At 33.9% G+C, this 72,089-nt stretch overlaps 2 protein-coding genes and 1 long non-coding RNA gene across 4 annotated transcripts; 1 reads left to right on the top strand and 2 right to left on the bottom strand.

Annotated features, from left to right (window-relative positions):
• Positions 1-15,265: 15,265 nt before the first annotated feature.
• LOC148760824 (uncharacterized) lies at positions 15,266-17,160 on the bottom strand. Its single transcript, XR_016028602.1, has 3 exons — positions 17,030-17,160; positions 16,303-16,383; positions 15,266-15,441 (listed from the first exon to the last, which is right to left on the bottom strand). It is a non-coding gene; the product is annotated as an uncharacterized LOC148760824 (long non-coding RNA).
• A 10,981-nt stretch (positions 17,161-28,141) lies between these two features.
• On the top strand, positions 28,142-30,896 carry LOC18589497 (FCS-Like Zinc finger 14-like). The gene is made up of 2 exons (XM_007014494.3): positions 28,142-28,896; positions 30,463-30,896. Exons 1-2 carry the CDS (start codon positions 28,388-28,390, stop codon positions 30,620-30,622), a joined length of 669 nt encoding a protein of 222 aa, XP_007014556.1. The 5' UTR covers positions 28,142-28,387; the 3' UTR covers positions 30,623-30,896.
• A 611-nt stretch (positions 30,897-31,507) lies between these two features.
• On the bottom strand, positions 31,508-41,793 carry CAC2 (acetyl Co-enzyme a carboxylase biotin carboxylase subunit). 2 transcript variants are annotated; one of them, XM_018127571.2, is made up of 17 exons: positions 41,656-41,793; positions 41,479-41,541; positions 40,856-41,181; positions 39,754-39,895; positions 38,718-38,816; positions 38,564-38,620; positions 37,809-37,880; positions 36,751-36,840; positions 35,677-35,736; positions 34,349-34,534; positions 34,161-34,253; positions 33,998-34,079; positions 33,517-33,623; positions 33,047-33,122; positions 32,616-32,662; positions 32,451-32,513; positions 31,508-31,765 (listed from the first exon to the last, which is right to left on the bottom strand). In XM_018127571.2, the coding sequence occupies exons 2-17, from the start codon at positions 41,527-41,529 to the stop codon at positions 31,709-31,711; spliced, it is 1,608 nt and encodes a 535-aa protein (XP_017983060.2). In that variant the 5' UTR covers positions 41,530-41,541; positions 41,656-41,793; the 3' UTR covers positions 31,508-31,708. The 2 variants fall into 2 exon arrangements, with proteins under 2 accessions (XP_017983060.2, XP_088665667.1); XM_088809541.1 differs by lacking the exon at positions 41,656-41,793 and having other exon boundaries at positions 41,479-41,637.
• Between the last annotated feature and the right edge of the window lie 30,296 nt (positions 41,794-72,089).

Genomic DNA, 72,089 nt, shown 5'->3' with positions numbered 1-72,089 from the left:
GGCACTAGTTGATGTCGTGGTGAACATAGAATCCGAGGAAATAGCAGCAAGGGCAACTTCAGATGCATTCAATGGATTAGGTGGTGAACATGAAGATGATGATGTGAACTTTGTCAACATTCCAAAGACTTTGTCAACTACTTAACTTGTCAATGTCAACACTAAGGCATCCATTGGTACAACAAAATAGAATTTAGTGTTGCCTGAGGTAAATTCGATTCAAAAAAAGAGCTTAGACAAAATTTGGTGGTAGTAGTCATGAAGAGCTAGCATTTTTTAACAATATAAGTGATTTGAAGGATGTTTGTCAAGCTCCAACTACTGAAATTGGTAACTTGGCCCAATATTTTAAACACATGGCTGCTAAAGATGACAAGAATATGGAGGCTTCTGAGATCTATAAGGGATTCGAAGGACTTCAAGGGTTGACTCGTGATGATGTTATTACAGCTAGAGAAATATTTGTAGTGACTAGAAGAAGGTTAATTACTTCTACAACATGTTAGAGGAATACAAGATCTTTTATATGAAAAGAGTGCTTAGGCTTAATGGCTCATAAATACAGAGTAATTACAATGGACAAGTAGTTATTAGTTATTTGCATGTTAAACTTTTTGGATAGTCATTCAATAAGAACTTTATGTTTAATGTTTGGAGTTTGAAGGTTGTTTGCAGTATGAAGAATATTTGGTGTTTGAATGGTGTTAATATATTAAAAACTTTTGTTTAAATCTTCTTATTTAAAGTTTTAATCCTTTAAAGTTTAAGGTATTTTCTTGGGTAAGATTCTTATATTTGAAAATTTAAACAGTACAATATTGTAACGAGAGAAGAATTAATAGAAAATAAACTTTGAAGAAGTTGAATATATTGAAGAGATTCGCCATCTATCGATAGATTTTAATTTTTATCGATAGATTTCTTAAAAAGACTCAAAATTCACCTTAATCTATTGATAAATATATGTATTTATCAATAGATGTTCATTAGGGTCTTCTTGGAATACACTCGGGTGGGAATCTATAGATAGATAGGACGAATCTATTGATAGATTTTGGGGGACATTGGTGTTGGGTGACAATCATATATTGATGGATACAACTTAGGGTAACTTTCAATTGTTCTTGTTGGCTCCATTAGTTTTTGATGATAATAAAACATTCCCATTTATTTGTGTCTAATACCTTTACTTGAGTATGTAGAAAATTAATATATGAAATTAATTTATTAACACTTCAAAGAGTATTTTTGAAAGAAAAAAAGGGATAAAATCAACAAGATGTAACTGAATAACAAGGAGGAAGCTTATTGGTGAAACAAGGAAGAACATTAGTTGACTAAATTTCAAATTGAAGAAATGATGGGTTGAAGAGTTTGAGAAACAGAATCAATTTAGTCGACCAAGTCAGTTGACTAAGTGCTCTCTGCCAAAATCTGCAAACTAGAAACATAACCAACTTAGTTAACCAAGTTAGTCAACTAAGAGCTCTTTGTCTGCATTTTGAGCCAGAGCACTACAAGATAGATTAACGGCTAGAACTCATCCTCAACTGTTTCCAATGGATATAAATTGCCAAATTGCCATCAGAGTTACATCTCCAAGTATAAAAGAGTCTTCTAACAATTAGAAACAAGTTTTTTAAAAGCCTTGAATGAGATTTGGGCTATAAAAAGTAGAAAAACCGAAAAAGCTTCACTGCACTTAAATGCTTATTCTTTACATTTGTATTTAGCACTCAATCTTATACCACTCAAATCAACCAGTGATCATAGGTACCTTCTTTTACTACATCTTTTGTATTCTTAGAGTGAGGAAGTCACTCTAAGGGGTTATTCAAGCTTGGGATAGCTTGATTGTTGTAAGTTGTGGTTGAGCCTTGGAAAACCACTTCGGGGTTTTAGTTGAGCCCGTGAAAAACTAGTGTAAAAGGTTATGGCTGAGCCTGGTAAAAGCCATTGTAAAAGCTTGGTGGAAGCTTGTGAATTTCACTAGTTGTTAGTGAGTTTGTTAGAAAATCCTTGGTTGGATAATCAAGGTAGTGGATGTAGGTCTTGGACCGAACCATTCTAAATTGTTGTGCATTTTATACTCTGTTTTTGTTTTCTGAAGTTCTAAAAATTAGTTTCCAATCTTGTTAAGAGCCAAATTGTGTTATTCACCCACTCTAGTATATATTATAGGGACCAACAATTGGTATTAGAGTTAGTTCCCTGCTATTAAGGTTTAACATCCTTTGGGAGGATCCGAATGGCTCAACAAAAATCAATAGTGGCTTAGGGATTATTAACAAACAGACCACCTCTGTTTGATGGCTCTAATTACCCTTATTGGAGCACTAGAATGTTAATTTACATTAGAGCTATAGACTATGAAATGTGAGACGTCATAATTGATGGACCCTTTATGCCCTCAACCGTAAATGTAGTGACAAATGAGTTAATGCCCAAGCCAAGGTCTGAATGGATTGAGGCTGAAACTAAGAAAGTTCAAATAAACTTTAAGGTCATCAACACATTACATTGTGCCTTGACCCCCACTGAATTTAACAAAGTATCAAGCTGTACAACAGCTAAGCAAGTGTGGAAAAAACTTAGACTAATCCATGAAGGGACTTCTCAAGTAAAAGAGTCCAAAATTGCTCTCTTAACACATAGTTATGAATGTTCAAAATGGAGCCTGGTGAAAACATCACCATCATGTTTGATAGGTTTACAAATATTACAAATAAATTGAGTCATCTAGGCAAGCTTATCCCTGAACATGAATTAGTTAACAGACTGTTTTGATGCCTACCAAAATTTTGGAAGCCAAAAGTGACTACCATTAGAGAGGCTAAAGATCTGAACACCATTACACTTGATGAGATTTGTGGTTTTCTTCTTACTCATGAGTTGGAGCTTAAGGAAGAAGAAGAAGAAGAAGAAGACCGAAGGGAAGCAAAGGAAAAGAAAAAGAACATTGCACTTAAAGCCAGCATCCTTGAAGAAGAGCTGGAAGAGCTTTCCTGTGATGATGATGAAGAATTAACTCTAGTTACAAGAAAATTCAGAAAGCTAATGAGCAGAAGAAATCGAAGGCTAACTAGAAAAGGCTTCAGGAAAGACCAAGGTACTTCATGGAAAATAAAGAACAAAAATGACTCCAACAAAAAGGAGGAGATGATTTGCTACGAATGCAAGAAACCTGGTCACTTCAAGTCTAAGTGTCCGTTACTGAAAGATGAAACTCCCAAGAAAAATAAGAAATCCAAGAAAGCAATGGTGGCTGCTACATGGTCCGACAATGACACATCAAGCTCTGAAACTGATGATAAAAAATCTGAAGAAAGAGCAAACATCTGTTTAACGGCACAAGAGGATGAAACAGATGTACCCTCATCCCCCTGCATTAATTCTTATGATGATTTACAGGATGAGTATGAGTGCCCTTATGATGAATTTGAAAAGCCTTTTTCAAAATACAAATAGTTAAAGAAAAAGGTTGCATTTCTTGAAAATGATTTGGAACAAATCAAACAAGAATTTACTTCTGTTTTTGAGCAAAGAAATATTTTGCAGATTGAGTTAGAACACTCAAAAACAGACTTTGAGGTTTTAAAGCAAGAGTTGGAAAACAAGTCTGAAGCTTTGCAAATAACTCTTGATGAAAATACAGCTCTTAAATGTTTGAAAAATGAATCTTCAAAAACAGATGCATACCACAACAAAAATTTAGCTAAAGCATTACCTAAATGTTATAATTGTGGTAAACATGGTCATTTATCATATGACTGTTTTAAAAGAAGAGTGCAAAAAGTTAAGAAAATTTGGGTTCCTAAGGGGTCCTTTGTTGCAACTAACACTCAAAGACCCATCAAAGTATGGGTACTTATAAAGAAAAATTGAAATTCTATTTTGTAGGTTGAGCTGGACTTAAAGGAGATATGTTCAAGAGCTCAACTCAAGAAGAAACAGCCTTGGTACTTGGACAGTGGCTGTTTACGGCACATGACAGGACATGAAATGCTGTTTGCTTAGCTGGATAAGAGAAAGGGAGGAACCGTATCCTTTGGAGATGATTCAAATGGAAGAATTCATGGTATAGGTACGGTTGGTAAGAATTTCCAAACTCAAATTAGTCATGTGTTGTTGTTAAAGGCTTAAAGCATAATTTACTAGGTATTAGTCAATGATGTGATAAAAGATTTAGAGTGTGCTTTGGTTCAACTAAGTGTGAAGTGATATATATGAGTACAAATAAAATCTCATTTATAGGAAATAGATTGAAGATTATGTATGTAATTTTCCTTGAAGATCTTGAAATAAATATTGAAGTATGTCTTGTTGCAAATGCTGAAAATGATAGTTGGCTATAGCATAGGAGATTAGGACATGTGAGCATGCATACTATGTCAAAATTAATTAAGAAAAATCTTGTTGCTAGACTGCCTGAGTTAAAATTTGAAAATGATAGGATATGTGATGCTTGCCAACTAGGAAAACAAGTTAGGACATCCTTCAAGTCTAAGAAAATTGTGTCAACATCTAGACTTCTTGAATTGCTTCATATTGATCTATTTGGTCCAATAAGCACAATTAGCTTAGAAGGAAAATCTTATGGCTTTGTAATAGTTGATGACTATTCTAGATATACTTGGGTGTATTTTCTTGCTCATAAGAATGATGCTCTACAAGCATTCTTAAGTCATTGTAAGAAAGTAGAAAATGAAAAAGGACTAGCCATAGTTAGCATAAGGAGTGATCATGGAGGAGAATTTGAAAATGATGAGTTTGAAAAATTTTGCAATGAAAATGGGTTGGATCACAATTTTTCTACATCTAGAACACCCTAGCAAAATGGAGTTGTAGAGAGGAAAAATCGAACCTTGAAAGAAATGGCTAGGATCATGCTATGTGAGAACAACCTACCTAAATATCTTTGAGCTGAGGCAGTAAATACATCAGCTTATATTATTAATAGAGTCTCAATAAGGCCCTTGATTTCAAAGACTCCATATGAACTTTACAAAGGTTGGAAACCAAATATTTCTCACCTTAGGAGTTTTGGTTGTAAATGCTTTGTATTGAACAATGGAAAAAAACCCTTAGGGAAGTTTGATGCAAACAGTGATGAAGCAATATTTTAAAGATATGCATTAAACTCAAAGGCCTATAGAGTTTTTAACAAAAGGACCTTGACCGTTGAAGAATCAATTCATGTAGTTTTTGATGAGTTAAATGCATTACAAAAAAAAGTTCATGATGATGATGATGATGATGTAGAAGTCCTAGAAAAACAAATGGAGGAAATGAGCTTAGAAAAGAACAAAAATAATGAAGAAAGCTCACATAGAAGAGAAAATGAAACTCCACCTCTAGAAAATCTGCAAAAAGTAGAAAATCAGCATGATGATCTACCAAGGAGTTGGAGATTTGTAAGAGATCACCCACAAGACCAAATAATAGGTGACATTTCACAAAGAGTTAAAACTAGGAAAGCAAGTAGAGAAACTTATGAGTTTTTAGCTTTTATATCTCAAATTGAACCTAAAAACTTTGAAGAAGTTGAAAAAGAGAAAAGTTGGATAATGGCCATGCAAGAAGAACTTGAACAATTCACAAGGAGTCATGTATGGTCATTGGTACTTAGACCCTCAAATCACCCTATTGTTGGTACAAAATGTGTATTTAGAAATAAGGTAGATGAGTAAGGAAATGTAGTTAGAAATAAAGTTAGGTTGGTAGCAAAAGGATACAACCAAGAAGAAGGAATAGATTATGATCAAACTTTTGCTCCGGTTGCTAGGATTTAAGTCATAAGGTTGTTGCTAGCTTTTGCATGTTTCATGAATTTTAAATTGTTTCAAATGGATGTAAAAAGTGCATTATTAAATGGATTAATTCAAGAGGAAGTATATGTAGAACAACCACCTGGTTTTTAAGACTTTGAAAAATCTGATCATGTTTTCAAACTTCATAAAGCCTTGTATGGATTGAAACAAGCTCCTAGAGCTTGGTATGAAAGGCTTTCAAAATTTCTAGTTGAAAATGGTATGATAGAGGCAGCATCGATACTACATTGTTCATAAAACGATATCTAAATGATTTAATTGTTGTGCAAATATATGTGGATGAAATTGTATTTGGTGCAACTAATGAGGCTTTATGCAAGAACTTTCCTAAGGAAATGTAAGGTGAATTTGAAATGAGCATGATGGGAGAACTGAAGTACTTCCTTAGTCTTCAAATCAAACAAAGTGAGGAAGGAATCTTCATCAACCAAGAAAGATATACTCATGATATGCTCAAGAAATTTGATATGCTAAAGTTGAAATCAATTTCCACACCAATGAGTCCATCCACCAAACTCGACTTAGATGAAAAAGGTAAAGATGTAGATCAAAAGCTCTATAAAGGTATGATCGGCTCTTTTCTCTACTTAATAGCAAGTAGACTAGATATTCAATTTAGTGTGTGCTTGTGTGCTAGATTCAGTCACAGTCTAAAGAATCACACCTAACAGCTGTTAAGAGAATCTTTAGATACCTCATAGACACACAAGAACTAGGAATATGGTACTCTGGAGATTTAACTCTTAGGTTAGTTGGATATTCAGATGCTGACTTTGCTGGCAGCAGAACTGATAGGAAAAGCACTAGTGGAACATGCCAATTTTTAGGAAGGATGCTTGTGTCTTGGTCCAGGAAAAAACAAAACTCAGTGGCACTATCTACAGCAAAGGCTGAATATGTATCATTAGGTAGCTGCTGTGCACAAATCCTTTGGATCAAGCAACAATTAAAAGACTATGGAATAACTATGCATAATGTACCGATATACTGTGATAACACGAGTGCAATAAATATATCAAAAAATCTTGTGCAGCACTCTAGGACAAAGCACATTGAAATTAGACACCATTTTATTAGAGACCATGTGGTGAAAAATGATATTAAGATAGAATTTGTGAATACTTTACATCAATTAGCAGACATTTTTACCAAACCTCTGAGTGAAGATAGATTCTGTGAGATCAGAAGAAATTTAGGGATGATTAGTTTAAAGGAATTATAAGAAAACCTTTGGCTCTCACATAGAAAATAGAATGCTTTTAGTCAACTAAGGATTTCTTAGTCAACTAAGAGTGGTCTGACAGCTTTAAATAATAAGACTCAGTGAGTTTAGAGAAAGAATAGTAAAATGTGGTAAAAATATGGGTTTGCCAGGTGCAAAAAGAATGAAGAAAAACTATCAAAGGTAAATAACCAAATTCTAGAGGGAAGTTTGAAATTATAAAGAAATAAAATAGGGCAGTACTTAAAGGAAGGTGAGCAGTTTTTTTTTTAGCAATTACTGCTGACTACCTCTCCTTCTCTCTCCCCCGAAACCAATTGCTTTAAAAACAAAAACCTAAATCTTCCTATTTGCCTCTGAAACTGACTCAAACCCTCAAAAATTTTTGCAACCAATATGGCTAGAACATCTCAAAGCAATGAGATATTAGAGAAAAAGAAAGGGAAAAGGCAAATGGAGAAAGAAACAGGAATTGAAAGTCTGAAGAAGAAACTGAAAATCATGCCTAGTTTAGTAAAAGATATATCCAAGAAATTAAAAGAAAAGAAGCAGAAAATTGGCAAGAAGAAAAATACAGAGCCTTCACTCCACAAAGGTACCAGTTTTTCTTCTTTAAAATTTAGGAATAAGTTGCATGAGTATAGATTCAAAAATATCGAGAATGCACCAATCTCTTGTGGAAAGTTTATTGATTGGAAGAGTTTTGAGGAAAATGTAGAAATCCAAACTAGTTTATCTGAGTACTTTGATGAACTAGAACTAAAAGGTTACAGCACCTTTAAGAATAGGTCTTATAGTCCAAGTCTGGTCAAAGAATTTTACTCTGGAATTGCTTTGAAAAGAAAAGAATTAATAAATTCTGATGATTATGAAGAAGATGGGTTGAATGTTTATCTGAATGGAAAAGAGTTTTGTGAGACCCCAACCTCAATAGGCTTGTAACTAAGCATAGATATAATAATACGAGCCAAGGGTAGTTTCGTCATTTCATCTAATAAGCTTCCAAAAGAAATTTTTATGATATTTTAAGGTCTAAATAGGCATAAGACTGCATAAATGACGTGTAATGATGAAAACACGAAGAAAACTAGAAATGACAATAATTTTCACGATAGGGGCAAAATGATCATTTTTCACTTCGGGTTAAAATTTTAGGTTTTCATGAACTCGAGTATGTCTAGACCATTATGGACCTTGTCTTAGTGTCAAAAGAGCAAAAAGATTGCATAAAAGATTGGAGGAGAGTAAGGAAATTGGTGGAGGGGTAATTTGGTAATTTCAAGGGAATGGATAAGTTTGGCTATAAAATATCTTGAATTTCCAGCAGCTTGTCTTCTTCTTCTTCTTCTCTTTCACATTTCTTCAAAACCTCCATGGAAGCTTGATATGTAGCTTGCAAAATTTTCTCTCTCTAGCTCTAGTTTTCATACTTTTGAGCCCTTTTGACTAGAACCCTAGTATTCTTTCACTCTCTCACTTCAACACCCTTGGTAAAGTTTGTTTCCATACTTTCTCTCACTAGCTGGGCATTCTATAGAGAGAAAAAGAGAGAATTACCCTACTTATTTAGAAGCTATTGGAAGAAAATTCAACTACAAAGAAACCCAAGGGTGAGTGATACACTAAGCTCAGTTTTAAGTTGTAAAAAATAGCTAGTAATTGGGATTATGAGCTGTTTTATTATTGAGTATGTTCATTACTTTTTTAGTGATTAAGATAGTGAACATAGATAGCCATTTAATGTGGCAATTGAAAACTAGCTAAAAGATAGCTTTAAGGGTTCATAGTGTGTAAATTGACCTATTGCTTATGCTAATGTGATCCTAGGTTCTAAAGAAGCCCCATCATCTCATTTGGACAATTAGGGGAATTAGAGTCATCTAAAGGCTTTACAATCAATTGTTGAGTGGACTTGCATTTCAAAATTTTTTTGGGGAATGGGAATGATTTTATCTAACTTGACTTTGAAAATGTGCCTTGGGAACAAGCCTTTGGTGAAGTGTTTTATATTGTGGAAATGTGCTATACAATATGCTATGTGTTATCAAAATATGATAGTAAGCATGATATACATTGGATACTTCTTTGTATGTTGATGTGGACTCGGCTATGTGCTAGTAGGAGTGCACATAAGCCGTTGTTGACCCGTCTATGTGTGAGTGGGAGTGCTCATAAGTTATTGCTGACCCGACTATGTGCGAGTGGGAGTGCACATAAGCCGTTACATATGAGATGATGATGATGGGAGGGTGTATATGATGATTGATATCTATATATATATATATACATATATGGTATATGGTTGTAAATGCAAAAATGTGAGCATTTGATTTGTTGAAATTTGGGAGTTTGCATGTGTTACATGTTGTTTTTTGCTATTTAGCAGGATGGCTTTGTTTTAAGGCAAAAGGGAACCTTTTTTTTTTTGGATGTTCTGATTCTCGCTGCAACGAAATTCATTCTCGCTGCAGCGAGAAACCCTCGAGTTTTGGAAGGGTAGGTTGGCCGAAAACTCGCTGCAGCGAGGATGCATTTTCGTTGCAGCAAGAATGACACAGTAACTTCTCGCTGCAGCGAAATTCATTCTCGCTGCAGCGAGAAACATTCTGTTTCTAGGTCATAATTTCGCTCCAGGGAGATTGAAAAACTTTCTGTTTTGGTCTCCTATCTCGTCTAATTGCTACCCTATCTTTCATTTCTTTGCTACCATATCGGAGTATGGACTTCCAACATTAAGGATTAAATGAGTTAAGTTTAAAATAAGGAGGTTTGGTGAGAAACCTTCGGCCAGTCAAGAAACCCTTGGTTAGATGATAATTTAAATCAAGTGTCGCTGCAGCGAGAATGCCTTTCCATTACAGCGAGGACCCGTCGTTTATTGACTTGATTCACATGAATGCTATTAAAGTTTTTACTCTCCAAATCCTTTATTGAGCATGGACTTCTTCCAATAAGTGATTTTTCTCATGTGGGGTTTACATGAGGGGTTTAATAAGGTCAAAAATAAATTGTGTTGTTTTGAAAAAGAATGCATCATGATTTCGTTAAACATTCCTTATGGTATGCTTGTTCCCTTTCTTGTTCACTCACTGGGTTTGTACTCACCGTTTCAACTTCATGTTTCACGAGGCAGCCGGTAACTAGGACGAGGTGTTCTTGTAGCTTGTATCCATCTTTCGATCGGTGTCTTGGCATTCAGTAGCTGTACATTCATCAGAGTCCTTCCGCTGGAAGTTGAGTATTATTTTATTGTGTATAGACGAACCTAATGTAAATTGATAAGATACATGTTGTAGACAAATGTATATACACTTGTTTAGTATGCCAATATGAGATGGCAATGTTTAATAATATTTTGATTCTAAGTTTTGAAAAATGACTTAACAGTTTATGATGGAACGATGAACACGTCAGATTAATAGGCTTGCTTGGGCTTAGTGGACTACGTTCATTGAGCCCATGCGCCGGTCATGGCCCGAAATTTGGGTCGTGACAAGTTTATTGTGACTGCTGAGGATTTTGGGAACCTGCTGAAAATAGAATGTAAAGAAGGTGAATTTGAACTGCTTAAAAAATATGATCCGTCCTCATTGTGGGAGATCATCACTGGAAAGAAAAAAAAAATTCTTCAAAAAGTAATTCTGGTTTGATAACTAGTCCTCAAATTAGGATTTTACTTTATTTTATAGCAGCCAATATACAGGGTAGAAGTGGAAGCTTTAGCTACATCAGCCTCCAAGACCTCTGGTTAATGGAGCATGCTTGTAATGGAGTATCTCTGAATTTGGGAAGATTTATGATTGAGAAAATGAGAAGTGCCTGTAGACTTGATAAGGTAAATCTACCGTATGAAAATGTGATTACATCCTTTTGTGCAGAATAAGGGAATATGGGCAAAGAGGTATGATATGGACTTGGTAAAAACCAGAGATCAAGCTATTCAGTATGGCAGCTTGGTTAAAATGGGGTATGTGCTCGATGGAGAAAAGTTCATTAAAACCTCTAAAACTGACCCAAGAAAAGAACACAGTCTGCTTGCTCAACTTGAAGAAGCTCCCTCCAGATTTTCAAATGAAGTGATTTTTAATCTGCTCATAAAGATTGATGGTAAGCTGATTGACCAAGGAGTGAAGCTACAGAAAATGGAAGATAAAATCACTAAGTTGGAAAACAAACTGATGGAGAAGGAAAACATGCCATCTGAACATGTGGCTGCAGACAATTCTGCCATATCCAGCACTGCACTTGTACAACAAGGTGCTGACAGTTCAGCTAAGTCAGCAAAAAAATTTGCTCCTCATGTTGGAAGTTCTGGCATTCAGACTGAAGGATCCACCCACAAATCTGCCAGTCCTACTCTGCAGACTAAGGACTCTCCCCAAGGGGTTGATTAACCAACCAAGACACCCTTCTCTGAACCTCAAAGAAAAAATGATTCAGAGACAGAGAAACACCAGGCCTCTCCTCCAAATTTAGAGGAATTTTCCATCATGGATATCTTCCACCAAATGGTTAAGAATGGACAATGTCATGACCCAGTACTCTCATCGAGCCCGTGACAACAACCGCGATGTCCCGATAGACATTCATTGCTCGGAATGACAACCGAAACCTCGTAAGGCTTGAATATCAGTTTTCTCACCTCCCCTGCGAGCAATAGTTGCTAATATCATATTTTAAAAGATTATAAGCTATTTCCAAACCAAAATAATAAAAAAATAATTTTTGTTTCACAGGGGTATTTTGATCATTTTTTTCTAAATATTTCGAAACCATCTAAAAATGTAGTATATGAGTGAAAGATACATATTTCATAACCAAAAATAAGTTTAGATGTCTAAAACATTCTTTTAAAGTGAAATGATAGCTATTAGAATAAAATAAAAATATTAAATGAAATATTCTATTTTCTTATAAAACAATATTTATAGAGATATCCGTAAATAATTTTTGTAGCGTAAAAGTAAAATAAATTTGTACATACAGTAACACAGTGAGCCAAAGTGTGTAATTTAATTTATAATGACATGTGGGCCCCCGAATGACCAAAAGTAACGAAGGCTGCGAACCTACGGTTTTTAAGAATGCAAATCCAACTGTAGCCCTCGACGAAATCAGCTATCTACAGATTATCCTGAGCCTGAAATAGGTGGAAAGGAAGGTGGTGAGTTTATATAAACTCAGTGAGTAAACAAACATCATCTAAAAAATCTAAAGTCGAGTACATGGAGACGATTAAAATAGATCATCATAAGATGGTTCATAACCTCAAAAGACATTTCAAATCATCTAAACCAGTTACATTTGATCCAAAATATACAACGAGGCTTATGAATCTCTTAAAAACTTGGCTTGTGCCAAAACTCATTCTTGGGAATACCTTGATTAGAGGCATCCAATCGAGACCGCCAAGGCTGTTTAAAAAATCATATACGCACAAAACATATTTTTACGTTTAAAAGCACAATCGTTCTTTGGCGTTGGCTGAATTCACTCTCACGTGGTGGTTCGGTGTGAAGTGAACTCTAAACTTTACCTCAAGAGTTACCCTCCGTGCCTCTCGTACCAAGGTAAAATAAAATGTAACGGGGTTTACCGTGCCCCTCTAATAGGCTAGTCCACAAAAACCCGCCCACTGCAGTAAGCTAATCAATATCCCACCAAATCAATAAAATTCCAACAGCATGACGTGGCAATTATTTTACAACACAGCATGTCAAGGCAAAACAACAGTTCATATATGTTTAGCACAATTACCAATCCAGCCACTCATGCCCACATTATCATAAGCCATTCAATTCAAACCATGATTTATAACACAGCATATAGTCTCCAATTACTCCATTTTCCAAGCCATCATTCAATTTCAAGACAATTTTATAAAATCATTTCGTTTAATCACATTTTGCTTATAAAACATAAGATTTACCATTTAAACTTATTTTTCTATAAAATCACAAAAACGAATAAAAACTACTTTAAATAATTAAGACGATAATAAGGTTACTCACAATATCGGGAGTTCGAAATACCCTACTCTTGGTCCTCTAGCACAATGTCTTTACCTTTGTTAGAGGACTCACCACCTATACACAATACACGACAAATAATTCAATATATTGTGTCATATCATTATAAATCTATTTCAGGCTCTATATGAATGCATGAGGTTGTTTGGATAGTCACTTAAAAATAGAATTCACGTTGGTTCAAGGGTGATCGGAATGGATCAGTTTTCGACCTAATTCGAACTCTTCACCTTTGATTTAACCAAAACATCCAAATTGACTCCAAATAAATTCATTTCACTTCCAATACTCCAAATCATCAAATATAAGCTAGATAACATGAATTATAGCAAAATCATCCTCAACATTTTCTCTTGAAAAATTCGGCCATGGTGGGTGCATAAACACTATGGTTTTTCACAATTGATTTTTACACCATAAATCATTAATTCCTAACCAAATCACTTGAAATAAAATTAAATCCACCATCCACATACCATAAGGAAGATTCGGCCAATGAGGGTGATGTAAGAACATGAATTTTTCTTGTTTGCTTTTTATGCTACACATTACCAACCAAATAAAAACACTAGAATAACATGAAATCTAGCTAAATCCAATATCAAAACTCCACCCCCCATGTCCAGCCAGCAAAGGTATCCTCATGCAAACTTGATTCTCAACCATGAAAAATAAAAAAGAATGCATAGGAAAGGTAGATCACAAGCTAAAATCAAGAAATTTTACCTTTACTTGCTTAATTCCTTGAAATTCACGAATTTTCTCTTGAATTTTCTAACTAGGGTTTTGTTCTTTCTTTCTTTCCTCTTTTTCTTGGTGAAGCCGAACATGAAGAATGAATAAGAAAGGTGTGTGTTGGTTTTTAATGTAAATTATAAAGAAATGAAAACTTGTCACTTGTCACCATCCCATTGGTCCATTTTGAAACTTAATAATTAAGCATTCTTTCTCCACCACATAAAATATCTCAATTATCCATAATATAAAATGTTAATGGATGAAATCCTTAGACATGACAAGTGTTGGGTGGTTTAAAATTCCAATTTTGGCCTTGGATGGCAAAATGACCATTTTACCCTTACGTCATGAAAATTCTAATTTGACTCTAAATCAATCCTCGAACTCTGCATCACCATATTAAGTCATTATGGGGTTTTAAAATTCTCAATTTCATCTTAAAATCTCTATATGGACTAGTTCGAGGCTTAATTCAGCTTAGTTGTACCACCAAGTTCACTACCGTCTTTTAATGATTTTTTAGGGCTTTCCAAGTATGCAAGCATATTATCAAGCATATGAATGACATGGCAAATATTTTATAGAGTTGGGCTTGACAGACAAGCTGAAAAAGACACTGCCAAAATAGAAACTCAAAAGGATGGTGAAGGTGTAGCAAAAGGAAAGAAATCTGCATCAGCTACTAGAGTAAAGACAAAAGCAGGGAAAGCCAAAGCCACTGCAGCACCACCAATTGAGGCAAAATTACCAACCAAAGGCAGGAAGACAATGGCAACTAAGACAACTTTTCTCAAGAGAAGAAAGTCTTCCAGTTTGGTAGAGAAATCCAAATCAGTTTCAGCCTCCTCTCCAATTCTTGTCTCAAATAAGTCCTCACCAGAACCTTCCCCAAGACAATCATCACCTCTCCGGAAGCCCTCTCCTTTTCCTCTCAACCCTTTCTACAACGCTGAATCCTCACCCTCTGACTCATCAAATGAGTAGAAGCCCCTCCTTGTGATGCTGACAAAAAGAGGGAGTAGAATGGGTGCAGGAACTAGAGAATAAACTTTAAAAAAAAATGTGTTAGGGTAGAGGAACCAAGAACCTAGGAAAGAAAAGAAAGCAGAATCAGGGGCAGGAACTTAGAAAAATAGGAGACATGAAGCAAAATTACCATGACCCGAAACCTCCCTCGGGCCCATAACAACCGCCGTGACGTCCCGATTTACACTCATTACCCGGAATGCCAATCGAAAACCCGCAAGGCTTACGTATTAATTTCTTGCCTTTCTTGTGAGCAATCGTTGTTAAACATTCCGTTTTAAACAATTACCAGTCGTTTCCGGCTCAAGTAAATTAAAAGACAAAATTATTTTCAAAAGATTTATAGACAAATATTACTATTCAAAATATTGATTAAAATATAGCATTTTTATATAAAATAATATTTATAGAAACACGTGTAAGTAAAATAAATTCATACATATAATAATTTACAAAGTTATAATGTACAATAATAATTATAATGACAAGTGGCCCATAAATACACCAAGTGTTGGTGATGTAACCTACTGTCTGTGAGATAGATGGGTCAACTGGGATCCTCGACAAAATCGAGTATCTACAAGCTACCACAAGCCTGAAATATTTTGAAAGGAGGTGGGTGAGATTTTGTAATCCCAATGAGTAAACATACATTATTATAAATATCTAAAGGCGAGAAAAATGGAGGCTAGTTTAAACAACAAATCACAAACCATTTCATAAGGTTTTCAATTTATTTCTTAAACCATAAAATATTTGTAATTTACCAAAACAATGGTTAAGGATCATGACTTTTATTATAAACAAGGCTCAAATCAAAAACTAGTCCTCGGGGATACCTTGGTCGAGGCATCTAACCGAGTCCGCCAATGTTGTTAAGATATTTACATGTTAAACACATGTTAGTTTTGAAAACAAGTCGTTCCTTGGCATTGGCCGAGTTGCACATTCACGTGGGGGTTCGACGTGAAGTGAGCTCAACACTACCCCGGGAGTTACCCTCATCGCCTCTACAATCGGAGCAACTATATAACTAGGTTTATCGTGCCCCTCTAATAAGCAGTCCACGAAAATTCGTCACTGCAGTGACTAAACCCACCAACTTTAATAAAATTTTGATAGTATAACGTGGCTTTTATTTGTTTACCCAGCCTACATAGTAAAAGACAGCTTACATAAATTTCCAATGCAATTATAAAATATAGCCACACATACTCATATATCATAAGCCATTCATAGGAAAATATATTTTTCAAGACAATTGGCAGCCTCCAATTACTCAATTTCATGATCAAAAGTTTCTTATTTCAGATAATCAACACAATATATTTATTTGTCACATTTATTTCTAAAACATCAAAAGTCCCATTTTAATCTCATTTTAATTTCACAAAATACCTAAAAAAAATTTAAAAATAAACTCTAGATAATTTACAATAATAATAGGTTTACTCACAGTTTTCGAAAACTAAATTCGGGTACTCCAACTATTACTCCTCGGGTGCGATTTCTTTGTCCTTGCCAAAGGATTCGTCACCTTGACAAATTAAACAATTAAGAGGTTTACTACTTTGGTACTAAACCAAAATAAACTAATTTATACTACTAATGCATGATATGAAGTGCAAAACGTCTAAATTTTGCCTAAACGCGGTGTTAGCTTATTTCGATCTTTTACTCGATAAATCGATATACACGTCCGTTTAAACTCCAAATTAATTTTTTTTTCAGTTTCTATACCTCAGTTGCACCCAAATTGACTTAATGTCCCCCAGTGTGGTGCAAATTATTAGTCTCGACAACAAATTACGAAAATACCCCTAGTGGGTAAAAATTCGTATTTTTGCTCTAAAAATTCTCATTATTTTTCTAGGCTCATAATTCATCATTGTTCATCATAATTCCTCAAATAAACATCAATATCAGTAGCCAATATTCCCCTAGAAAATTTGGCATAATGGGTTTTAATGGGAGAAAATTATTTCTCTAGCTTATTTTTGCTATATTATAATATAACCTAACTAAAATCACTTAATTCAATTAAAATCAACCAAAACTCAAGCTCAAAAATCATCCATGGAGGTTTGGCCAGCATGGGTGTCCATACCCACTTTCTAATTTTGCATGGAAATGAGAAAAATGCATGGGTAGTGAAAATCACAAGAAAAATCAATGAAATTTACCTTTTTAATGCTTGATTTCTTGATTTCTCTTGATTTTTCCTAAATTTTTCAGCTAGTGTCACGACCCGAAACCTCCCTTAGGCCCATGACAATCGCCGCGACGTCCCGATTGACACTCATTATCCGGAATGCCAACCGAAACCCCGCAAGGCTTATATATCAGTTTCTTTCCTTTCCTGTGAGCAATCATTGTTAGATATCGAGTTTTTAAAGAATATATACTATTTTAGATCAAAAACAATCAAAATAAAATTTTCGCCACACAGGGGTATTTTGGTCATTTTTTTTTCAAAAGTTTCGAAACTGGCTAAAACGTAATATACAAGTACAAAACACATAATTCATATTCAAAATGAGTTTAAAAGTCTAAAATCTTCATTTAAAACGAAATTACGGTTATTTAAATATAATAAAAAAATAAAAGAAATATTAAGGAAAATATTATATTTTCTTATAAAACAATATTTATAGAGTTATACGTGAATAATTTTTATAGCGTAAAAGCTAAATAAATTTATACATACTGAAATACAGTAAGCCAAAATATTTAATTTAATTTACAATAACAAGAGGGCCCCCGACTAAACAAAATTAAAGAAGACTGTGAACCTACGATTTGGAAAATGCAGATCCAATGGTAGTCCTCGATGAGATCAGCTATCTACAGTCTATACTGAACCTGAAATGGGTGGAAATGAGTTGGGTGAGATTTTGCAATCCCAATGAGTAAACAGACATTATCATAAATATCTAAAGGCGAGTAAAATGGAGGCAAGTTTAAACAATAAATTTCAACCCATTTCATAATGTTTTCAATTTATTTCTTAAACCATAAAATATTTGTAATTTACCAAAACAATTGTTAAGGCTTATGTCTTTTATTAAAACAAGGCTCAAGCCAAAACTAATCCTCGGGGATACCTTGGCCGAGGCATCTAACCGAGTCCGCCAAGGGTGTTAAAATATTCACACGTGAAACACATTTTTTATTTTTAAAAACCAGCCGTTCCTTGGCGTTGGCCGAGTTACACATTCACGTGGGGGTTCGACGTGAAGTGAGCTCTAATACTACCCCGGGAGTTACCCTCCTCGCCTCTACAACCGGAGTAACTATATAACTGGGTTTACCGTGCCCCTCTAATAGGCAGTCCACGGAAACCCGTCACTGCAGTGACTAACCCACCAATTTTAATAAAATTTCGACAGTATAACGTGGCTTTTATTTATTTATCCAGCCTGCATAGTAAAACAACTTACATAAATTTCCCAATGCATTCACAAAATATAGCCACATATACTCATTTCTCATAAGCCATTCCTAGGAAAATATATATTTTTCAAGTCAATTTGCAGCCTCCAATTACTCAATTTCATAATCAATACAATATATTTTTATTTGTCACATTTATTCCTAAAACATCAAAAATCCCGTTTTAATCTCGTTCTCATTTCATAAAATACATAAAGGGCATTTAAAATAAACTCTAGATAATTTACAATAATAATAAGTTTACTCACAGTTTGTACAAACTAAAAGCTTTCTAAGCGCCCCGATCACTACTCGTCGGGTACGACTTCTTTGCCTTTTCCGGAAGGCTCTCCTCCTAGACACATTACAAAAATTTGCACAATTCATCACATTGATGCTAAATCACTATATAATTAACTTAAATCCTATACTAATGCATGGTATGAAATGCAATAGCCTAAAACGGCTTAAACGCGGTATTAACCTATTTTTGGCACTTTGCCCGATAAATTGCTAACGCGCTCCATTTTAGCTCTAAATCATCCTATTCTCTCTCCAACATTTCTAACCATTTAATATCAGCCAATAACCTTCTAAAAACAACAAAATCAGCTCACTTCCTTCCTTGGAAAATTCAGCCAAAAATTGGACATTAACTCGGTTAATTTTCTACTTTGTTTTTCTATCATGTTTAATCGTTTTTCATCATTTCTTTTCATTTTCCTTAGAATAAAATCAATTCATCATCATTGTACAGCATTGAGCATCCAGCCAAGAGTGGGTATTGTGAAAATTTAATGATTTCTTGCCCAATTTAATTTCTAAACACATTTAACTAACTAAAACTATCAATTTAACTAAAAATCAAAACCTAAAAATTTCAATTTCTCTCCCCTAGAATTTCGTCCAGCCCTTGATATCACTTTTTGATCTCTCTCCTCAAGCATGCTAAATGGAAATAAAGGCATAGGAAAGGTAGAAATCAAGCTAAAATCGAAAAATCTTACCGTTAGACTCGTAAACGGGCGAAAAATGCGAATTTCCCTTTGAATTTTCTTGTTTCTCTTTGGTTTTTCTTTTTTTCTTCCTTTCCTCTCTATTTCCTCTCTTGTTCTTCCTTATGGCCGGCCAGCACTCAAAATTTGGGTTTAAATGGCTGACTTTTCATTAAAATAATATTATTTCATTAAAAAAATGCCATGTGTCACTTTCCCATTGGCCCATCTTTAAAATTTCATCCATTTGTTTCCAAATTTTCACCATACACTTGTCTCATATATTCATAGCTTAGATAAAATTCTCAGACTCATCTAAAGTCTCGGTGGAGTAATTTTTAAAATTTACACTTTTACCCCCGTAAAAGTGAAAAATTACATTTTTGCCCAAAAAATTGAAAAATTGCCCATAGACATATTTTTCATCCCTTATACTCATACCATTCTCCAATTTGTCAAATTTGATCTAAATTCTCTCAAAATCTCAAATTTTGTCTGTAGGTAGCAAAATTACGATTTTGCCCCTACACTCCAAAAATCACCAGAATTAAACTTTTTCACTTCCTATCATTAAATTATACTCCAAATAGTTAATCTTGGTCAAAAATTTCACTCCATGATCAAATTATTATCTTAGGTGGCAAAATGACGATTTTGCCCTTAAATATCAAAATTTCTAATTTTACCCCAAATGAACCCTCGAACTCCGAACAATCATTTTTAGTCATTCCTGGACTATAAAATATTAAATTTCATCCTACAATTCCTATTTGATCTAGTTCGAGGTTAAATCAACTCAAGTGTACCATTAGGTACAATACCGAGTTTCGTCTATTCTTAGGTGCTTTTCCTAGCATAATAACATACTACTCAGTGCATGTATGTCATGACATGTATTTATAGGGTCGAGTTTTACAGCTAGGATTCTTATTTCTTTTCCCCCTTTTCTCTCCTGGTTTGGACGGCTTGAAGAAGATGAGAATTCTGAAAATTTTGACCTTTTTAAAGGCTAAAATAATATAATATTATTTTATTTATTTTTTTAATGTTTTATTAATTCCTTAAATTCTAGCCATCCATTTGTTTTCAAATTTTCACCATACACTTGTCCCACATATCCATAGCTTAGATAAAATTCTCAGACTTATCCAAAGTCTTGGTAGAGTAATTTTTGAAATTTACACTTTTGCCTCGGTAAAAGTCAAAAATTACATTTTTGCCCCAAAAACTGAAAAATTGCCCATAGACATATTTTTCATCCCTTATACTCATACCATTCTCCAATTTGTCAAATTTGATCTAAATTCTCTCAAAATCTCAAATTTTGTCCGTGGGTGTCAAAATTACGATTTTGCTCTTACACTCCAGAAATCACCGGAATTAAACTTTTTCACTTTCTATCATTAAATTATACTCCAAATAGTTAATCTTGGTCAAAAATTTCACTCCATGATTAAATTATTATCTTAGGTGGCAAAATGACGATTTTGCCCCTGAACATCAAAATTTTTAATTTTTCCTCAAATGAACCCTCGAACTCCGAACAATCATTTTTAGTCATTCTTGGATTGTAAAATATTAAATTTCATCCTACGATTCTTATTTGAACTAGTTCGAGGTTAAATCAACTTAGTGTATGTATGTCATGACATGTATTTATAGGGTCGGGTTTTACAAAAATTGTCCAAGGGTAATTTCGAAATGCTTTTTTATTAACTGCTATTTGTGCCATAGTGGCACTTAAACACTCAATTTTAATTCTGATGTTTATGTGGTTGTATGTGAAAAATGAATGCTGATATAACTATGTTGCTTAACTACTATAAATTGAAGTTTACTGATATTTTGCTATTTTAGTATTTTGACTGTCATGAAAAAAATCTACTGGTGCCATGCTGATATTGATTTACATGCTGATAAATGATTTTTGTTATGGCATTGTGGATAATTTATGTTTGAAAATTGATATAGATGGTGTGTATAGTATATCAGTTGAAACATGAATGATGTAGACTAAATTGAAATCAATAAACTGTTGACAGCTACTGGAACATTGATGAAAATTTGTCAAAACTTGCAGCTAAAAATTTCTGGCTGCAAATCACTCTGTGTTACTGAACATATGTATACTTTAAATGTATAATATCATTCTCTATATGACAAGAATAAAATTGGCTGAAATAAAATAAGCAAAGTATGCATACATTAAGGGGGAGCTTATACTTAGGGGGAGCAATCCTTATTTTCTGCAGAAAACTAAAAAGAATTAAAATGACACTATGCTGTTAATCAAGGAGTGTTTTGTCATCATCAAAAAGGGGGAGATTGTTGGCTCCATTAGTTTTTTATGATAATAAAACATTCCCATTTATTTGTGTCTAATACCTTTACTTGAGTATGCAGAAAATTAATATATGAAATTAATTTATTAACTCTTCAAAGAGTATTTTTGAAAGAAAAAGAGGGATAAAATCAACAAGATGTAACTGAATAACAAGGAGGAAGCTTATTAGTGAAACAAGGAAGAACATTGGTTGACCAAATTTCAAATTGGAGAAATGGCAAGCTGAAGAGTTTGAGAAACAGAATCAATTTAGTCAACCAAGTCAGTTGACTAAATGCTCTCTGCCAAAATCTGGAAACCAGAAACAGAACCAACTTAGTCAACCAAGTTAGTCGACTAAGAGCTCTCTGTTTGCAATTTGAACCAAAGCACTACAAGACAGATTAACGACTAGAACTCATCCTCAACTATTTTCAACGGATATAAACTGCCAAACTGCCATCGGAGTTGCATCTCCAAGTATAAAAGGGTCTTCCAACAATTAGAAATAAGTTTTTTAGAAGCCTTGAATGAGATTTAAGCTATAGAAAGTAGAAAAACCAGGAAAGCTTCACTGGACTTGTTTGCACTTAAACGCCTATTCTTTACATTTGTATTTAGCACTCAATCTTGTACCACTCAGATCACCAGTGATCATAGGTACCTTCTTTTACTACTTATCTTGTATTCTTAGAGTAAGGAAGTCACTCTAAGGGGTTATTCAAGCTTGGGATAGCTTGATTGTTGTAGGTTGTGGTTGAGCCTTGGAAAACCACTTTGGGGTTTTAGTTGAGCCCGTGAAAAACTAGTGTAAAAGGTTATGGCTGAGCCTAGTAAAAGCCATTGTAAAAGCTTGGTGGAAGCTTGTGAATTTCATTGGTTGTTAGTGAGTTTGTGAGAAAATCCTTGGTTGGATAATCAAGGTAATGGATGTAGGTCTTGGACCAAACCACTCTAAATTGCTATGCATTTTATACTCTGTTTTTGTTTTTAGAAGTTCTGAAAATTAGTTTCCAATCTTGTTAAAAGCCAAATTGTGCTATTCACCCCCCTACAGCACATATTATAGGGACCAACAGTTCCTAGATGACAACTATCGATAGATGCCGAGCATCTATCGATAGATGAATTTGCTACTATTTTCTCGTATGTCTATCTATCGATAGATGCAGGGCACCTATCAATGGATACAACTTAGGGTAACTTTCAATTGTTCCTGAGTGACAAACTATTGGTAGATGCTGGGCGTCTATCGATAGATGAATTAATTGGTCTGATGCGCATCTATTGATAGTTACAACTCAAAGTCATTTTCAATTGTTCCTGAGTGACAAACTATTGATAGATTCTTGACATCTATTGATAGATCTTCATGGTTTTAAAGGTCTTGTGTTGAGAAATAGAATCCATCGATAGATGTTCTTTATTTATCAATAGATGAAGAACATCTATCAATAGATTGAAATTAGTTTTAAAATTTGAAGAGCCTTGTTGCTTGTTTTCAATTCAAAGAACTTAGTTCTCCCAAAGATTTCATTTAAAAATTTGTTTTTATGTCTTAAATCTAACACCCCTTGCATTACTTTGCCTGTTTGTAAAGTGATAATACAAATTTGTATTTGATCATCACTTTACAAATACAAATTTAACTAATTGTCCCCCTGATTTCACAAACAAAAGTTTAACTTGAATTAGAATAAAGTGAAGTGATAAATTGAATCGCAAAGCAATAGCAACGAGATAAATTGAAGAGTAGTTTTTTTTTTTGTTTTGAAAATTATGAACTTGCTTTCATAAAACAAAGGGAATAAAGTTTTCCATTGTCTAAAAGAATAACAATATCGAAAGAACACAAATTAAGAATTGGACAATATAGTCTCATAGATAGCTGAGAATATTCTTCCAATTTCCTACAAAAGTCCTTAAAAACAATTCCCATCCTAGATCAAAACAAAAACAAAACAAAGGAGCCACCCTTCCATTCTCATTAAACCATCCTTTTACAATGATCGAAAACTAGCCAAAAAAAGCCCTGTACATGACTATAACCAAAACCATAAGTTAAAAAACAAAATCTCTACATCCCATTTTGTTTTTAGATTTCAGGGGATTGATCTTGTGTAGCAGCAAACAAAGAGGCACAATCATCATTCATCCAAATTTAGCAATGAACATTTAGTCTTTGTCCCAGATCAATCTTAAGACCATTAATAATGAATTCACAACAAAACCAGAAAGCCTCCATCCAAGAAACTTACTCACATTAAACAAGCCCATTACAAGCAACAACTTTCCAGAGCAATAGAAAAATAAACCCTACAACTAGCAATTGAAGAGTAGTAAAGCATGAACCATGTAAATATATCTAAAGCAACATCCACGTATACAGCCAACAGTTTGAAGCATCATGTAAATACATCCAAAAACATAGAAACAACAAACATGTAGTTGAAGATTCATATAAAAAATATGTAAATACATCCAAATTTTGATGCACATGTAGCCATTGAATTGAATAGTCCAAAAACTGAGTAGAACAGATGACTTTAGTGAGAACACACGATGGTGGTGGAAATTGAGGGTAAAACTAATCCTCTAAGTTGTTTTGGCGCTGCAACATCTCATGATTTTATGCCTCTATCACAATCATACGAGCAGTCAACCTAGAGTCCATTGTTTCCACAAATGAGATGAGTCTAGTGAAGGCTTGCCTAACATTGAATGTGGTGGACATAGGTGCACTAAGTTGAGCACTAGATAGGCCATTAGGATATGTACTTGGCTCACCCTCATTCCTCTTGTCATTGAATACTGAATTATTAATTAACCTTTTCTTCACCCAAGTGTTGTTTTTTAACTCAAAACCTAGCTTTTTAATACTATGCTCATCGATAAAATTGAATAAAGCATGGTTTTTTGGTAGATCACAACAGGTGTCAACTTTGAAGTAGTTTATGATCTCATTGATCAACATGCCGTAAAAAAGGTTTTTGATGCCCCCTTGAATGGTGTGGAGCATGTCATCCATGATGAATTTACCAACGTCAATACGACAGTTGTATTTGATGTGAAATAAGAACCAAAGGTCCTCTTGGGTGATAGTGGAGTAGTTAGAGCTGTGAGGATGAATAGTGTGAGTGATGATGAAATGCAAGACTCGATCAAAGAAAGATAGCTTTGTGTAACTAGAATTGCCTTTGTCATTTGGCGGAGGATAGATAAACATTGATCGAAGGTTACCATTATCAAAGACATAGTGGAGATCTTCTTGGAAGGACGTAAGGTGAATGACTCATTCTATCAAGGCATGAGCAACAAGGATTCGTTGTCCTATCTCGTGAGTGACAAACTTATCGTCATGGTTCACTAGGTCACCTGGTTTCGACTCAGCATATTTTTGTGTTGCATTGAAGTAAAAGATCTAAACTCAATTCTCATAGTATTTCCTATTCAATTGTAAGTAATGTGTCCACCCTAAACATTCAAAGTTTGCAAGATATGGGAAATCAGTGGACTTTAAATAATCAAAGTCAATTATACACTCGGGCATTACCTTTCGTTCGGCAAAATTGTCATTGAATTTTTAAGTGTGCAATGGATGAGTGAAATTTTCGCAAAAACGAACTCCCGTTTGATGCTGAAGATGTCTCGACACCAGTAGAGCCGCCTGAACCCCAGTTAGTAGTCATTTTTGTGCGTTTAGGTTTGTGATTGATTTTCGAAATTTATGAAATTTGAAGGCTTGGGGTGTTTTGGTCAAAAACAATATGGTAGAAATGTCAAGGAGGATGAGGAAAATGATTTAATTGAGACAATTTCTCTCAAAACGTAAGGGAATCCAAGATCTGAGAGATTAAGACCTTAGGGTTTTATGAAACCCCAAATTGAATTTTTGGGAAAATTTAGAAATGATTGAGAAAAATGTGTGTTTTCAATGCCAAAAATTAAAAGGGAAACACTTAAAATAATACATCTATCAATAGATTTTCTAATCTATCGATAGATGTCGTTCCATCATATGGCCAAAAGTCTTTATCTATCGATAGATATTGTTATCTATCGATAGATTTTTCGTGTAGGTTATATATTTTTCCCCATTCATCATCTATTGATAGATAGTTTGATCTATCAATAGAATTTACCATTTATCAATAGATATTGAACCATCTATCGATAGATGGTGCATCTAATTGCTTTTATCGATAGACAATATTGATCTATCCATAGATAGTCTTATGTGAACGTTAAAAAACAATGTTTGACATTCAAACTCATGCAAATAGGTAAAAAATTGAGTTTTGAGGTCCAACATATTCTTCTTTGCATAATATTTTTTATTATTCATGTCATAATTGTAAGCATTATTATTTTTAATTTTTATAAGTTTAAGAGAAAAATAAATATTTAGTAATTTTACACATTTTAATATTTTAATAATTAATATAAAAATATTGTGTTATTTTTTAATGTTATTATTTGTTATTTTAATTGCTTAAAGTTGAAAAGTTAAAATTTTATATTAAAAATTATAAATTTATTCAACTTATATATTTTTATAAAAAAAGTAATTTTGTCAATTTACATTACATTACCAATAAAGTGCTTATAAATCAAATACTACAATGTAATCTTTTCAACAATCACATTTCCTATAATCATCACTTTTCCATGTTATACCAAACGCTATAAAGTCATATTCTCAGCAATCATATACTCAACAATCACATTCTCAGCAACATACCAAATGCAATCTAAAAGGTAGGGTAATTTACCCCTAAGATTTATCATGAGTGGTATTTAGAATGCATAAAGATAGTTTATTCATGATTTTAACAACGAAAATAATATAATCACCAAAATGGTTATCGGAAATCACTACAATATTATCTTTGTCTACTTTTCTACAACTCTTTAAGTGAGAAACTCAATATATGTACTAGACAAGAGAATGAACTTAGTTTTTCCCTTATATAGTGAATCTCTATTCCTACTCATAATAAGATTTAAGATTTTTTACATAGATTTACACCATTAAATTCATATAAAATATTGGAGCTTAGTCTAATTTATTAGATTATTTTATAAACTTTACTATTATCTCATTATTCAAACCAAATTAACTCAAATTTGTTTTAACAAAATATAAAATATATAATGTAAGTCCACACTTTAATTATACGAGAAAATCTAACAATATTACCTTCAAATATAACTTTTTTGTGTGATTTTAGCTAATTTTGGATAAAAAGAAATATTAATATAAAATGATAATTTAAAATATAATCATTAAGACAATAACTTCATTTTTTGTTTTTTTTTTAAATTACATACATCCTTACTTTTATATATATATATATATATATATATATATAATATTATAAATTTTCACGTTAGAAAACTGTAAATTTTTATGTTTTCTTAATTTTCAGTTTTCTTTTAGAAGTAAAAAAGAAATTGTAAAAGGCAACAAATTACAAGGAACTTTAATTTTGAATTTTATGTTATTTAATTAACAAAAATAATATTAACAAAATTTCTCTAGCAATATCTACTATCTTTCGAAGTTTTGGTATAGCAGTGTGCAAGACAATTGGAATTTATTAAACACTTAATACTCTTTTTAATATATTTTAAAAAAATCAATTTTTCATTATTTGTTTATACTCTTTGATATTAAAAAGTCATGGAACATCAAAATTATAAAAAAAATTAAATTATAAAATAAGGTCAAAAATTTTTTCTTAAATTTCGTGGAAGAAAATAAAAATTCTACAAATAGAATAATCAAAGTTATATGAAGGTTGAGGCTGTTATATGAGTTGTAAAAGAAACAAAAACAAGAAATAATTATTTCAAAAGCAATTTACAAATTGTTAAGTTTAAACTACTATGTTTTTGCATACATTTAGTTTAGTAGTTAATACATGATCTCTTTCTTAAAGAGTAAGATTTGAATCTCCCATTTTCCAAATAATAAAAAAAAAACTATTTTGTTTTTTGTTGTAACAAACAGCAAATAAAAAAAATAAACTATTTGAATCCCTCATACATGTTAAAAATTTGATATCCATAAAAAATAAATTTAATAATGTTTTAATATAATTATTGCCAATTTTTGTGATGTGTATTTTAGCATTTTCCATTAAGCTATTGTGAGAATATTTGATATGAACATAGTCTATATATTGGAATGGAATGCATGGTGCCATGTTTGAGAGAATTTAAGTAAAAAGTATATCAATCAAATGTGATGTGGGGTTGGTTTAGGTAAAAGCAATTAAGTTTGAGATTTTGAATTATTTTAATTTTGTAGAAAAATATTTAATTACAAATCGAATTATTTTAATTATTAAAAATCGGGGTGTGGGATTGGGACACGTGGAAGTAGTTAGTTATTAGACCAGAGCAGAGTGTTTATACATTCTTCGTTGGCTGTACAAACGAGAGAGAGAGAGAGAGAAAGGGGGAAAGAGGAAGTGCAGGGAAAAGCTGAATGAAACAATAAAGAAACAAAGCTGTGGTCTCTTCTTCCCCCTTCCTCTCTTTCTCTTCTCTTTCTCTCTGAAAAAAGGAATCTCTTTACTTGCTTGCTTCTCATTCGCTCTTTTCAGTTTTTTCCTTCTGCTTTAATCCCCATCTCCTTTTGTTCTCCTGGAAATAGTCGGGACCTCTTGTTGAAAGAAGATGCTCGGAAATTGAGAGCCCAACGAATCCTTCCAATTAAATTCTCAGCTTTCTTGATCGAATTGCAAGAGTCTGAGGGGTACCCCGTTCGTCATTTTTCCTAGAAAATGGAGAATTTTGGTGGGAAAACGAGACCCACAATCAATCTGAAGCTGTTCACCACTCTATCGGAGTCATTTTCCAGTCCAAACCCAACAAAATCCCCAAGGAACTTCCAAGACGGAGTGGTTGGGCTAGGCATAGTAGCCGCTATGACTGATTCCAGCAATACCCAGGAAGCTATTTGCTTTGCTCGATCGCCAAGATCCACCCCCATACCAATAGTTTCATCTGCTAAAGCAGCAGCCAACTTCAGAGGTGGCGGTAATTCGGAGAGTTTGGATGAATTATCTGAGAATTACACTTGTGTAATTTCTCATTTTGGCGATAATTTGATCAAGAAACATGTTTACTTTGGTGATGACAAGAAGAATTCCAGTGTTTTCACTGCCTCTTCTTCTTCGCCTAATAAAAGTGATGTTGGTCGAGTCAAGAGGGAGATTTGGAGTGATGACTTTTTGAGTTCTTGTCATCTTTGCAAGAGGGAACTTCATGGTTTGGACATTTTCATGTACAGGTATTTTTGTTTCTTTCTTTAATTGTTTTAAGTATGTGTATTTTAATTCTTGATGATGTTTTTGAATATGGGTTCTGCTCTTATTTTGAAGTGATGCTGATTTACAGTGAATTGATGGATATTGATGATCTGATGATTACTTGGTCATGATTCTATATATGCTTTTTTCTTTAGTTAATGGGTAGACTTTTAGGAATTTTGCAAGGTTAGCAGGTCCATTCATTATTTGTCCCACTCCTGAGTAGAAATGGATCTCTTGGTCAAGTAGTTAGCTATAGTTCCTTGAAAAGAATTACAAATTACAATTGATTCTTGTCTTTTGAAAGGTATGTAAGTTATGTGTTTTGGATTCAAAGGTTTTGTATGATTTGGTTGGAAATGCAATGATGGATAGGAGAACTATGATTACTGGCCTTTGCCTGATAGCTGTCTACCTATACTTGTAAGGGCAGGTAGATTCTAGCCTCAACTCAATAGAATCCTGTCTGAGGCTTTATCTCAACTTAAAATATTAGGCTGCCTATATTTTACCAGATATGTAGCCTATATGCAAATGCATTGCTCCAAGTGTTAATATGATTCTGTTACATCTGTACAGCTTAATGAACAATCAGAACAAATATGAATGCTGCATGTTCAGCTTACAACAGTAAATAAATTGCATTTAGTCTCACAATTGTGTTGGTTCTGATAGTTTTATAAACTGTTCGGTTTACAAGTAACCCAATCAGTATGCTATAAGCTGCTTATTAAGTTGTAAGCCATATTGTTCTAGACCTGGGTACCTTACTCAAAACACACTCGATTTTCTTAATGTCGATTATATGATGTTGAAAGTTAAGGATTCATAATACAATCAACATCATCACCATTTGCTTGTACGAAGAAAAGGTGTTGATTGAAAAGTTATCTCAATTAATGTTGTGGAATTTGAAGTTTATAACCAGGACCTGTCTTAGAGTGTTTTGAACTGCATTTGGTCCCTATTTTGGATATGTAATGTCTTTTGCAGTTAGTTTTAAAAATGTAGTATATTTTTGTCCCTTCAATTTCAGTAAGGTTTGTCATATCCTCTAGATTAAAACCTCGAGGTTCTTTCCTCTTTTTTGTTATGTTACTCGGACTTGAGGGTGAGTATCGGATATGAGTTTGTGTCTGACATGGGTAGTTTCTAATCTTCATACTCATTTCCGTTGGATATGTGTTGAACACAGATACATAATGGAAAATGAAGAGTTGAAGGAACATAGCTCTTGTTTTGTATGTGTAGTGAGGGTTACAGAGTCTGGGGGTAGGTAGCGTCTGAATTGGGTGGATAACTAGTCAGTGCTCTGTATTGGGTCGTGTTTTCCCTAAATTCAGTGGCTATGATTTCTCCAATCGTTTGAGATATTATTGGAGTAGTGAAATATCTAAAGGATTGCTTATGCATGTGGTGTTGATTTTCATAGGGACCTTGCCTTGAAATTTCAACCTCAAGACAAGATTTCCTTTTCTTGGTATAATGGCATATTCTTGCATAGCAGAAAGAATCTTGAATGATAAATCAAATGGACCTTTTTGCAGAGGGGAAAGAGCATATTGCAGTGCGGAGTGCCGTGACAAACAAATAACAAGTGATGATCACAAAGAAATATGCGGGCGTGAAGCCAGGAAGCAACTCGACTGCTCTGTGTCTCCTTGTTCTGGGCCGCAGGTGTTCTTCGCTGGGGTTGCCGCCGCATAATAGACAGTTTAATCAAATACCCATATATATATATATATATATAAATAAGAAAGGGGAGGAAACAGCGTTCATTGGACAGGATGTCTGAATGAAAAAACCAATAGTTTGTTTGTATGAGCTATGAGCGGCACCTTGAAGCATCTCTGATTGCAAGAATTCTTCCTTCAGAGGCATATGAGATTTCTTTCCTTTTGGCATTCAGAAATTTAGAAAACCCCCAAAATATGTTTTCTATTATCTTCAATCTCAGCAGTGATCACTATATTAATTATTACCTAATTTGCATTTCAATTACCCAACTTCAATTCAATCAGGTTACCTATGTAATAATAATGCATGGCAAGTATGTTTCTCTTTAATAGAAAATGACATTCACCCAAAGAAGGAACTATTGGAAAAGTATTGATAGATGATGATGCAACTATTGTATCTCATCTTAATAATCTGGAAATTGTTGTTAATAACTGTATAGGTTTAATACCCATTTGGGTCTTACCTTCCACTAAATTGGTCAACACTTCCAAAGTACGGAAAACTAACAACATAGGATATTCATGATTTACCCTTAATTTTCTATATATTTGGCAAAAGAGTGAAAGGAGAATCCCTCAGGTAAATACCATTGAGCCAAGCATATGAGTACAGTTTACTTCTTTTTTTCTTCTCTTTGTTGAGAAAACTCAACCTCTTAAAAATTTTCAACTTTCATGAATGAATGGAATGTCTGGCGAAATACATTGCATTAGTATAGTTTCTTGGCTGAATGAATGGCTTACCATACCACCAGAATCAAACAAAGAAAACTCATTTCAAACTATAGCCATTTCTAAGAGTTTGAGGGCAATAAGCATACCAAAATTCTACATCATTATGCAAACAATTCAATTCGACTGTGGAATGAAAGAAACCCTGATGATTGTCAAAATTTCATACAAGTTCTCATATGGAACGCACTAGCAATAGCAACATTACAGAAGTTCAAACTAAATGCAGTCTGTTCAACGAAAAAAAGGCCGTTGAATGAATGCCAAGTTGACAGCTCGACGGCTTAAACCAAATAAAAAAATGTGCAGAATACTAACCCTTCTAAGCGGTTGCACTAGTCAATTCTTTGGTCGGGGTTGCTAGTACCATTTTCTGGGGCTGTAGGCAACAAAGAATAAGGTTATCTTGAATCATTAATAATTCAAGAATCATAAAATATTTATCACAGAATTGCTAGCAAGAGTAAACCAATTTAACTTTTATGTTACAAAATAATGATCATGAAAAAACATTTTACAGTAGTACAGACATACCAATCTCCATATTCTCCCCGAGAACTGAAACAGTGCAAACAAAAGTATGGTTTTGTTCTATGTATAATCAATATGCTTGAATTGGTGTTAACTTTACCTATTTGTTTATGTTCCACCAAAAATGAATTTGCATTTTGCAACTACTTTTGCTAAACCGGGAAGTGATAAACCAAAGCAAGTAGTAAAAGAGGAAAAAGTGAAGCCTAGTTTAGGGCTATCGTTGAAGTATTATCCTCAAACCTATGTTGTTTAAAAAAATTAAATCAAAGAAATTTCCTTTTTCTTTAAGAAGTTATTAACGAGTGCTTTCTTGAAACTTATGAAGGATGCTATTATGAAAGTCCAGGACTATATAGACCAAGATGATTGAAGAATGCAACTAGATAGCCCAACAATCTGAAAAGAGTCAGAGACCTTAAATTTTAGCCAATATCACCTGTCTGTTCAGCCTCCTAACTACCAACCCACTGGTATTAAAATTTGACATAAAGTACAAACTGCATTCTTGATAAAATGAAACAACTTCTTACCGCTGCTAACTCTTCTTCATGTTTAGGAATGAAAGCAGTGTCAACCTTTCCATTTCTGAAGTCCTGTAAAGCGTTGCATGTTAGATTGCACACTTTTGAACCTAAAAGCATAATATTCTCCAACTAGATATACATATCCCACATTCACAAGATAGCACCACCAACCTCAATATCAAGGATGAGTTTATGGTATTCAATGGTTGTAGGAACCCCTGAAACAAAAAGCATTATCAAGGAGATTACTTGAGGGATAGAGTTTCGTTGATAACAAAATTAGACTGAACAAAAGAAAATGAAGCAACTCCTTCTGGTAGAAGCATCTTCAATTACATACATGTAGAACCAGCTGAACCAACAGGAGCCATAAGGACAATGGTCAATGGTAGCTAATCATTCGATATATGTAGAGAGTTGCTTTTTCTAATAAAAGGTTTCTTCTCCCATACAAACAATGAAATGGTGCATAGTCCCATGCAACCTTACTATGTGCATGTTTATAATAATTGACTAAGAAAATATAGAAAAGCAAAGGAAAGAAAATAGTACAGCACACCAAACAAAATCCAAACAGTAAACTCTAGGTCAATAACTAGTACCTGTAATTACAGTGTCATCAAGAGCCCTTTTCATGCGCTCAATTGCTTTTTCCCTTGTAGGAGCCCATACAATAAGCTACAACAGAGTACAGTCAGAAGAACAATGTTCAAGCTAAAATTTTCATTTTAGAGAAGCAGACCTGTAAGCATGGCAACTTTAAAGTACTGGCACAAAATAATTACACTTTGTGCTGCACCTTGCAAACATGAATCAAAACATTAAGCTGTTCTCCATGACACTTAGATATATGTTTTACTATGTTCAGAGTAACCTTGGCAAAGTTAAAAACATAATGCAATTTACTATATGCACCTTGACGTAAGACAATTTATCTGAAAATAAAGTTTGAGTATTCTCTTCTCTTCCCAAATTAACTTTCTTGGACCTTCAACGATTTGCATCAAACTGCTCATACATACATAATCTTACATGCCATAAACATGAATAGTATAAGAAAAATATTACAAACCTTTCCGAGTAGTGAATCATAGCTCGGAGGAACTACATAATCAGAATAAACATGGCTATCCATTCTCACAAATGGGCCTCCAGATGGCAAGTATGATGTTATTCTTCCTGTCATTCAGAAAGCACAGGAGGTGTTTACAGTAACAAACAAGTAGAAGAAGTCCTTCCATTCCTTCCTATTCTCTTGGTTATTTGAAAACCTTATCCAAGGGTTGGAAATTGAGGAAGGAATTATGAGTATAAACTTCAAAATTAAACAGAATACAGGTAAAGAAACATACCCTATAATGTTAATATAAGATAAAGCTTATACCTAACAATGTTGGCAAAAAGAGAGTATGCAAGCTTGGATGATTCCGGTACAGAAGAATAATGGAAAATTTTCAAATACAAGCAAAGCGCTGATGCTGGTAAGTATTAAAAATGAACCTATTGCAATGATAGTTTGCACATAAACATAAAACAACACCCTATAAGCATACCTGGTCCAGGTCTGAACCCTTTAAATGCATCTTCAGCATTGATACGACATTCAATTGAATGCCCTCTGAGCACGATATCTTCCTGCAAATCATACTTTATGAGCAATTGAATAATTGCGTTTTCTGCTCCAAAATTATTAGCTGAAACATAGCATTTCAATACCTGTTTGTAGTGAAGTTTTTCTCCCATAGCTACACGAATTTGTTCTTCAATCAAGTCAGCAGAGGAAATCATTTCAGTTACAGGATGCTCGACCTGAGTTTGATCGATGAAAATACACATTTAGCAGTACTCCTTTTAATGCCCTAATAAGTAAAACAAGAATTAGAGTTCAAAAATCCTTATTCAACCTGGATTCTAGTGTTCATTTCCATGAAGTAGAAGGAACCTCTTTCATCCAAAAGGAATTCAACAGTTCCTACACCAATGTACCCAATAGATGCTGCTGCAGCAACTGCTGCATCACCCATTGCCTTCCGCAGCTCTGGTGTCAATGCTGGAGAAGGAGCCTCTTCTAGAAGTTTTTGATTACGTCTCTGAATAGTAAGTCACATTCAACATCATTGTGTATCAGTAAGTTAGTTATTCTTTCAATTAAGAGTTAAGGGGAAAGAAAGAAAAACAACAGAACATATCGTGCTGCCAAAATTTAGGTTAATATTTAGCACATCCTCATGCTGCAGCGAAGATTTGAGAATAGCCACCAGCCTGCTTGCCTTTGTAAGCATATACTTGCACCATTTAAGAGAGAGATGCAATATTGGAGCCAATTATCATTACTATGATGCCATCAATACCAACAAGAAATGGTGATCAGATCTGTTTGAGAATCAGAATTGATGTAGCCATGGAAAATTAAACTTAATTGTTTTCATGTTTATAATTTGGTACTAGCAATTTACGATTTTCTTCTAGAAGGGCAGAATTGTAATTTTCCAAGCTATCACCCAAGGGTTAATTTTGTTCAAGTTTAGATTAGCTAAGAGTTTCTAGCAGTAAAGTTTTCCTTTGAGTCCAGATTGGTTATTTAGGGTCCATATAATTGTGACTTTGGCTACTTAGTTTTTCTTTCCAAAAAGTTGCTATAAAGTAAAAAGAAATGGTAAAATATAAGACAATATTTTTTAGAAATGAGCAAAAATTAAAGTGAAACATCAATTTAAACAATAGTTGTTTCATAAAATAATAAATTCATACTTTTTGTTATTCCTGAATGTTACATTTTTAATATTTAAACTTCAAGAAATTTTTTCAATTTCTTATCTAAATGAACTTTTTGCTTTGCACTTTTAGAAGGGAAAAAGGATTTTCTTGGTTGTTAACTGCTATTCAAATTGTAAGACATAATTTAATTTCAGAGCTCCCCTAATAAGTTGTAAGTGAGATGATTAGCATAAAATTGGACCTCCAGCATGAACCCATAAAGTGTATGTAGGTTTTAACAGTTTCTACATAACCTCAAAAGTGAAAAAGCATTTTACTTTGCACCCATTTGCAATAAAAATAACACTCCTAAAAAGCTGAATGAGTCGCTTCAAATGTTTTTCCTTTCCATAGAACTTCAGCCTTCAGATTGAGTAGCTCTTTTCCATTTATGTTTAAAAGTGATTTCTTTATGAATTGGTTTGATAAAGAAGAACCAGCAAAGTTAGAGAGGACTAAAACATGGTATCAGTACCTGGATGCTGCAGTCGCGCTCACCAAAGTGAACAACATTACCATATTTATCCGCGAGAACCTGCAAAATCAAACCACATAGCATAAGAAAATTAAATGTTTGCATGTAGTCTATAATCTATAACAGAGTACATGCAAAAAATGTTAACCATAGGTCACTCAGCACTGCATGCCATGACTCTCCCAACAGATGGAAACCATAAATGAAAGCTGGGGAAAATATAACGCAATCTCCTTGCGTGCTTGATGTTACAAATTACTTGCTGCTTTCACTCAAATTAGAATAGTTTTAGTCTTGACCAACCCCTTAAATTTCACTTGCACAACTTGAATGTGATTTGGGTCTTGTCTTAAAACTTACACTAAGGTACAATGACCAAACAGTACACTAAGGTAAATCCTCTTTGGGGTGCCAAATCATGCAAATCCAGGCCCTCAAAAGACTTGAAAAGCATTTTTTTTCTTCCTTTTACAGACAATCAATCGTAACAGTCTTACACAATAATCTACAACCTTTATCTACATAAAGGAAGACCCTAAAACCCTTAAAAATTCTAATTCTAACCTTTAGATATCACCAATTTGAAACAGTTACTACTTTATAAGTTGTGTTATTTTAGTGCAAATGAAAGCACCTCCTTTATGCTTCAATGTACCAATGGTGCCTCTCCTTTATATTTATAACATGTATGACTCCAAAATAATGTCGCTCATTTCTACTTTTAAAGTATATAACTTCCTTAATCCCAAAACAAAAAAAAAGAAACTAAAAAACACAAAAATGCTCAAGGAATACAACCTTGGAGTAATTTAATAACTTTCTCTTTCATTTCTCATTCTTTCCAAGATCCAAATGGAGTAGCAATTAATTATATCTAGAATCAAATTGACTTGAAGCAGTGGCAATTCAAGTCAAATAATTATTCCCATTACATTGGTCCATTTGTTCAGCGATTACCAAGAAAATATTCTATCTATAAAGGAGCACCACACTATAATGCTCTCCAGATTACATTCTTAATAGTGATTCAAGTCCGTGACGGGGAAAGAACCTATACATGCATAGAGTAATTACCTGGAACTCAATATGCCTTGGATTTTGAATGTACTTCTCCAAATAAACTCCATCATTCCCGAATGCAGCTGCAGCTTCACTTTTGGCTTGCTGTAAAATTAAAAAGCTAAATCAAAACTGAGCACAGATAGACTTCACTTAGATGATGCACACTCCAATCATTTTGGACAACAATAATTTATATTATTCCATGAGATCTAACTACCAAGTTAGAGTATATGTAAAAAATAAAACTTGAAAAAGATTATGTCAAATGTAATATAAAATATTCATCAAGAAAATATGGGAAATGCCAAAAAACAATGAAAGAAATTGTCTAAGATCAAAGAAACATTCCTGAGAAAACAATGGTGAATTCAAGCTAGTAAAAGAAACCTACAAGAAATATGGTAGGAACAATGCTGCAGGTCCTTCTCCCAATTGATTGACTTCAATTAAGTACTATAGATGCAAAAAATCAATAATAAAAGTTACCAAGGTTTTCTTCATGCTACTAAAATAGCAAGTTCCTGTTACCATAACTGTAACAGACTGCTTCATGCTGCAAAGCAAGCAGCCAGTGGACCTTTGGTTCAAATTATTATGGGACAGGAGGACAGAATTAAATCATAAATACACAAATGGGCAATAATGATCGCAAAGATAGAGATAGCAACAGAGTGAGTTAAGTTCTTTTCTCTTTACCTTTTTGTCTTCCCTTTAGCTTTTAGATTTGCTTCCTTGTAAGGTTGCAAATAATGTCATCTATTGGTTAGAACTAATTTAACTAGGAGATTAAGCCAATAGAAAAGGGTTGCAAAAAATTAGAGAATGGATGTGCTACTTTTTTGTTCTTTCTCAACAAATACTGTTCCTAACCTATGCCCATCATTTAAAAATCAAATAAGGTTAAGGATCTATTCCATAATTACATTAGTTCTTCACTGTTAGTAAAAAGAACAGTCATAAGCCAATGGCAATCGAATTATGATTAAATAAATGACCCAAAACTAAAAACTTCAAAAATGTGATATCTTGTCAACTAAAATCGATGAAGCAAATCATATTTGAAGCAATACCTGCAGTAACTTCACAAACTCATCAGGCTCTTTAGCAAGACGCATTCCACGCCCTCCACCACCAGCTGTGGCCTTGAGTGCATAAAAAAAAAAATTAATTACAAAAACGTTTGTCAGCAAAGACAGATTTCAATGCAATTTTACAAACAATAGTACTCTCTTGACATTTAAAATCGTATATCATGATGCATTTTAACTGTGGTGCTAGCAAAAGAATACGAGAGTTTTGCTGCATCTCTTAACAAAGAAACACAATTGAACTTCTAAAATGTCTTGCCACAATAAAATGAATGCCTAATAATGTTCAAAATGTAATCAATAACAGTTTAGATTTTGCAATGATTTTAGAGAAATTACAGCCAGAGCAAAAGTTTGGTTTACAAACTCTATACTTGGATAGGCCTGTCAAAAACAAAAGCTTTTATTTTAATAAAAAATATTAACGATTCTCCATTGTTTTTCCTGACTCTGATTTACAAGGATGTTGATTCTTCCCATGAACAAGTCTGTAGTAATTTTTGGCTTTTAGGTTGCTTGTCCAATCAGTATGCATGTGCACTACGTTTGTTCCTTTTTCAACACTTTATCCTTGAATTAATACAAAAGAAAATTAACTGAAAATAAAATAAAAATTTCTAAAGAAAACTTAAGTTGAATAGCTAGAAACAGGAGCGTCAAAATTTCCCATGTTCATCAGCCAGTAAGTTATACAGATCATAGAACATCCATTGATTGTTAGGGAGCAAAATAATCACCTTGATCATCACAGGAAAGCCAATCTCATGGGCAAGCTTGATTGCTTCCTCTGTACTCTATAATAAACAGAAAGTTAATCTAGGAACTGCAAACTGAACATCTAAATACTATGTATGAGTCTGCATACTTCAAACAATGGGCCAAATACAATACCTGTAACAATCCATCACTTCCTGGAACAGTAGGAACACCTGCATTCTTCATTGTTTCTCGAGCAGTCGATTTGTCACCCATAACACGGATACTGTCAGGCTGCCAAAGCAAAAGCCAGAATTCATTCCTTTAATTGGGAATAAGGATGAGCTAAGACCAAAAAGTATCCAAGCTGGACAAATGAGCTAAAAGAATACCATCAGTGTTTACTTTGAAACTCATCAAATACATAAACTTCACCATTCACAATGCAGATGAAAATTTCTGAATGCATAGTTCATTAACAGAAAGGATTTAATGAAAAAGGAACAGATTTTGGCCACAATAAACAAAGTCTCAATGACAAAATCATTTGTGACATCATGAATTAGTATACACAGCTCACCATGTCAGGTAAACTGCTTACCGAACAGATATCTCATATTTGCAGTAATCAATTTCAATTAAGTCCTGGAAGCAAATAACTCTAACTTAGAGAAGAGACTAACATAAATGCAAAATAACTCAGTAACAAAATCCTGCCACACATCACTCCTCCCTGCTGGAATTCTGGTTATAGATGGAAACACCAGAAGTGAACATTCAGGGGTAAAAGTTGATGGCAAAACAGGCAACAACAAACAAAGAGATGTATCCTCTCATAAGTGATTTTATGAACTGCATGAGATAGCTAACTGAAATTTGGAGTGATTAAAATATATGTTTGCCTTTTTAAGCTCAGGATCCATTTCAAAGATCTGAAAATACTTTTACGTTCAGGTAGCCCCTTATATGGAGATGGCTAACAGTACCATAAGGTATCAAATTTAAGTACCAAAAACTAAGTTCATCAGCCTCAATAGAAAGCACCAGTTTGCAACCCTATATATCAATATTTTATATACCAAATGGACAACATTATGCACATTAATTAATTTTGAACAGGAAAACTCCATTCTAAATTACTTATTCAAATAATTAGGAAAAAAGGAAAAAAAAAGAACTAGGTTTCTAAGAATAAAATTCTTCTTCCATGACTTTACAATAGTGTACTTACATTAGGCCCAATAAAGTTGATTCGGTGGTCTCTGCACATTTCTACAAACACTGCATTCTCAGCAAGGAAACCATATCCAGGATGAAGCATGGTACAGTTACGGCTAATTGCAGCAGATAAGACATTTGGAATCAATAAATACCTGAACAAAGACAATTGAAGGTACAAATTACGTTATCAGTACTAAGACAGAATAAACACATAACTGGACCACAGAAGGATGGCATTGACATATGAATAATACAGATTAGCAAAACAAAGATAAAGATTTTAAAAGCAGAAGATTACATAGAAACATATGAATCAAAAACAAGAACAAAGAGAAAGGTTATAATTGCTTGATATACGCCTATGCCCAGTGGATAAAATCTAATGACAAGTAACAAACTTAAATTCTTCAAGCAAAGACAGACAAATACACTTCATGCATTTGTATAACTGGTCTTCTTGCATCTCATCTTATCTTCAATTAAATTCCAAACAAAATTAAGCTTCCAATGCTTAAAAGAAGTGAGGAAACGCTCTAAACTTTACAAGAGTTCTAAAACTCAACTGGATTTGCACTTTTAAGCCAAATACAAAATTTTGTTAGCTAAAGAAGACTCTTAAAATTTGGAAATGATTTAAAATATAAACACTATAGTTCCTATTTTCCTGGGAAGAAGAGAATTGCTATTAGTATACATGAATAGACCTCAGTAAGTCTTCGACTTGAGACAGAGGTGACAGGAGAACAGCCAAAACAATGAGAACATTTAGAAATCCATTCACGTGCTGCATGCAAATACATTTCCAGTTGAATTTTGATATGAATGTCAGTACTTTTTCATATTTTAGCGTTTGTTCAACTTATCCAACAGATTCAATTAATTCAGATTTTCATCTTGATAATTAATTTATTCCTCGTTCCTTTCCCTTCTCTTAAAATCTCCACATTAAGGATCACTAAATTTGACAACAAAAGAAATTAAACGAGGATCAACTGGCATAGGTAGGAAGTAACAAGACAAAACTTCATAATAATTTTCTCTGGAAAAGGCTAAGACAATTATGATAAAAGCTGATCAAGAAAACCATAGGGGATGAAGATATGGCTGCTTACGACTGACTACTTGGTGCTTCGCCTATGCAAACTGATTCATCAGCCAACTTCACATGGAGTGCATCCTTATCTATTGTTGAGTAGACAGCAACACAGGGTATTCCCATCTCATGAGCTGTACGGATTACACGAACAGCTATTTCTCCTCTATTTGCCACCAGAATTTTCTCAGCACGGCATGTAGCACCAAGAGCTCCTCCAAGCTTATTAGATTTACATCTAACTTGGGTTGCCTGAGCTTTCTGCCTAGGAAAGTTGATCCTGCTTCCCACCATAAAGCTACACTGGGAACTCCTAATACCTCTACTTCTCCCCAAGAATAAGCCCTTCAATTAAAAAACAATAATATTAGCTATACATGATAGTAATAGCAACACGCAGCGTTACTTAACAATACGTGAAAGCTTGGAGCTTTGACAGAATTCATTCTAGGAAACTAAAAAGGATTAGAACTTTGGGCTTATCAAGTAATCTGAAGTAGTCCCAATAACCAAAACCATACACGAGAAGAAAGGCTATCGAGTTGATATGTGTCCTAAGACCCATTGGAGCATCCAACAGAAGGAACAAAACGAAGAGCTCAAAAACAGAAAATGACGATTCCAAAAAGCAGAGAGACTTACAGGAGGTGAGTTAACAGATTTGCACATCGTCATTGAAGCATCCATTGCCATTGCAAAAAATGCCTATAAAAAAAATACCCATTTCAGCAATACTGAGAGTGGTACATCTTCAAGCATCAAAAAGCAATTAGATCCAGTGTAAGGCTGAGAATTAAAGAAGGAAAGAAAGAAAGTTACCAAGCTTGATGTGAACAAGAATTAGACAATGTAGAGAGAAAAAGAGAGAGAGTGACAGTTGTGGGAATGGAGACGTAGAAAGATATGGAGGAAGATGTCGATGGAAACGAGGGAAGCGTTGGCTTGAATGCTCCGCCTAAATGGTTGGGGGAATCAGCTCAGCTCCCTCTGCTTGACCTTTCCCTACGGTTCCTATCTCTGCGGTTGGATCCTTTCTTCCAATACCTTCATTCCACGTTTGCATCTCACAAGTGCGTGGGACCCAATTGTTCCTGGCTGTTTAGCTGCTCAACTGCCCAACCTGGCAAGTGCAAACCGCGGATGACCAACGATCACCCAGAAGAACGCCCAAAATTACCTCTATGCCATGCCGTTGCCAATTATATTGAAATTACATTTCTTTTAAACTACAATTTTTTTAATTTTAAAACAGCAAAGTCTCAAACTTATATGTTGAACTAGAGTTGGACCCGTGCTGAATATCCAATTAATTAAGAAAATATCTAATTAATTAATGAAAGAAATATTCAAAAGATTTGACATATCTATAATATATATAAATATAATAATTGATTGAATCAATTGGTTGACATCGATCATTCTTAATTGAATTAATTCTTTTTATATCTTACATTAAAATTATGTTATTTTTTATGTTTAAAGGATTTTTTTTTACTTTTATTTATTTTATTAAAAAATACTTGAAAACAATAATTTTTAACTTTTAATGTTTAGAGAATAGATTTATTTAATATTTATCAATTGTAATTTACTAATATTTTTTGTTTCTATTCTCTTATTCTGTATGAACATGAATTTATAGTATTTACATATCTTTTTTATATCTGAATATTTAAATTTCAATAAATATCAATCTAAATTATTGAACAAAATAAAAAAGTTAAGAATGTCTACTCATTTCTCAATATACATAGCACGTAGTAATCATTGAATAAACAAATCAATTGAATTTGACAATATTTAGCTATTCATTTTATCTAAAAGATATAAACTATTAAAAATTAGTAATTATTTTATATTGATAGAATTTTTATATTATACTATTACCTTATTTTCAATAACTGTTTATCTTAATCTACCAGTAATATAGGTTATATACTCTCTCAATACTTAATATTTTATTATACATCTAAAAATGATTTATAGGATTATTGTCCTCTTTGGATAAGTACGGTTTTAAATAGGATAACTGATTTGATCAATTAGTTGACACTTATCATTCTCAATTGAATTAATTTCTGCATTGTTTTTGACATTTGAGGGTTTTTTTTTTACTTTTATTTATTTCAATAAAAAATACTTGAAAACAATAATTTCTAACTTTTAATGCTTAGAGGATAGATTCATTTAACATTTATCAGTTGCAAATTTAATATTATTTTCTAACTATATCCTCTTATTTTACATGTACTTGAATCCATAGTATTTAGATATTTCTTTTATTCGTAAATGTTTAAATTACAATAAATACCCATCTAATTCATTGAACAAAATAAAAAAGCAAGAACGTCTACTCATTTCTAAATATACATAGCACACAGTTATCATTGAATAACAAATTAACTAAATTTGATAACCTCTAACCATTCATTTTATATCTAAAAGATAGATACGACTAGAAATTAGTAACCATTTTATACTGATAGGATCTTTACATTATACTATTATCCTATATTCTACAACTGCTTATCTTAATCTGCCAATAATACAAGTTATATACTGCCTCATTTTTTAATATTTTATTATACATCTAACAATATTTGATAAGATTATTGTCTTCTTTGGATAAGTGTTGTTTTATAACTATATATATAGGTGCAAGTTTCCAGTAATTGAAACTAGAGCAAATAACTATCTTCAATTAATACCAGTTTATTTTTTTCTCTACCAACAAGAACCATACATTTATGCAATTCAATAATACAATATAGCACAACAACAGAAACCAAATAACCGGAAACAAATGTATATGGCCAAAGGAAGAGCAAACTGTCACAATAGTTAAACATATTTGACAATTAGGTAATAGTTTATATTTCCTTAACATTTAGTTAAGTACAAGTTCTACATTTAGAAAGTTGATATACTTCACCTAACAAGAATGGAAACCTCCAAATCACAAATGTTATTCATTTTGTTTGAACAATATATTTTTAATAAAAAAATTATTGGATATTTAACAAGATTATTATCTTCTTTAGTTAAGTATTGTTTTAAAACAATATATTTAAGAACAACTTTTAGTGATTGAAACCAAAGCAAATAACTATATTCAATTAATACTGGTTTATTTTTTCCTCTACTAGCAAAAACTATATATCCATGCAGTTGACTAATACAATATATTTTTTCTACAAACTCTTTTAAAGGTACCAAATTGAAATCCACTCCAACATAATTTATATTTTTTATGATCTTTTTCGTAACATAGCTTTGAGCACCATCCTAGTAAAAATAATAGTACAAAAATATTTTTAACGTAAAATTCTCTAATAAACATATTTACAGACATTGTTTGATGCATTGACATATTCAATGTACAAATTTATTCACTAACATGTATTTGTAGAAAATTATTCTAATGTTAGTTAGACTGATAACTTTACAAAAAATTTCAAAGTGTTTTTGGAGGTTGCAAACAAATTCAAAGCTCCAAAATATATACACCACCACTACAAAAATTTAGTATAGCAATTATATGGTTTTGTGAGTATTTGTTTTTGAGTGCTAGTTCATTAAAAATAATTTATAGACCAAAAATGTTCTCATAGCACTCAATCCACCAATCTATATAAACAAAAAGATTTTTTTGAAGGTTGGGAGATTCTCAACATCCTTTCTTTGTCATTTTCCTAAAACAAAAGAAAATAGAAAAAGCAAAAAATAATAAGTTTTAATTTCCATTTTAATAAGAGTAAAAGAAAACAAAATATAAAATTACAACTCTGAAAACAAAATAGTGAAGCACCAAAAACAATAAAGCCTAGGAAGATTAAAAATGTAGTTTAGCGAATAAATGTGCAGCCAAACAAGCAAAAATGAAATAGAAATGAACAAAAATAATTTTCAATTTTTATAGAATAAAATTGTCACGACCCAAATCGGGGGTTCGTGACCGGCACACGAATCCAGTAAGCAAGTCCACTAGACCCGAGCAAGCCTTAGAATCCAAAATCATATAACATAAGCCAAGGGATTTGATAATCAAATATTCACAATAATACCAAATATAATACATTATCCCTGACACATAATTCATACAAATATTCATAAGACCATACATTGGCCATCAAATCGGGTCTGTAAATAACAACCTTTATACAATTCAAATGGCACATCGTGCCTAAAATATTTCATAAACTAATCAAACTGGAAGGCAAAAGGCCCACGCAAACTCAGCAGAGTGATACGTTGGGAGGGAGACTTACCAATGCCAATTTCGTGTCCGTTAAATCGACAACACTTGCCACGAAACCTATAGTTTTTCTTATCTGCACATGATATAATGAAATGATAGTCATCTAATACTTAATGAGGGGATGTCATCACATCATAATATTTCATATATATATATATATATATATATATATATATATTATACATCTAGGCCTATCTAGCCATAATATATTCATATTCAAACATTTCCAAGTTAAAAGTGCGAGGATCATCCTAATATCCTACATGCACAATTCATCACAGTCAAACTCGCTAGATTACATATCAACGGCGTATCATATACACAATTTCCAAGTTTTATGTCTTCACAATAAATCATATCAATTCAAATGCTCATCTTTAAAGCTATTATCATCAAACTAGGCTTCATAGGCATACCTTAGTTGCCGAGCCCAACCTCAAATCTCATTAATAAACAATTGCTTATTCCGAAGCATTCCATCATATATCATTCACAGTCAGTCACCACAATTTCATACTCAAATCAAATCAGGTCATTTGCGATGCATATTATCATAGTCAAACGAAATCAAATGAGTGGTCTTGCCCTGGACATAGTTAGATCACGCACGGTGGCCAATCGGCGGAGAGTTAGATCACATTTAGGGTTAAGCCACTGGAAGAGAAATAGATCATGCACGTGCCAAAACAATGGGTGAAAAACAGATCATGCATAGCACCGGAGCATTTGGTGGAAAATCAAAATCACCGATCAAAGTAAATTCTCGATGTCGGCATCACTTGGAGAAATCTCACATAGGTGGCATCACAATCATCATCTGTAGTAATCTCCCAATGGATGGTATCGTACACAACAAGCAGGAATCATAGGCGAGATATCAATCATTGCCTCTACTTACCACCATCCCTAATGCACGGACATAGTCATAGGGTATCAGACTCTTTTCATCCGCAAATCAGATCAATGTTTGGAATTCATCCTTTAGATGAAAACACAAATCCACAAATCAGGCTATCGTGCTTGTGACATTCCATATGTCCACATCAAATTATATTCAAATTCATCAAGCTTCAGTCATCTCTAAGCTCGGTATAATTTTGGGTGCCTTCAACCTCTAAGGCATTATCAAAACGAAACACAATAAAGCCATAGGCCTTCATGCCTTTAACTCCACATGGGTATCTATCATATTCAATCCAATCAATCAAATCAATCATGGCTTAACAGCCTCATACTTATCCTTAAATCAACCACAAATACATGGGCATTAACACACAAATCTTGTCCATGAGCAATCATGGCCCTTTGGCCCTACATATTCAATATCACTCAACCACTATGCCATTAACTCAATACATATTGTTCCCATATACCTAACCAGGCAATCCATTCATCACAATTTGGCACAGTCTTTAATTTATAATTCATATCACACCATGGGTAGGTTTCTTGCTTTAAGTCCTACATACCATGGGTTCCAACAAATGCCACCATGTGGCTCACCATAAATCACTTAAACACAGGTTTCTTCTTTCAAATAACTAGTTAGCCTAAGCACCCTCATTTAGGCACACAATCATAATTGTTCTCTAGCTTAGGCATATACCTCTAGGCAAATGTACATATAAATACATATAGATATATACACACACATCAATTCTCTAGCCTAGGTATTCTCATCTAAGCATACCTTATTCACACATATATACACACATATATAGTTTTCTAGCCTAGTTTTATCCGTCTAGGCATGCATCTTTCATCCTAGTACCACGGTAGCGTATCTATCGTGCACTATGCATTATGTGCATTTAACTTAAATCCCACTCACTTTGAAAATCGGAGACACATCGCAATTAAGCTCAACCTTTAGCCTCCAACTGTCTTATAGCTCATAAACACATCAATATCCTCCATTCTCCCGTTAAACACGTCAAAACATCAAAATCATAATTATTTCATAGCTTTCCAAAATATCCTAGCTTTTCAAAAATATCCAAATCAAATAAATAAGCTCAATCTTCCAACAAATGAGCTAAACCCTTAGCTTAGAAGCTGAGTTGCCCAAATCTAGGCTCCAAATCTCCAATAAACTCAAAGGGAGAGAGTTGGGCCAAATATGAAAATATTTAGATCCGAGGTATTAACTGATTAAATTGAAACTCAATTGGTAAAAATGCGTAATCTTACCTCTAAATCATTTTTGAAGCTTGAATCTAGCTCAATTGGGCTTTAAATGTCATTTGGGGCTTAGGGTTTCGTATGGGGTAGAGAGAGAATGAGAGAATGAGAGAAAGAGCTGAGAGAGAGATGGGACAGAATGCTCATTGACCTCTTTCTATTTTTACCTTTCATCTCTGATATATCGATACATTGCCCTAATTTCGACTATGAGTAGCTATACATTTGGGCGATGTACTGATACATTTTGGGCAAAATGCTCTTGAGTGCCCTCTGCATCACATGTATCGATACATTGGGGCAATGTATCGATACATGTTCTTTCCAAGAATGTATTGATACATCTTGGCCAGATTGCACCTTGCTCGCACCCAAACTCCCAAGAATCCAAACTTAACACCCTAAAATCATTTCCCTTTTTAATCTCATACCTCAAATAACTCATTTAATTCAATATTGCATACATATATTCTCAAATATACATCAAATCTAATCAAATCCTCAATCTATAGGATCAATTCATCATTTTCATCGATATTTACCTTAATGGCACACTTAAATGTCAAAGTGTCAAACATCTGCACAATTTCATTAAAGATCTTAATTTAAACCCACATTCATAATCATTTACCCCCTAGACATAATTGTATTCATTAAAACTTAAATAACTCCTCAAATAACTTGGCCAACATTACATATAGGCTATATTAAAAAAAATTAGGGCTGTTATAAAAACAATAAGTAAAATTAGATAATACTCATCTAGAATTTTATATGTAATGAATAAGACCATAGATATTTACAATATATATGACCATTAACATCAACAATATTATGGGTAACATCATTTGGCTCTTAAAGTAGATAAGAGAAAAGAACAAAATTTGCATGAAGAAACCAAGATGGTTTGTAAACTTAACCAAACAAAAAAAAAATATTATAACATATTTGTAAATTTGGAAGAAAAACCTCAACTCATTTCATTCATAATATAGTGTGTGTGTGTGTGTGTGTGTGTGTGTGTGTGTATAACATAGACCCTCTAAAATAGGAAAAGAATAAAATTCTTATAATTGTGCTAATTCCTAATTCCTAATTCCTATAATTACGTTATTTACAGATTAACTTCCTATTCTATAACACTCCCCCTCAAGCTGGAGCATAGATGTTAATCATGCCTAGTTTGTTATAAATATAATCAATTCGAGCTCCATTTAGAGCTTTTGTGAAGATATCCCTTAGTTGGTTTTCGATTTTGCCATATCTTGTAAAGATGAACTTTTATTGAATCTTTTCATGGACAAAATAATAATCAATTTGAATATGCTTAGTTCGTTCATGAAACATAGGATTTGAGCCAATATGAAGAGTAGCTTGATTATCAAACCATGACTTTGCCGGCAATGAAGACTTAAGACCAACTTCACTTAATAGCTGATACATTCATACTATTTCACATAAACTATGCCATAGCTCTGTATTCAGATTCTATAATAGATCGAGATACTACATTTTACTTCTTACTTGTCCATGAAACTAGATTCCATCTAATAAAAACAAAATATCCAGTAGTGAATCTCCTATCAGTCTTGGATCTTGCCCAATCTGCATCTAAAAAACATTCAATATTAGTGTGCCCATGATTCCCATAAAATAAACCACGTCTTGAGCCCCTTTCAATTAACTTAAGATTTGTTCTAAAACTGCCTAATGATTAACTATTAGAGAAGACATAAACTAACTTACAATACTAAATTGTGCACAGAAACATTAAATTGTGTTCTTATTTCAACACAAAAGGCACAAAAAATAGAGAATAACTCGTAATGATTTTTCATTAAATATAGCCAAGTGACACTTGAATAATTGTCAACAAAAGTAACAAAATATTTAAAACCAGACTTAGACGTAATAGGACAAGGACCCCAAACGTCAAAATGAACTAACTAAAATAAGAACTTAACTTGTTTATTAACCCTAAGGATTGAAGGGAGATGATGATGTTTGGCAAATTGACATGACTCATAATCTAATGATGAAACATTTTGAAATTAAGGACATAGTTTCTTCAAGGAAGATAAAAAAGGATGCCCTAACTGACAATGCACTTCAAAAAGGTCAATACATTGAAACAAGTAATGGATCTTGGCACCTATGTGTCAAGGATGTAAAGACCTTCAGACTCATGACCTTTACCAATAATTCGCTTCATTGTAAGATCTTGTAATAAACAAAAATCAAGAAAAAAATGAGATACAACAATTCAAGGCATGAGTGAGTTTACTAACAGAAATTAAATTAAAAAGAAAACTTAGGTAGATGTAACGCAGAGGACAAAGAAATTGACAAAGTTGGATTAACAATTCTAAAACTAAGTACATAAGAGGTTGACTCATTTACTAAAGTGACATTAAAAGAGGTTGTATGTGATTGGAAAATGGGAAAGAGACTTTAATTACCTGTCATATGATCTGAGGCACCAAAATCAATGACCTATTTGGACAATGAGGAAGCAAGACATGTAGTGGATTTACCTGACTCAGTGATAGCAGTGATAGGAAAAGTAGTGGATTTTAACGATTCCTCGTATTGAGAGAATTAGACAAATTTATCTATAAAAACTAGAATAGTCTTGTCAAAATTTGATGTGGTTGTAAATTAGAGGTTGCAACATTTACTGATTGAACTCGTTGAGACCTATTTTGAAGTTTCCTACAATAGTGCTTTGTATGGCTTGGTTCATGACAATAATAACACACAATTCCTCCTGACTTTTTATTGCAACTATTCACATCTTTGTCACAATTACTCGTTCCCCTTCCTCTGTTACCACTTCTATTTTTTTTGACGTTCAACCTCATTCCAACTACCATGATTTACAAGAGCACTATTATTAGATTGAGGTGAGTAGGAGCTCTTTATATGAAGTACTCTCGTAAAAGTGTCATGCAAAGAGGAGATTTCAAAACTAGAAAGAATATGTGTTGGTATATGCCTTTGAGCCAATTAGATTGATCAAGAAATATATATTGTCATTTAATGCATACTTAATCACATAACTATATGTGATAGAGGTTTTCCTTCATGTTAGTGCAATAATAAGGAGTTATTAAGTACTAATTGGATGAAGTCCATGGAACATAAAGGCCTTGCAAGAGAATTGTAAAGTTGTTACAATTATGATATCACTATGCATCAAAGCCATGTTCCTAAAATTGTTCCTAGTCATTGTATTGTCAAGACAAAACATTAACAATGCTTAAAGACTGGTACATGTTAAGCCTTTTTACTTGGAAAGTAAGCAATCGATCTCATAGATTGAAGTATATGAGATACTTAAGGATACCATGTAGGTGCTTGTTAAAGAACAAGTTTACTGAACATGACCCGTTATAAGAACTCTATTTGGTATTTCACTCAAGTGTCTATGGAAAATGTTCTCATGTGATAGTCGTGTAACTAGTCCTTGGACTTGAGACATCAAGTCATCTTGTATGGGGAATGACATACTTTGATTCACCCCTACGGGTTTGGAGGTGACCAGATGCTTAAATAGGGTGTTTTTGGGTATGCCATGAAACATGCGAAGGTGAATGAGTGGTTAAGAAAGGATTCATCACCCCAAGTGATATGAGGGAATGTATCTCACTTGTTCTCAATTCTTAAATAACTTGTATAAAGTTTTTGGCCAAAGTATGATGAATTTGAGGAAAGTTAGTTTTCTACATTTATAAGGTTAGTCATGAATTATGACAACTAAAATGGAATGTCATAAGTAGAAACTGAGCCATACTTAATGTCATATCCGGGATATTTGATGACAAGATCATATTGTACTGAAAAGCTTATCATTGAAGGGCTTTGTCAAATTCTTTAATTGACTCTCTAACATTTGGATGGTCATGATGTATTGCTAGATGCCGCTCATGAGCTATAAATATAAATTAATTATCAAATTGATATTTGATTATGATTTATATTTATTGTCAATATGTTAAAAGCCTAATGAGTCACACACATTAAGTGACATAATTAGGATTAAATAAGGATAATTAATTAATTAAGTTGGACTTAATTGAAAAGACCAAAATAAAGTAAAAAATTAATTAAGTTCTTAGAGACTTAATTAAATTAAAATACAACTATTTTATTTAGGGTTACAAATTAGTTTGGCTATATAAATATGTTATGTTAGCAAACTAAAAACTTGAAGCCTGCAACCACTTCTCAATCTTTTCATAAAATAAGAAAGGAAAAATAGTTTTCTTTGTCTGATAAAAATAAGATTCGGTAAGAACTTTTGTTCTTTTGTTTTAGAAACAAAACTCGCTAGCACGTGTAAAATCCTACCTTTGAGAAGGTCTCATTCAGTCCCTGTGTGGATTACTGTTAGAGGCCAAACACTTGGATGGTTGAAGATTTAACAAATCTTAATGGTGAAGAAGCAAAGATTTTGATTTAATTGGCTTTTGATTATGATATTTAGAGTAAGGTATGTAACTCTTAAACTTATGAGTATTTATAATTAATTTGAAAGTTACACGAAAAACATAAACATTGACCCTGCAAGATTCGACTGTTTCTTTGATTAAATATTATTTTATTATTTCGTTGAGTTATAATTTTAATTTTTTGATTATTTTCATGTTTGAGCAATATGAGATTTGACAATCTCAAGCTTTGGAATAAGACCAACAAGGAAACTCATAAATTCTTTTAAAATTCATAAAATAGGTTGTGAGACCTATCTTGTTTCTTTGCACGGTAAAATGCTTTACACACTTCATAAATATAAAAAATAGTCTATTTACCAGAATATCAAAAATCTAAATAATTTATCAACTCTTTAATAAACTCATAGTAATTAATTAAGCTAATTATCTCACTGTTAATGGAATTTTGAATCTGTTAGAACAATTGTGTATCTTCCTTCATCTAAGTTTGCCTTGTATTATCAGTAAGGGGATCCTTAGCAATAAGATCATCCTTATCGATGCTTCTTAAATAAACCCGAACTGTCTTGCTCCAATCCAAATAATTGGAGCCATTAAGCTTATGCTTTGTAACCTTTGTCATTACAAGAATCACATCATTCACTACCGCTGATTTATTTTTTGTCATAGACTTGTATTCTACCATCTTGAAGACCTATTATAACTGTAACAAAATCGCAATAGAGCACCACTTGATGATTAGCCTTTCCCCAAAATCTGATCAGTAATGTCCCTATGAGTGACTATCATGCACCACTTCTATATCTTGATTCTGATACCATGTGAATTTGGAAGAAAAACCTTAACTCATTTCATTCATAATACAATATATATATATACACAAACACATAACATAGACCCTCTAAAATAGAAAAAGAATAAAATCTCCATAATAATACTAATTCCTAATTCCTATAATTACTTTATTTACAAATTAACTTCCTATTCTATAACACTATTCAAGCTCAATAGCTTAATAAACAAAACTTGGTAATAAAAATTTTTAAAGTACGAAGCCAAACCAAAATTTATCTTTATTTTTCTCTCAAAATACATTAAAGAAGCAATAAAATTTACAGCAAGTGGGCAAATAGATTTCCAACTTAAACAAACAATACAGTAAAAATAACAAAATATAGAAATAAATAGAAATTAATAAATAGAAATTAACAAAAAGAAAGTAATTTTCAATTTCTATGCGACAAAACAGCTAGTGAAATCACAAAAGAAAATTGAGAGAGCGAATATAAACTTAAAGTGCTTTGTGTGCTCATATTTCAAACCACCATTTGACGTAGAAGTAAACATAGGGCTCATGAGTACTCTTAGTTACTAAGCAGCTCAAAACATTATAGTAGATTATAATCATATGCACAAAAACTTTTGTGCTCACTTATAATTACTTTATTTGCTTAAACTTTTGTTTAGGACTAGCTTCAAGGGATAATTTCAATATTAGCATCACACTTTTTCAATCATGCATAATCACAAAATTCACGTAACTTCTTTAGAAAACATGCATTTCAAGTATCATAAAAATCAAAGTATTCTTAATCTTCCTTCATAAGATGCTGCTAATATTCCAAGTTAAATATCATGTAAGAACAATACTTACACCTAAATTTATTTTGCATCATAACACACGTTGAAGTATAGCCAAAATCATGAATTTTTTTTCTACTCATAAAACAAAAATTAGCACTTATGCATACAAAAACTATAAAATAACCTATTCCTCCCAAACTTAAATTTCACATTGTCCTCAATGTGAAAAATAAAGTAAGAAAAGGATAAACAATACTCCTTTAGTATGCATAGTCGTTTTATCCGTGAATGCCTAGTTTTTGCTTAAATGGCCATGGCACCAATTCATGCTTTTCAAACCTATACAATTAACAAAACAAACTAGGGAAACATAAAAACAAAAACTAAATATAACAAAACTACAACAAAATCTATAAAGGATATAGCTTAGGTTGCCTCTCAAAAAGTGCCTCTTTATAATCAATAGTTTGACTATGGCTAGATCTTCATTAGTGAGGATTTGAAAGGAGATACGTCATCCCTTTTTGCACAACTTCACCCATGAAATAAGGCTTGAGGCATTGTCCATTAACCTTGAATGCTTCGGTAGCTTCACTATAAATCTCTATTGCACCATAAGGTTAGACATTAACCACCTTGGTTTATAAATTTCTATTCAACTCATAAAATAATTCCACTCTATAGAAATTATCCGTAAAGGATGGATACTTGGTTTTCTTGAACAAATTAAACTCGACTTCCTCTTTTTCAACTTTAAAGGTTAGCTAGTGTAGAATCCCAAGTTTTACATGAAGGCAAATTGGTAATTTGACCTAGTGGTGTAATAGACATTTCCGTGTTGAGCCTTTTGTCCTCTATCATACTTGATTTCGATTATTAATATTAGTCCTTTTCATGTTTTCTATCCTTGGTGACCTTGCAAACTTGTTTACTTGCACCTTTGAACATAGAAATTTTTATAAGTTTGGAAGGGGTAAAAATAAGTGATTTTTGTAAAATGATTTAATGGGAATAAAAAATGACGATTGTTGGCTCCATTAGTTTTTGATGATAATAAAACATTCCTATTTATTTGTGTCTAATACCTTTACTTGAGTGTGCAGAAAATTAATATATGAAATTAATTTATTGACTTTTCAAAGAGTATTTTTGAAAGAAAAAGAGAGATAAAATCAACAAGATGTAACTAAATAATAAGGAGGAAGCTTATTGGTGAAACAAGGAAGAACATTGGTTGACCAAATTTCAAATTGGAGAAATGGCGGGCTGAAGAGTTTGAGAAACAAAATCAATTTAGTCAACCAAGTCAGTCGACTAAGTGCTCTCTGCCAGAATCTGCAAACCAAAAACAAAACCAACTTAGTCAAGCAAGTCAGTCGACTACGAGCTCTCTGTCTGCAATTTGAACCAGAGCACTACAAGATAGATTAATGGCTATAACTCATCCTCAACTGTTTTCAATGGCCATAAACTGTCAAACTGTCATCAGAGTTGCATCTCCAAGTATAAAAGGGTTTTCCAACAATGAGAAACAAGTTTTTTTTGAAGCCTTGAATGAGATTTGAGCTATAGAAAGTAAAAAAAAAAACCAGAAAAGCTTCACTGCACCTTATTGCACTTAAACACCAATCTTTGTAATAAAGTTCAACACTTCATCTTGTACCATCTAGATCAAAGTAAGTGATCATAGGTACTTTTTTATTACTTCTCTTGTATTCTTAAAGTGAGGGAGTCACTCTAAGGGGTTGTTCAAGCTTGGGATAGCTTGATTGTTAAAGGTTATGGTTAAGCCTTGGAAAACCACATCGGGTTTAAGTTGAGCTTGTGAAAAACTAGTGTAAAAGGTTTTTGGCTGAGCCTGGTAAAAGTCATTGTAAAGCTTGGTGAAAGCTTGTGAATTTCACCTGTCCATAGTGGATTTGTGGAAAAATCCTTGGTTGGATAATCAAGGAAGTAGATGTAGGTCTTGGACCGAACCACTCTAAATTGCTGTGCATTTTATACTTTGTTTTTGTTTTCTTAAGTTCTGGAAATTAGTTTTCAATCTTGTCAAGAGCCAAATTGTGCTATTCATCCCCCTTTAGCACATATTATCGAGACCAACAATTGATATCAGAGCTAGTTCCCTGTTGTTAAGGCTTAACATCCTTTGAGAAGATCTACATGGCGCAACAAAAAACCATAGTTGTTGAGGGACAATCAACAAACAGACCACCTCTGTTTGATGGCTTCAATTACCCTTATTGGAGTACTAGAATGTCAATTTATATTAGGGCTATAGATTATGAAATGTGGGATGTTATAACTGATGGACCCTTTATGCCCTCAACCATGAATGTAGTGACAAATGAGTTGATGCCTAAGCCAAGGTCTGAATGGATTGAGGCTGAAACTAAGAAAGTTCAAATAAACTTTAAGGCCATCAACACATTACTTTGTGCCTTGACCCCCACTAAATTTAACAAAGTCTCAAGCTGTACAATAGCTAAACAAATGTGGGAAAAACTTAGAATAATCCATGAAAGGACTTCTCAAGTAAAGGAGTCCAAAATTGCTCTCTTAACACATAGTTATGAAATGTTCAAAATGGAGCCTAGTGAAGACATCACCATCATGTTTGATAGATTTACAAACATCACAAATAAATTAAGTCAGTTAGGCAAGCCTATCTCTGAACATGAATTAGTTAAGAGACTGCTTAGATGCCTACCAAAATCTTAGAAACCAAAAGTGACTGCCATTAGAGAGGCTAAAGATCTGAACATCATCACTCTCGATAAGATTTGTGGTTTTCTTCTCACTCATGAGTTGGAGCTTAAGGAAGAAGAAGAAGAAGACCAAAGGGAAGCAAAAGAAAAGAAAAAGAGCATTGCACTTAAAGCCAGCATCCTTGAAGAAGACCTAGAAGAGCTTTCCTATGATGATGATGAAGAATTAGCTCTAGTTGCAAGAAAATTTAAAAAGCTAATGAGCAGAAGAAATCGAATGCTAACTAGAAGAGGTTTCAGGAAAGACCAAGGTGCTTCATGGAAAATAAGGAATAAAAATGACTCCAACAAAAATGAGGAGATGATCTGCTACAAATGCAAGAAACCTGGTCACTTCAAGTCCGAATGTCCATTGCTGAAAGATGAAACCCCCAAGAAAAATAAGAAATCCAAGAAAGCAATGGTGGCTGCTACATGGCCGGACAGTGACACATCAAGCTCTAAAACTGATGATGAAAAATCTGAGGAAAGAGCAAACATCTGTTTAATGGCACAAGAAGATAAAACAGAGGTACCCTCATCCCCTTGAATTAATTCTTATGATGATCTACAAGAGGAGTATGAGTGCCTTTATGATGAATTTGAAAAACTTTTTTCAAAATACAAATCATTAAAGAAAAAGGCTGCATTTCTTGAAAACAATTTGGAACAAATCAAACAAGAGTTTACTTCTGTTTTTGAGCAAAGAAATATTTTGCAAATCCAGTTAGAACACTCAAAAATAGACTTTGAAGTTTTAAAACAAGAGTTGGAAAACAAGTCTGAAGCTTTACAAATAACTCTTGATGAAAATACAGCTCTTAAATGTTTGAAAAATGAGTCCTCGAAAAGAGATGTATACCACAATAATAATTCAACTAGAGCATTACCTAGATGTTATAATTGTGGTAAACATGGTCATTTATCATATGAGTGTTTTAAGAAAAGAACAGTGCAGAAAGTTAAGAAAATATGGGTTCCTAAGGGATCCTTGTTGCAACTAACACTCAAGGACCCATCAAAGTATGGGTACCTATAAAGAAAAACTGAAATTATGTTTTGTAGGTTGAGTTGGACTTAAAAGAGACATGTTCAAAAGCTCAACTCAAGAAAAAATAGCCTTGGTACTTGGACAATGGCTATTCACGGCACATGACAGGACATGAAATGCTATTTGCTCAGCTGGATAAGAGAAAGGGAGGAACCGTACCCTTTGGAGATGATTCAAAAGGAAGAATTCATGGTATAGGTACGGTTGGCAAGAAGTCCCAAACTCAAATTAGTCATGGTATAAAGAAAAACTGAAATTCTATTTTGTAGGTTGAGTTGGACTTAAAGGAGACATGTTCAAAAGCTCAACTCAAGAAGAAATAGCTTTGGTACTTGGACAGTGGTTGTTCACGGCACATGATAGGACATGAAATGTTGTTTGCTCAGCTGGATAAGAGAAAGGGAGGAACCGTATCCTTTGGAGATGATTCAAAAGGAAGAATTCATGGAATAGGTACGGTTGGTAAGAATTCCCAAACTCAAATTAGTCATGTGTTGCTGGTTAAAGGCTTAAAGCATAATTTACTAAGTATTAGTCAATCATGTGATGAAGGATTTAGAGTGTGCTTTGATTCAACTAAGTGTGAAGTGATAGATATGAGTACAAATAAAATCTAATTTATAGGAAACAGATTGAAGAATATGTATGTAATTTTTCTTGAAGATCTTCAAGTAAATAGTGAAGTATGTCTTGTTGCAAATGTTGAAAATGATAGTTGGCTATGACATAGGAGATTAGGACATGTGAGCATGCATACTATGTCAAAATTAATTAAAAAGAATCTTGTTGCTGTACTGCCTGAGTTAAAATTCAAAAATGATAGGCTATGTGATGCTTGCCAACTAGGAAAACAAGTTAGGACATGTTTCAAGTCCAAGAAAATTGTGTCAACATCTAGACCTCTTGAATTACTTCATATTGATCTATTTGGTCCAATAAGCACAACTAGCTTGGGAGGAAAATCTTATGGCTTTGTAATAGTTAATGACTATTCTAGATATACTTAGGTGTATTTTCTTGCTCATAAGAATGATGCTCTACAAGCATTCTTAAGTCATTGTAAGAAAGTAGAAAATGAAAAAGGACTAGCCATAGTTAGTATAAAGAGTGATCATGGAGGAGAATTTAAAAATGATGAGTTTGAAAAGTTTTGCAATGAAAAGGGGTTAGATCACAATTTTTCTGCACTTAGAACACCCCAGCAAAATAGAGTTATATAGAGGAAAAATCGAACCTTGAAAGAAATGGCTAGGATCATGTTATGTGAGAACAACCTACTTAAATATCTTTGGGCTGAGGCAGTAAATACAACAGCTTATATTCTTAATAGAGTCTCAATAAGACCCTTGATTTCAAAGACTCCATATGAACTTTATAAAGGTAGGAAACCCAATATTTCTCACCTTAGGAGATTTGGCTGCAAATGCTTTGTATTGAACAATGGAAAACAGTCCCTAGGGAAGTTTAATGCAAAGAGTGATGAAGCAATATTTTTAGGATATGCTTTAAACTCAAAGGCATATAGAGTTTTTAACAAAAAGACCTTGACTGTTGAATAATCAATTCATGTAGTTTTTGATGAGTCAAATGCATTGCAAAAAGAAGTTCATAATGATGATGATGATGTAGAAGTCTTAGAAAAACAAATGGAGGAAATGAGCTTAGAAAACAACAAAAATAATGAAGAAAGCTCACCTAGAAGAGAAGATGGAACTCCACCTCTAGAAAATCTGCAAAGAGTAGAAAATCAGCATGATGATCTACCAAGGAGTTGGAGATTTGTGAGAGATCACCCACAAGACCAAATAATTAGTGAGATTTCTTAAGAAGTTAAAACTAGTAAAGCAACTAGAGAAACTTGTGAGTTTTCAGCTTTTATATCTCAAATTGAACCTAAAACTTTGAAGAAGCTGAAAAAGAGGAAAGTTGGATAATGGCCATGCACGAAGAACTTGATCAATTCACAAGGAGTCATGTATGATCATTAGTACCTAGACCTTCAAATCACCCTATTGCTGGTACAAAATGGGTGTTTAAAAATTGGGTAGATGAGCAAGGAAATGTAGTTAGAAATAAAGCTAGGTTGGTAGCAAAAGGATACAACGAAGAAGAAGGAATATATTATGATGAAACTTTTGCTCCGGTTGCTAGGATTGAAGTTATAAGGTTGTTACTAGCTTTTGCACGTTTCATGAATTTTAAATTGTTCCAAATGGATGTCAAAAGTGCATTCTTAAATGGATTAATTCAAGAAGAAGTATATGTAGAACAACCACTTGGTTTTGAAGACTTTGAAAAATCTGATCATGTTGTTAAACTTCATAAAGCCTTGTATGGATTGAAACAAGCTCCTAGAGCTTGGTATGAAAGGCTTTCAAAATTTCTAGTTGAGAAAGGGTATGATAGAGGCAACATCGATACTACATTGTTCATTAAGAGATATCTAAATGATTTAATTATTGTGCAAATATATGTGGATGATATTGTATTTGGTGCAACTAATGAGGCTTTGTGCAAGAACTTTGCTAAGGAAATGCAGGGTGAATTTGAAATGAGCATGATGGGAGAGTTGAAGTACTTCCTTGGTCTTCAAATCAAACAAAGTGAGGAAGGAATCTTCATCAACCAAGAAAGATACACTCATGATATGCTCAAGAAATTTGATATGCTGAAGCTGAAATCAATTTCTACACCAATGAATCCATCCACCAAACTCGACTTAGATGAAAAAGGTAAGGATGTGGCTCAAAAGCTCTATAGAGGTATGATCGGCTCTCTTCTTTACTTAACAACAAGTACACCAGATATTTAGTTTAGTGTGTGCTTGTGTGCTAGATTTCAGTCACAGACTAAAGAATCACACCTAACAACTGTTAAGAGAATTTTTAGATACCTTCTAGACACTCAAGAACTAGGAATATGGTACTCTAGAGACTCAACTCTTAGCTTAGTTGGATATTCAGATGCTGACTTTGCTGGTAGCAGAACTGATAGGAAAAGCACTAGTGGAACATGCTAATTTTTAGGAAGGATACTTGTGTCTTGGTCTAGCAAAAAGCAAAACTCAGTGGCACTGTCTGCAGCAGAGGCTGAATATGTATCATTAGGTAGCTGTTGTGCATAAATACTTTGGATCAAGCAACAATTAAAAGACTATGGAATAACTATGCATAATGTACCAATATACTGTGATAACACAAGTGCAATCAATATATAAAAAAATCATGTGCAGCACTCTAAGACAATGCACATTGAAATTAGACACCATTTTATTAGAGAGCATGTGGTGAAACATGATATTAAGATAGAATTTGTGAATACTTTACATCAATTAGCAGACATTTTTACCAAACCTCTAAGTGAAGATAAATTCTATGAAATTAGAAGAAATTTAGGGATGATTAGTGTGAAGGAATTATAAGAAAACCTTAAGCGCTCACATAGAAAAAATAGACTGCTTTCAGTCGACTAAAGATTTCTCAATCAACTAAGAGTGGTTTGACACCCTTAAATAATAAGACTTAGTGAGTTTTAGAGAAAAAAGTGTAAAATGTGGTAAAATTTGGGTTTACCGGGTGTAAAAGGAATGAAGGAAAAACTGTCAAAGGTAAATAACCAAAATTTAGAGGGAAGTTTGAAATTATAAAGAAATAAAATAGGGCAGCACTTAAAAGGAAGGTGAGGAGTTTTTTTTTGGTAATAATTGTTGACTGCCTCTCCTCCTCTCTCCCTTGAAACTCGTTACTCTAAAATAAAAACCTAAATCTCCCTGTTTACCTCTGAAATCGACTCAAACCCTCAAAAATTTATGCAACATACATGGCTAGAACATCTCAGAGCAAAAAGATATCAGAAAAGAAAAAAAGGAAAAAGCCAATGGAGGAAGAAATAGGAACTGAAAAGAAACTAAAAATCATGCTTGGTTCAGTGAAAGATATGTCCGAGAAACTTAGAGAAAAGAAGCAGGAAATTGGCAAGAAGAAAGAAACAGAGCCCTCTTCCATAAAGGTACCAGTTTTTCTTCTTCGAAATTTAGGAATAAGTTGCATGAGTATAGATTCAAAAATATCGAGAATGCATCAATCCCTTATGGAAAATTCATTGATTGGAAGAGTTTTAAGGAAAATGTAGAAATCTAGACCAGTCTATCTGAGTACTTTGATGAACTAAAACTAAAAGGCTACAGTACCTTTAAGAATAGATCTTACAGTCCAAGTCTTGTCAAAGATTTTTATTCTAGAATTGCTTTGAAAGGAAAGGAATTAATAGATTCTGATGATTATGTAGAAGATGGTTTGAATGTTTATCTAAATGGAAAAGAGTTTGTTATGACTGCTGAGGATTTAGGGAACCTGCTGAAAATAGAATATGAAGAAGGTGAATTTGAACTACTTGAAAAATATGATCCGTCCTCATTGTGGGAGATCATCATTGGAAAGAAAGAAAAATATTCTTCGAAAAGTAATTCTGGTTTGATAACCAGCCCTCAGATAAGAATTTTACACTATTTCATAGCAACAAATATACAAGGCAGAAGTGGAAGCTTTAGCTACATCAGCCTCTAAGACCTTGGCTGATAGAGCATGCTTTCAATGGAGTGTCTCTGAATTTGGGAAGATTTATGATTGAGAAAATGAAAAGTGCTTGCAGACTTGATAAGGTAAATCTGCTGTATGGGAATGTGATTACATCCCTTGTGCAAAAAAAGGGAATATGGGCAAAGAGGTATGATATGGACCCGGTAAAAACCAAAGATCAAGCTATTCAGTATAGTAGCTTGGTTAAAATGGGGTATGTACTTGATGGAGAAAGGTTCATTAAAACCTCCAAGACTGGTCCAAGAAAGAACACAGCTTACCTGTTCAACTTGAAGAAGCTCCCTCCAGATTTTCAAATGAAGTGATTTTTAATTTGCTCATGAGGATTGATGGTAAGCTGACTGACCAAGGAATAAAGCTATAGAAAATGGAAGATAAAATCACTGAGTAGGAAAACAAGCTGAAGGAAAAGGAAAACATGCCATCTGAACCTGTGGCTGCAGACAGTTCTGCCACATCCAACACTATACCTGTACAACAAGGTGTTGAAAGTTCAGCTAAGTCAGCAGAAAAATTAACTTCTCATGTTGGAAGTTCTGGCATTCAGGCTGAAGGTGCCACCTACAAATTTGCCAGTCCTATTCTGCAGATTGAAGACTCACCCCAAAGAATTGATCAACCAGCCAAGACAACCTCGCTTGAACCTCAAAGCAAAAATGATTCAAAGACAGAGAAACACCAGGCCTCTCCTCCAAACTTAGAGGAAGTCTCCGTCATGGATATCTTCCACTAAATGGTTAAGGAGGGAGAGGTTGAAAAGGACACTGCCAGAACAGAAACTCAGAAGGCTGGTGAAGGTGTAGGAAAAGGAAAGAAATCTGCATCAGCTATCAGAGTAAAGACAAAAGCAGGGAAAGCCAAAGCCACTGCAGCACCACCAACTAAGGCAAAACTACCAACCAAAGGCAAGAAGACTATGGCCACCAAGACAGCTTTTCTTAAAAGAAGAAAGTCTTCCAGGTTGGTAGAGAAATCCAGACCAATTTCAGCCTCCTCTCCAATCCCTGTCTCAGACAAGTCCTCCCCAGAACCTTCCCCAAGACAGTCATCACCTCTTCAAAAGCCCTCTCCTTTTCCTCTCAACCCTTTCTATAGCACTGAATCCTTAACCTTTGACACATCAGATGAATAGAAGCCCCTCCCTTTGATGCTGACAAAAAGGGGGAGTAAAATAGAATTGGTGCAGGAACTAAGAACCAGAAGAATAAATTTAAAAAAAAATGTTAAGGTAGAGGAACCAAGAAGGAACCTAGGAAAGGAAAGAAGATAGAATCAAAGATGAATGAACTTAGAAAATAGGAGATAGGAAGCAAAAATAGTCCAGGGGTAGTTTCGAAATACTTGTTGGTTAACTATTATTTGTGCCATGGTGGCACTTGAACACTTGGTTTTAATCTTGTTATCTATGTGGTTGTTTAACAAATAGATGCTGATATGATTATGATGTTTGACTACTGAAAATTGAAGTTTGTTGATATTTTGCTATCCTTGGTATTTTTACTACTGTTGACAACATCTGCTATTGCATTAATATTGAATTATATGCTGATAATTGATTTTTATTATGGCATTGTGAATAATTTCTGCTTGAAAATAGATATAGATGGTGTATATAATATATCAATTGAAATATGAATAATGTATACAAAATCTGAAATCAATAAGCTGATTGACAGCTACTGGAATAGTGATGAAAATCTGTCAACACTTAAAGTTGAAAGTTTAATGATGATCTGCTAATACTTACATGCTGCAAATCACTCCATGTTGCTGAACATATGTATACTCTAAATGTACAATATCATTTTCTATATGACGAGAATAAAATTGGCTGAAATAAAATAAGTAAAATCTGCACACATTAAGGGGGAGCTTAAACTTAGAGGGAGCAATCCTCAATTTTTGCCGAAAACTAAAAAGAATTAAAATGACACTATGCTGTTAATCAATGAGTGTTTTGTCATTATCAAAAAGGGAGAGATTGTTGGCTCCATTAGTTTTTGATGATAATAAAACATTCCCATTTATTTGTGTCTAATACCTTTACTTGAGTGTGCAGAAAATTAATATATGAAATTAATTTATTGACTATTCAAAGAGTATTTTTGAAAGAAAAAGAGGGATAAAATCAACAAGATGTAACTAAATAACAAGGAGGAAGCTTATTGGTGAAATAAGGAAGAACATTGGTTGCCCAAATTTCAAATTGGAGAAATAGCGGGCTGAAGAGTTTGAGAAACAGAATCAATTTAGTAAACCAAGTCAGTCGACTAAGTGCTCTCTACCAGAATCTGCAAACCGAAAACAGAACCAACTTAGTCAACCAAGTCAGTCAACTAAGAGCTCTTTGTCTGTAATTTGAACCAGAGCACTACAAGACAAATTAACTATTAGAACTCATCCTCAACTGTTTTCAACGGCCATAAACTGTCAAACTGTCATCAGAGTTGTATCTCTAAGTATAAAAACGTCTTCCAATAATGAGAAACAAGTTTTTTTTGAAGCCTTGAATGAAATTTGAACTATAGAAAGTGAAAAAAAAAACCAGAAAAGCTTCACTGCACCTTACTGCATTTAAACACCAATCTCTGTAATAGAGTTCAACACTTCATCTTGTACCATCTAAATCAAAGTAAGTGATCATAGGTACTTCTTTATTACTTTTCTTATATTCTTAGAGTGAGGGAGTCACTTTAAGGGGTTATTCAAGCTTGGGATAGCTTGAATGTTAAAGGTTGTGGTTGAGTCTTGAAAACCACATTAGGTTTTAGTTGAGCCCGTGAAAAAACTAGTGTAAAAGGTTTTTGACTGAGCTTGGTAAAAGCCATTGTAAATGTGAGACCCTGTCAAGCTCGATTAAAAGACGATATTGTACCGAGTGGTACAACTTAGTTAAATCGAGCCCTGAACTAGTTCAAATAGAAATTCTAAGAGAAAATTGAAAATTTTGAAACCCACAGAATGACTTAGAATAGTGATTCGGAGTTCAAGGTCCAGTTTGGAGTCCATCAGAAAAATTGACCGATTAGGGACAAAACGGTCATTTTTTCATTTGATGATAAAATGGAGATTTTTAGCCAAGATTTGATCACATTTGACCAAGAATAATTATATGAAATATAATTATGATTATTGGAGTACAAAATGATGTTTAGTAGTGAAAAATTGTGATTCTCGGTATTTTTGGAGCACAAGGGTAAAATGGTAATTTTGCCACTAGAGGACTAAACAGGAATTTTTAAAAAATAATTTTTTTGCCCCATTTGGTTAATATTGATCAATATTAGTATTATTTGAGGTTGAAAAGTAGAAATAATGTGATTCCGGTACGTTTCAGAGTATAGGGGTAAAATCGTAATTTTTTTGTCTCGGGGGAAAATCGGTAAATTTTTCTCCCCAGCACTTGTCAAGACCAAGCGATTTTAAATGTGGTAGGATTGGATAAATACCAAAATATTTGTGGTGAAAAATTAAGAAGATAAAGTCAAAAAGTTAAAAATTTGGGCCAATAAGCATGTGACACGTGGCATGCTTGATTATTTTATTATTTTCCATAGAAATCAGCCCATTAAATGCCCAATTCTCTCACCATATTCTGCCTAGGCAACCAGAAACAAGAACAAAGGAAGAACAAAGGGAAAAACAAGAAAACCTAGGTGGAAATTGAAAGAAAAAGTGAAGAAATCAAGGAAACAAGCTAGGTAAGTTAAAATTTCTTTAATTCTCCTTGATACCTAGCTTACCCATGCTTTTGTTCTTGATTTCCATGGTTGAATATTGAGTTATCATGATGAATTCAATGCTGAAAAATGGGTATGGAAGAGGAATTGTTGTTGGAATAATTTGATTTTAGACTATGTTAGTGTTTAGGGATAGTTAAGCATGGTTATGAAGAAAAACACAAAAGAAATATTCAATTTCTCTAGGGTTCCTTGTTGGTCGAACCATGAGGGCTGAATATCAATGGGGGATTGTTTTTATTTCAAGGAAAATGGCTTGGAAATATGATGAATTAAGGTGAAACGGTTATGTAGAAAAATTTCGGTGTTAGTGCACCAAATGACCTAATTTTTCTATAAGGAACTGTGAGGGTTCTAATGCTGAATTTGGCTTTATTTAAATGGTATGTGGTAAACTAAGGTATTAGAGGAGAAATGGATTAATTTGGAGGTGATTTGGACATAACCGCCAATTAATCGGTTGATCGGTCGAATTTAATCGATACCGCGATTAAGCGGTAATCGAACGTATTTTACATTTACGTATCAAGCATTAGTAATTTAAATTAGTTTATATCAATTTAGGGACAATATAGTAAATTTCTCAATTTTGTTATTTGTCAAGGTAGTGAGACGTCCGAAAAAGACAAAGGAATTGCTCCTAAGGGCTATTAGTTCGAGTGCACCCGGAATCCGGATTTTCGATACCGGTGAGTGGACTTGCATTTCAAACTTGTTTTGGGGAATATGAAAGATTTTATCCAACTTGTCTTAGAAAATGTACCTTGGGAACAAGCTTTTAGTACAATGATTTTATATTGTGAAAATGTGCTATACCATGGTTTATGTGTTATCACAATATGATAAAATGCATGATATGCATTGGATGCTTCTTTGCATGTTGCTTCGGACCCGGTTATGTGCGAGTAGGAGTGCACATAAGCCATTGCTGACCCGACTATGTGCGAGTGGGAGTGCACATAAGCCGTTGCTGACCCAAATATGTGCGAGTGGGAGTGCACATAAGCCGTTGCTGACCCGGCTATATGCGCATTAGCCGTTGCATATGAGATGATGATGATGGGATGGTGTGCATGTTGATGATGGGTATATGGTTGTAAATGCAAATATGTAAGCATTTGTTTTGTTGAAATTTGAAAGTTTACATATGTTACATGTTGCTATTGTTATTTTAGCAAGATGGCTTGTTTTAAGGGAAAAAGGGTTTGGAATAGTAGTTAGATGAAAATGGCCTTATTTTCAACCGGTGCATCATGATTGTCAAATTTCCTAGTTGAGATTGCTTGTTCCCTTCTAATATTCACTCACTGAGTGTTGTACTCACGTTTTATAAAAATTCATGTTTTCAGATCAGGTGACTGTTGGACCTTAGATCGAGGAGTTCCCGTAGTGCATCTCCTGGATATGTGTCTGGCATTCGATAGTAATCCTTTTTATTGTAAATGTCTCCGCTGGAAGTCATGGGTTCTTTTGTATTGTGAATACAATCTAACAATGTGAATATGTGTATGAAATGTAAATTGCTAAATACATGATTGGTATAGTGCATGTATATTATTATTAATAATGCCATTGTGTTTAGGTTATGTTCACACTCGGAAAAAGGTGTATGTGTATGCATGATATGATAAATTTGTTAAGTAAAGGTAAATGGATAGGCTTGCTTAGGCTTAGTGAGCTATGCTCATTGAGCTCATGCGCCGATCATGGCCCGAGAAATTGGGTCGTGACAATAGTGGTATCAGAGCTCTAGGTTTATCTAGGTCCTAGGACTTCAATTTGTTGGTCCAGCGGAGTGTCGGGTTTTTATGTGGGAACTTCGATTGTGAAGTGTGAATCGCGGCACATTTTACGACAAGGGACTGCATAGATTCCCAATCTTAGAATCCACCTTATCTCTTTAACTGTGGTTAATGACAGGTGTTTCCTCTTGTCTAGGTAAGAATGTCGCCTAAGATACGGGCCACTTTAAGACAAGTGGGGGAGCAAGATGCCCCTACTGAGATGACTAATCGACCACTGGCACTCACCCGTAGGGGGCGAGGTAGACGTGGCAGGGTCGCTAGGTCGATGAGAGTGAGTACGCTTATGAATAGGAGAGATGAGGGACAACCCTTAGGTGAGATTGTTAGGCCACCGGCGAGAGGCATTACTGTTGAGGATTTGGTGACGGGTCTATAGGGAGTCAATCGGGTTGTAGAAATGATGGCAGCTCATATGGAGGATATACAGAAGATAGTAGAGGGGAGACATATGGAGCAATAGTCCCCTAGTTCCCAAGGCCAGACAGACCGCCAACCTCCCGAGGGTGACAGAGGTCAGATAGAGGTTTCACTCACTAACTTTTTGAAGCTTAAGGCTCCCTCATTTACGGGGTCAGATGTATCAGAGAAACCCCAAGTTTTCTTAGACAAGATGGAGAAGATTTGTAATGCTATGGGGTGTTCTAGCGTTAGGTCAGTGGAGCTAGTAGCTTTTCAATTGGAGGATGTAGCACAGGAATGGTATGACTCCTTGTGAAGGGGTAGGCCGACAGATGCTACACAACTGACTTGGAGTGAATTTAGTACAGCCTTCCTAGATCGATTTTTATCGCACAATGTGCGAAATGCCCGAGCCAGAGAGTTTGAGGCATTGGTGCAGACTCCGAGCATGACAGTGTCGGAGTATGATATAAAATTTACGCAACTGTCTCGGTATGCACCTTACTTGGTTCCACAGAGGAGATGAACATCCAATGGTTTGTGGATGGATTAGTGGAACCATTGTTTCAGGTTGTGGCCTCCCGAGATTTCAACACTTACTCTACGGCCGTGGATTGTGCTCAACGAATTGAAATGAGGACCAGTGAGAGTAGGGTTGTGAGGGATAGAGCAAAAAGTGCCAAAACAGAGGGTTATCAAGGCCACAGAGATTTCAGCAGTGGTGGTTCGTTTTTTAGCCTTCAGGGTCCATAGAGGGACTCACGATTACCCCAGCAGGGGAGTGACTCGCCTAGTACTAGTATTGCGGCTGGACAAAGAACCTTCAGTGTTGGAAGACAGCAAGATACGAGGCAAGGAAGTCAACTTATCCTTCCTTGCCATACTTGTGGGGGACGACATAGAGGAAGATGCCTTCGTGCTATGGGAGTTTGTTTCAGGTGTGGTCAACCTGGGCATATTAAGAAAGATTGTACGATGGCTCATCAATCACAAGATTCTGCTCGTGGTTCCACCTAGCCAGCTTCGTTTGCTCCTTCAGTCGCCGCCTCGTTTGATAGGGAAGCTAGTGGATCTAGAGGTCGAGGTGCTGGTACTTCCTCTCAAGGTAGGCCATTTGGGTCCGGACGTCAGAGTTTTGTTGGTAGAGGCCAAGAGAGGGTGTTTGCTATAACTCCCCAAGAGGCCCAGACCTCAAATGCAGTGGTCTCAAGTATTTTTCTATCTGTGATATGAATGCTTGGGTGTTGTTTAAGCCTGGTTTAACCCATCTGCTTATTTCTACATGTTTTACACATTGATTGAGTAAGAATCGTGTTAAGAGAGAAGAATACTTGGTGGTACCTACTCCTTTAAAGGAGGTATTTGTGACTGAATAAGAAAATAAATCTTGCGTAATTCGAATCAAGGATAAAAATACCTTAGTAAATTTAGTGGTGTTAGACACCTTAAGGAGCTTAAGGATCAGTTAGAGGATCCTTATGGAAAGAAAGAAAAGATGTTTACCAAAGGCACAGATGAAATGTTGAGGTATGGAAATAGACTTTATGTGCCGGATAATGATGAATTGAGGAGAGAGATATTGGAGGAGGCGCATATGGCAACCTATGTGGTACATTTAGGAGCTTGGCAATGAGGCTGAGTGATACTGCTTGCTAAGTGCTCTGATAGGTACCCTTTGTTGCTCGTCGCGGAAGGGAGAAAGAGCTGCCCTGAAGGGTGGAGCCACCCCTAGTGACAATGTTGGTATCGGGATTTAAAGGAGGTGACATGGGAAGCTGAGGATGAGATGCGGATAAAGCATCCACACCTCTTCAATTTGTAAAGGTAAGCCACTCTACATTGAATTTAAATTCGGGGATCGAATTTTTATTAGTGAGGGAGAATGTGAGACCCTGTCAAGCTCGATTAAAAGACGGTATTGTACCGAGTGATATAACTAAGTAAAATCGAGCCTTGAACTAGTTCAAATAGAAATTCTAAGAGGAAATTGAAAATTTTGAAACCTACATAATGGCTTAGAATAGTGATTCGGAGTTCAAGGTCCAGTTTGGAGTTCATCAGGAAAATTGACCGATTAGGGACAAAAGGTTATTTTACCATTTGATGATAAAATGGAGATTTTTAGCCAAGATTTGATCACATTTGACCAAAAATAATTATATGAAATATAATTATAATTATTGGAGTATAAAATGATGTTTAGTAGTGAAAAATTGTGATTCCCTGTATTTTTGAAGCACAAGGGCAAAATGGTAATTTTACCACTAGAGAACTAAACGAGAATTTTTATAAAATGATTTTTTTGCCCCATTTGGTTAATATTGATCAATATTTGTGTTATTTGAGGTTGAAAAGTAGAAGTAATGTGATTTCGGTATATTTCGGAGTATAGGGGCAAAATCGTAATTTTTTCACCCCCGGGCAAATCAGTAAATTTTTTTCCCCAGCACTTGTCAAGACTAAGGGATTTTAAATGTGGTAGGATTGGATAAATACCAGAATATTTTTGGTGGAAAATTAAGAAGATAAAGTCAAAAAGTTAAAAATTTGGGCCAATATGCATGTGACACGTGGCATGCTTGATTATTTTATTATTTTTTATAGAAATCAGCCCATTAAATCCCAATTCTCTCACCATATTTTGTCTAGACAACCAACAACAAGAACAAAGGAAGAACAAAGGGAAAAATAAGAAAACCTAGGTGGAAATTGAAAGAAAAAGTGAAGAAATTAAGGAAACAAGCTAGGTAAGTTAAAATTTCTTTAATTCTCCTTGATACCTAGCTTACCCATGCTTTTGTTCTTGATTTTTATGGTTGAATATTGAGTTATCATGATGAATTCAATTCTGAAAAATGGGTATGGAAGAGGAATTATTGTTAGAATAATTTGATTTTAGACTATGTTAGTGTTTAGGGATAGTTAAGCATGATTATGAACAAAAACACAAAAGAAATATTCAATTTCTCTAGGGTTCCTTGTTGGTCGAACCATGAGGGCTGAATATCAATGGGGGATTGTTTTTATTTCAAGGAAAATGGCTTGGAAATATGATGAACTAAGGTGAAACGATTATGTAGAAAAATTTCGATGCTAGTGCACTAAATGATCAAATTTTTCTATAAGGAACTGTGAGGGTTCTAATGCTGAATTTGGCTTTAGTTAAATGGTATGTGGTAAACTAAGGTATTAGAGGAGAAATGGATTAACTTGGAGGTGATTTGGACATAATCGCCAATTAATCGGATGATCGGTCGAATTTAATCGATACCGCGATTAAGCGATAATCGGAAGTATTTTTGCATTTACGTATCAAGCATTAGTAATTTAAATTAGTTTATATCAATTTAGGGACAATATAGTAAATTCCTCAACTTTGTTATTTGTCAAGGTAGTGAGACGTCCGGAAAAGATAAAGGAATTACGCTTGAGGACTATTAGTCCGAGTGCACTTGGAATCCGGATTTTCGATACCGGTGAGTGGACTTGCATTTCAAACTTGTTTTGGGGAATATGAAAGATTCTATCCAACTTGTCTTAGAAAATGTACCTTGGGAACAAGCTTTTAGTACAATGATTTTATATTGTGAAAATGTGCTATACAATGGTTTATGTGTTATTACAATATGATAAAATGCATGATATGCATTGGATGCTCTTTTGCATGTTGATTTGGACCCGACTATGTGCGAGTAGGAGTGCACATAAGCCGTTGCTGACCCAGCTATATGCGAGTAGGAGTGCACATAAGCCGTTGCTGACCCGGCTATATGTAAGTGGGAGTTCACATAAGCCGTTGCTGACCCGGTTATATGCGCATAAGCCGTTGCATATGAGATTATTATGATGGGATGGTGTGCATGTTGATGATGGGTATATGGTTGTAAATGTAAATATGTAAGCGTTTGTTTTGTTAAAAATTGGAAGTTTACATGTGTTACATGTTGCTATTGTTATTTTAGCAAGATGGCTTGTTTTAAGGGAAAAAGGGTTTGGAATAGTAGTTAGATGAAAATGGCCTTATTTTCAACCGGTACATCATGATTGTCAAATTTCCTAGTTGAGATTGCTTGTTCCCTTCTAATATTCAGTCACTAAGTATTGTACTCATGTTTTATAAAAATTTATGTTTTTAGATCAGGTGACTGTTGGACCCTAGATCGAGGAGTCCCCGTAATGCATCTTCTGGGTATGTGTCTGGCATTCGATAGTAATCCCTTTTATTGTAAATGTCTCCGCTGGAAGTCATGGGTCATTTTATATTGTGAATACAATCTAACAATGTGAATATGTGTATGCAATGTAAATTGCTAAATGCATGACTGGTATAGTGCATGTATATTATTATCGATAATGCTATTGTGTTTTGGCTATGTTCACACCCGGGAAAAGGTGTGTCTGTGTGTATGCATGATATGATAAATTTGTTAAGCAAA

This window comes from Theobroma cacao, chromosome 9 (assembly GCF_053813885.1).
Source record: "Theobroma cacao isolate CCN51 chromosome 9, ASM5381388v1, whole genome shotgun sequence".
In the NCBI taxonomy this organism is placed as follows: domain Eukaryota; kingdom Viridiplantae; phylum Streptophyta; class Magnoliopsida; order Malvales; family Malvaceae; genus Theobroma; species Theobroma cacao.
Note: the sequence above shows the minus strand (reverse complement) of the source record. Positions and strands in the feature narration are given on the sequence as shown.

Bases quoted from the DNA above. Each gene is read 5' to 3' on its own strand.
- LOC18589497 (XM_007014494.3), top strand. From the start codon at position 28,388: ATGGAGAATTTTGGTGGGAAAACGAGACCCACAATCAATCTGAAGCTG. The intron at 28,897-30,462 runs GTATTTTTGTTT...ACCTTTTTGCAG, and splicing joins TTGGACATTTTCATGTACAG to AGGGGAAAGAGCATATTGCA.
- CAC2 (XM_018127571.2), bottom strand. From the start codon at position 41,529: ATGGCAATGGATGCTTCAATGACGATGTGCAAATCTGTTAACTCACCT. The intron at 32,663-33,046 runs GTACTAGTTATT...TTTTTGTTTCAG, and splicing joins TGATGACACTGTAATTACAG to GGGTTCCTACAACCATTGAA. The intron at 32,514-32,615 runs GTTGGTGGTGCT...AACGCTTTACAG, and splicing joins AACTCATCCTTGATATTGAG to GACTTCAGAAATGGAAAGGT.